This window comes from Oncorhynchus mykiss, chromosome 5 (genome assembly GCF_057628025.1).
Source record: "Oncorhynchus mykiss isolate SJ-2025 chromosome 5, ASM5762802v1, whole genome shotgun sequence".
Classification (NCBI taxonomy): domain Eukaryota; kingdom Metazoa; phylum Chordata; class Actinopteri; order Salmoniformes; family Salmonidae; genus Oncorhynchus; species Oncorhynchus mykiss.
In genome coordinates, this window is record NC_143026.1 from 50,205,212 (window position 1) to 50,260,898 (window position 55,687).

Consider the following 55,687-nt stretch of genomic DNA (forward strand, 5'->3'; position numbering starts at 1 on the left):
GGACAAGGAGAAGTGCAGACAGACAGTGACAACAGAGGAGGACAAGGAGAAGCACAGACAGACAGTGAAAACAGAGGAGAACACGATGAAGCACAGACAGACAGTGACAACAGAAGAGGACAAGGAGAAGCACAGACAGACAGTGACAACAGAGGAGGACAAGGAGAGGCACAGACAGACAGTGACAACAGAGGACGACAAGGAGAAGCACAGACAGACAGTGAAAACAGAGGAGGACAAGGAGAAGCACAGACAGACAGTGACAACAGAGGAGGACAAGGAGAAGCACAGACAGACAGTGACAACAGAGGTGGACTAGGAGAAGCACAGACAGACAGTGACAACAGAGGAGGACAAGGAGAAGCACAGACAGACAGTGACAACAGAGGAGGACAAGGAGAAGCACAGACAGACAGTGACAACAGAGGAGGACAAGGAGAAGCACAGACAGACAGTGACAACAGAGGAGGACTAGGAGAAGCACAGACAGACAGTGACAACAGAGGAGGACAAGGAGAAGCACAGACAGACAGTGACAACAGAGGAGGACAAGGAGAAGCACAGACAGACAGTGAAAACAGAGGAGGACAAGGAGACGCACAGACAGACAGTGAAAACAGAGGAGAACACGATGAAGCACAGACAGACAGTGACAACAGAGGAGGACAAGGAGAGGCACAGACAGACAGTGACAACAGAGGACGAAAAGGAGAAGCACAGACAGACAGTGAAAACAGAGGAGGACAAGGAGAAGCACAGACAGACAGTGACAACAGAGGAGGACAAGGAGAAGCACAGACAGACAGTGACAACAGAGGAGGACAAGGAGAAGCACAGACAGACAGTGACAACAGAGGAGGACAAGGAGAAGCACAGACAGACAGTGACAACAGAGGAGGACAAGGAGAAGCACAGACAGACAGTGAAAACAGAGGAGGACAAGGAGAAGCACAGACAGACAGTGAAAACAGAGGAGAACACAATGAAGCACAGACAGACAGTGACAACAGAGGAGGACAAGGAGAGGCACAGACAGACAGTGACAACAGAGGACGACAAGGAGAAGCACAGACAGACAGTGAAAACAGAGGAGGACAAGGAGAAGCACAGACAGACAGTGACAACAGAGGAGGAAAAGGAGAAGCACAGACAGACAGTGACAACAGAGGAGGACTAGGAGAAGCACAGACAGACAGTGACAACCGAGGAGGACAAGGAGAAGCACAGACAGACAGTGACAACAGAGGAGAACAAGGAGAAGCACAGACAGACAGTGACAAAGAGGAGGATGAGGAGAAGCACAGACAGACAGTGACAACAGAGGAGGACAAGGAGAAGCATAGACAGACAGTGACAACAGACGAGGAAAAGGAGAAGCACAGACAGACAGTGACAACAGAAGAGGACAAGGATAAGCACAAACAGTGAAAACAGAGGAGGACAAGGAGAAGCACAGAAAGACAGTGACAACAGAGGACGACAAGTAGAAGCACAGACAGACAGTGACAACAGAGGAGGACAAGGAGAAGTGCAGACAGACAGTGACAACAGAGGAGGACAATGAGAAGCACAGACAGACAGTGAAAACAGAGGAGAAAACGATGAAGCACAGACAGACAGTGACAACAGAAGAGGACAAGGAGAAGCACAGACAGACAGTGACAACAGAGGAGGACAAGGAGAGGCACAGACAGACAGTGACAACAGAGGACGACAAGGAGAAGCACAGACAGACAGTGAAAACAGAGGAGGACAAGGAGAAGCACAGACAGACAGTGACAACAGAGGAGGACAAGGAGAAGCACAGACAGACAGTGACAACAGAGGAGGACAAGGGGAAGCACAGACAGACAGTGACAACAGAGGAGGACTAGGAGAAGCACAGACAGACAGTGACAACAGAGGAGGACTAGGAGAAGCACAGACAGACAGTGACAACAGAGGAGGACTAGGAGAAGCACAGACAGACAGTGACAACAGAGGAGGACAAGGAGAAGCACAGACAGACAGTGACAACAGAGGAGGACTAGGAGAAGCACAGACAGACAGTGACAACAGAGGAGGACAAGGAGAAGCACAGACAGACAGTGACAACAGAGGAGGACAAGGAGAAGCACAGACAGACAGTGAAAACAGAGGAGGACAAGGAGACGCACAGACAGACAGTGAAAACAGAGGAGAACACGATGAAGCACAGACAGACAGTGACAACAGAGGAGGACAAGGAGAGGCACAGACAGACAGTGACAACAGAGGACGAAAAGGAGAAGCACAGACAGACAGTGAAAACAGAGGAGGACAAGGAGAAGCACAGACAGACAGTGACAACAGAGGAGGACAAGGAGAAGCACAGACAGACAGTGACAACAGAGGAGGACAAGGAGACGCACAGACAGACAGTGAAAACAGAGGAGAACACGATGAAGCACAGACAGACAGTGACAACAGAGGAGGACAAGGAGAGGCACAGACAGACAGTGACAACAGAGGACGAAAAGGAGAAGCACAGACAGACAGTGACAACAGAGGAGGACAAGGAGAAGCACAGACAGACAGTGACAACAGAGGAGGACAAGGAGAAGCACAGACAGACAGTGACAACAGAGGAGGACAAGGAGAAGCACAGACAGACAGTGACAACAGAGGAGGACAAGGAGAAGCACAGACAGACAGTGAAAACAGAGGAGGACAAGGAGAAGCACAGACAGACAGTGAAAACAGAGAAGAACACAATGAAGCACAGACAGACAGTGACAACAGAGGAGGACAAGGAGAGGCACAGACAGACAGTGACAACAGAGGACGACAAGGAGAAGCACAGACAGACAGTGAAAACAGAGGAGGACAAGGAGAAGCACAGACAGACAGTGACAACAGAGGAGGAAAAGGGGAAGCACAGACAGACAGTGACAACAGAGGAGGACAAGGAGAAGCACAGACAGACAGTGACAACAGAGGAGGACTAGGAGAAGCACAGACAGACAGTGACAACAGAGGAGGACTAGGAGAAGCACAGACAGACAGTGACAACAGAGGAGGACAAGGAGAAGCACAGACAGACAGTGACAACAGAGGAGGACTAGGAGAAGCACAGACAGACAGTGACAACAGAGGAGGACAAGGAGAAGCACAGACAGACAGTGACAACAGAGGACGACAAGGAGAAGCACAGACAGACAGTGAAAACAGAGGAGGACAAGGAGAAGCACAGACAGACAGTGACAACAGAGTATGACAAGGAGAAGCACAGACAGACAGTGACAACAGAGGAGGACAAGGGGAAGCACAGACAGACAGTGACAACAGAGGAGGACTAGGAGAAGCACAGACAGACAGTGACAACAGAGGAGGACAAGGAGGAGCACAGACAGACAGTGACAAAGAGGAGGATGAGGAGAAGCACAGACAGACAGTGACAACAGAGGAGGACAAGGAGAAGCATAGACAGACAGTGACAACAGACGAGGAAAAGGAGAAGCACAGACAGACAGTGACAACAGAAGAGGACAAGGATAAGCACAAACAGTGAAAACAGAGGAGGACAAGGAGAAGCACAGAAAGACAGTGACAACAGAGGACGACAAGTAGAAGCACAGACAGACAGTGACAACAGAGGAGGACAAGGAGAAGTGCAGACAGACAGTGACAACAGAGGAGGACAATGAGAAGCACAGACAGACAGTGAAAACAGAGGAGAACACGATGAAGCACAGACAGACAGTGACAACAGAAGAGGACAAGGAGAAGCACAGACAGACAGTGACAACAGAGGAGGACAAGGAGAGGCACAGACAGACAGTGACAACAGAGGACGACAAGGAGAAGCACAGACAGACAGTGAAAACAGAGGAGGACAAGGAGAAGCACAGACAGACAGTGACAACAGAGGAGGACAAGGAGAAGCACAGACAGACAGTGACAACAGAGGAGGACAAGGGGAAGCACAGACAGACAGTGACAACAGAGGAGGACTAGGAGAAGCACAGACAGACAGTGACAACAGAGGAGGACAAGGAGAAGCACAGACAGACAGTGACAACAGAGGAGGACAAGGAGAAGCACAGACAGACAGTGACAACAGAGGAGGACAAGGAGAAGCACAGACAGACAGTGACAACAGAGGAGGACTAGGAGAAGCACAGACAGACAGTGACAACAGAGGAGGACAAGGAGAAGCACAGGCAGACAGTGACAACAGAGGAGGACAAGGAGAAGCACAGACAGACAGTGAAAACAGAGGAGGACAAGGAGACGCACAGACAGACAGTGAAAACAGAGGAGAACACGATGAAGCACAGACAGACAGTGACAAAAGAGGAGGACAAGGAGAGGCACAGACAGACAGTGACAACAGAGGACGAAAAGGAGAAGCACAGACAGACAGTGAAAACAGAGGAGGACAAGGAGAAGCACAGACAGACAGTGACAACAGAGGAGGACAAGGAGAAGCACAGACAGACAGTGACAACAGAGGAGGACAAGGAGACGCACAGACAGACAGTGAAAACAGAGGAGAACACGATGAAGCACAGACAGACAGTGACAACAGAGGAGGACAAGGAGAGGCACAGACAGACAGTGAAAACAGAGGAGGACAAGGAGAAGCACAGACAGACAGTGACAACAGAGGAGGACAAGGAGAAGCACAGACAGACAGTGACAACAGAGGAGGACAAGGAGAAGCACAGACAGACAGTGACAACAGAGGAGGACAAGGAGAAGCACAGACAGACAGTGAAAACAGAGGAGGACAAGGAGAAGCACAGACAGACAGTGAAAACAGAGGAGAACACAATGAAGCACAGACAGACAGTGACAACAGAGGAGGACAAGGAGAGGCACAGACAGACAGTGACAACAGAGGACGACAAGGAGAGGCACAGACAGACAGTGAAAACAGAGGAGGACAAGGAGAAGCACAGACAGACAGTGACAACAGAGGAGGAAAAGGGGAAGCACAGACAGACAGTGACAACAGAGGAGGACAAGGAGAAGCACAGACAGACAGTGACAACAGAGGAGGACTAGGAGAAGCACAGACAGACAGTGACAACAGAGGAGGACTAGGAGAAGCACAGACAGACAGTGACAACAGAGGAGGACAAGGAGAAGCACAGACAGACAGTGACAACAGAGGATGACTAGGAGAAGCACAGACAGACAGTGACAACAGAGGAGGACAAGGAGAAGCACAGACAGACAGTGACAACAGAGGAGGACAAGGAGAAGCACAGACAGACAGTGACAACAGAGGAGGACAAGGAGAAGCACAGACAGACAGTGAAAACAGAGGAGGACAAGGAGAAGCACAGACAGACAGTGAAAACAGAGGAGAACACAATGAAGCACAGACAGACAGTGACAACAGAGGAGGACAAGGAGAGGCACAGACAGACAGTGACAACAGAGGACGACAAGGAGAGGCACAGACAGACAGTGAAAACAGAGGAGGACAAGGAGAAGCACAGACAGACAGTGACAACAGAGGAGGAAAAGGGGAAGCACAGACAGACAGTGACAACAGAGGAGGACAAGGAGAAGCACAGACAGACAGTGACAACAGAGGAGGACTAGGAGAAGCACAGACAGACAGTGACAACAGAGGAGGACTAGGAGAAGCACAGACAGACAGTGACAACAGAGGAGGACAAGGAGAAGCACAGACAGACAGTGACAACAGAGGATGACTAGGAGAAGCACAGACAGACAGTGACAACAGAGGAGGACAAGGAGAAGCACAGACAGACAGTGACAACAGAGGACGACAAGGAGAAGCACAGACAGACAGTGAAAACAGAGGAGGACAAGGAGAAGCACAGACAGACAGTGACAACAGAGGAGGACAAGGAGAAGCACAGACAGACAGTGACAACAGAGGATGACTAGGAGAAGCACAGACAGACAGTGACAACAGAGGAGGACAAGGAGAAGCACAGACAGACAGTGACAACAGAGGACGACAAGGAGAAGCACAGACAGACAGTGAAAACAGAGGAGGACAAGGAGAAGCACAGACAGACAGTGACAACAGAGGAGGAAAAGGGGAAGCACAGACAGACAGTGACAACAGAGGAGGACAAGGAGAAGCACAGACAGACAGTGACAACAGAGGAGGACTTGGAGAAGCACAGACAGACAGTGACAACAGAGGAGGACTAGGAGAAGCACAGACAGACAGTGACAACAGAGGAGGACAAGGAGAAGCACAGACAAACAGTGACAACAGAGGATGACTAGGAGAAGCACAGACAGACAGTGACAACAGAGGAGGACAAGGAGAAGCACAGACAGACAGTGACAACAGAGGACGACAAGGAGAAGCACAGACAGACAGTGAAAACAGAGGAGGACAAGGAGAAGCACAGACAGACAGTGACAACAGAGGAGGACAAGGAGAAGCACAGACAGACAGTGACAACAGAGGACGACAAGGAGAAGCACAGACAGACAGTGAAAACAGAGGAGGACAAGGAGAAGCACAGACAGACAGTGACAACAGAGGAGGAAAAGGGGAAGCACAGACAGACAGTGACAACAGAGGAGGACAAGGAGAAGCACAGACAGACAGTGACAACAGAGGAGGACTAGGAGAAGCACAGACAGACAGTGACAACAGAGGAGGACTAGGAGAAGCACAGACAGACAGTGACAACAGAGGAGGACAAGGAGAAGCACAGACAGACAGTGACAACAGAGGATGACTAGGAGAAGCACAGACAGACAGTGACAACAGAGGAGGACAAGGAGAAGCACAGACAGACAGTGACAACAGAGGACGACAAGGAGAAGCACAGACAGACAGTGACAACAGAGGAGGACAAGGAGAAGCACAGACAGACAGTGACAACAGAGGAGGACAAGGAGAAGCACAGACAGACAGTGACAACAGAGAACGACAAGGAGAAGCACAGACAGACAGTGAAAACAGAGGAGGACAAGGAGAAGCACAGACAGACAGTGACAACAGAGTATGACAAGGAGAAGCACAGACAGACAGTGACAACAGAGGAGGACAAGGGGAAGCACAGACAGACAGTGACAACAGAGGAGGACAAGGAGAAGCACAGACAGACAGTGAAAACAGAGGAGGACAAGGAGAAGCACAGACAGACAGTGAAAACAGAGGAGAACACGATGAAGCACAGACAGACAGTGACAACAGAGGAGGACAAGGAGAGGCACAGACAGACAGTGACAACAGAGGACGACAAGGAGAAGCACAGACAGACAGTGAAAACAGAGGAGGACAAGGAGAAGCACAGACAGACAGTGACAACAGAGGAGGACAAGGAGAAGCACAGACAGACAGTGACAACAGAGGAGGACTAGGAGAAGCACAGACAGACAGTGACAACAGAGGAGGACAAGGAGAAGCACAGACAGACAGTGACAACAGAGGAGGACTAGGAAAAGCACAGACAGACAGTGACAACAGAGGAGGACAAGGAGAAGCACAGACAGACAGTGACAACAGAGGAGGACAAGGGGAAGCACAGACAGACAGTGACAACAGAGGAGGACAAGGAGAAGCACAGACAGACAGTGACAACAGATGAGGACAAGGAGAAGCACAGACAGACAGTGACAACAGAGGAGGACAAGGAGAAGCACAGACAGACAGTGACAACAGAGGAGGACTAGGAGAAGCACAGACAGACAGTGACAACAGAGGAGGACAAGGAGAAGCACAGACAGACAGTGACAACAGAGGAGGACAAGGAGAAGCACAGACAGACAGTGACAACAGAGGAGGACTAGGAGAAGCACAGACAGACAGTGACAACAGAGGAGGACAAGGAGAAGCACAGACAGACAGTGACAACAGAGGAGGACAAGGAGAGGCACAGACAGACAGTGACAACAGAGGAGGACAGGGGAAGCACAGACAGACAGTGACAACAGAGGACGACAAGGAGAAGCACAGACAGACAGTGAAAACAGAGGAGGACAAGGAGAAGCACAGACAGACAGTGACAACAGAGGAGGACAAGGAGAAGCACAGACAGACAGTGACAACAGAGGAGGACAAGGGGAAGCACAGACAGACAGTGACAACAGAGGAGGACTAGGAGAAGCACAGACAGACAGTGAAAACAGAGGAGGACAAGGAGAAGCACAGACAGACAGTGACAACAGAGGAGGACAAGGAGAAGAACAGACAGACAGTGAAAACAGAGGAGGACAAGGAGAAGCACAGACAGACAGTGAAAACAGAGGAGAACACGATGAAGCACAGACAGACAGTGACAACAGAGGAGGACAAGGAGAGGCACAGACAGACAGTGACAACAGAGGACGACAAGGAGAAGCACAGACAGACAGTGAAAACAGAGGACGACAAGGAGAAGCACAGACAGACAGTGACAACAGAGGAGGACAAGGAGAAGCACAGACAGACAGTGACAACAGAGGAGGAAAGGGGGAAGCACAGACAGACAGTGACAACAGAGGAGGACAAGGAGAAGCACAGACAGACAGTGACAACAGAGGAGGACAAGGAGAAGCACAGACAGACAGTGACAACAGAGGAGGACTAGGAGAAGCACAGACAGACAGTGACAACAGAGGAGGACAAGGAGAAGCATAGACAGACAGTGACAACAGAGGAGGACTAGGAGAAGCACAGACAGACAGTGACAACAGAGGAGGACAAGGAGAAGCACAGACAGACAGTGACAACAGAGGAGGACAAGGGGAAGCACAGACAGACAGTGACAACAGAGGAGGACAAGGAGAAGCACAGACAGACAGTGACAACAGAGGAGGACTAGGAGAAGCACAGACAGACAGTGACAACAGAGGAGGACAAGGAGAAGCACAGACAGACAGTGACAAAAGAGGAGGACAAGGAGAAGCACAGACAGACAGTGAAAACAAAGGAGAACACGATGAAGCACAGACAGACAGTGAAAACAGAGGAGAACACGATGAATCACAGATAGACAGTGACAACAGAGGAGGACAAGGAGAAGCACAGACAGACAGTGACAACAGAGGAGGACTAGGAGAAGCACAGACAGACAGTGACAACAGAGGAGGACAAGGAGAAGCACAGACAGACAGTGACAACAGAGGAGGACAAGGAGAAGCACAGACAGACAGTGACAACAGAAGAGGACAAGGAGAAGCACAGACAGACAGTGAAAACAGAGGAGCACAAGGAGAAACACAGACAGACAGTGAAAACAGAGGAGAACACGATGAAGCACAGACAGACAATGAAAACAGAGGAGAACACGATGAATCACAGACAGACAGTGACAACAGACGAGGACAAGAAGAAGCACAGACAGACAGTGACAACAGAGGACGACAAGTATAAGCACAGACAGACAGTGAAAACAGAGGAGGACAAGGAGAAGCACAGACAGACAGTGACAACAGAGGACGACAAGGAGAAGCACAGACAGACAGTGAAAACAGAGGAGGACAAGTAGAAGCACAGACAGACAGTGACAACAGAAGAGGACAAGGAGAAGCACAGACAGACAGTGAAAACAGAGGAGAACACGATAAAGCACAGACAGACAGTGACAACAGAGGAGGACAAGGAGAAGCACAGACAGACAGTGACAACAGAGGACGACAAGGAGAAGCACAGACAGACAGTGACAACAGAGGAGGACAAGGAGAAGCACAGACAGACAGTGAAAACAGAGGAGAACACGATGAAGCACAGACAGACAGTGAAAACAGAGGAGAACACGATGAATCACAGACAGACAGTGACAACAGACGAGGACAAGAAGAAGCACAGACAGACAGTGACAACAGAGGACGACAAGTATAAGCACAGACAGACAGTGAAAACAGAGGAGGACAAGGAGAAGCACAGACAGACAGTGAAAACAGAGGAGAACACGATGAAGCACAGACAGACAGTGACAACAGAGGAGGACAAGGAGAAGCACAGACAGACAGTGAAAACAGAGGAGGACAAGGAGAAGCACAGACAGACAGTGAAAACAGAGGAGGACAAGGAGAAGCACAGACAGACAGTGAAAACAGAGGAGAACACAATTAAGCACAGACAGACAGTGACAACAGAGGAGGACAAGGAGAGGCACAGACAGACAGTGACAACAGAGGAGGAAAAGGGGAAGCACAGACAGACAGTGAAAACAGAGGAGGACAAGGAGAAGCACAGACAGACAGTGACAACAGAGGAGGAAAAGGGGAAGCACAGACAGACAGTGACAACAGAGGAGGACAAGGAGAAGCACAGACAGACAGTGACAACAGAGGAGGACTAGGAGAAGCACAGACAGACAGTGACAACAGAGGAGGACTAGGAGAAGCACAGACAGACAGTGACAACAGAGGAGGACAAGGAGAAGCACAGACAGACAGTGACAACAGAGGAGGACTAGGAGAAGCACAGACAGACAGTGACAACAGAGGAGGACAAGGAGAAGCACAGACAGACAGTGACAACAGAGGACGACAAGGAGAAGCACAGACAGACAGTGAAAACAGAGGAGGACAAGGAGAAGCACAGACAGACAGTGACAACAGAGTATGACAAGGAGAAGCACAGACAGACAGTGACAACAGAGGAGGACAAGGGGAAGCACAGACAGACAGTGACAACAGAGGAGGACTAGGAGAAGCACAGACAGACAGTGACAACAGAGGAGGACAAGGAGAAGCACAGACAGACAGTGACAACAGAGGAGGACAAGGAGAAGCACAGACAGACAGTGAAAACAGAGGAGGACAAGGAGAAGCACAGACAGACAGTGAAAACAGAGGAGAACACGATGAAGCACAGACAGACAGTGACAACAGAGGAGGACAAGGAGAGGCACAGACAGACAGTGACAACAGAGGAGGACAAGGAGAAGCACAGACAGACAGTGACAACAGAGGAGGACAAGGAGAAGCACAGACAGACAGTGACAACAGAAGAGGACAAGGAGAAGCACAGACAGACAGTGAAAACAGAGGAGCACAAGGAGAAACACAGACAGACAGTGAAAACAGAGGAGAACACGATGAAGCACAGACAGACAATGAAAACAGAGGAGAACACGATGAATCACAGACAGACAGTGACAACAGACGAGGACAAGAAGAAGCACAGACAGACAGTGACAACAGAGGACGACAAGTATAAGCACAGACAGACAGTGAAAACAGAGGAGGACAAGGAGAAGCACAGACAGACAGTGACAACAGAAGACGACAAGGAGAAGCACAGACAGACAGTGAAAACAGAGGAGGACAAGTAGAAGCACAGACAGACAGTGACAACAGAAGAGGACAAGGAGAAGCACAGACAGACAGTGAAAACAGAGGAGAACACGATAAAGCACAAACAGACGGTGACAACAGAGGAGGACAAGGAGAAGCACAGACAGACAGTGACAACAGAGGACGACAAGGAGAAGCACAGACAGACAGTGACAACAGAGGAGGACAAGGAGAAGCACAGACAGACAGTGAAAACAGAGGAGAACACGATGAAGCACAGACAGACAGTGAAAACAGAGGAGAACACGATGAATCACAGACAGACAGTGACAACAGACGAGGACAAGAAGAAGCACAGACAGACAGTGACAACAGAGGACGACAAGTATAAGCACAGACAGACAGTGAAAACAGAGGAGGACAAGGAGAAGCACAGACAGACAGTGAAAACAGAGGAGAACACGATGAAGCACAGACAGACAGTGACAACAGAGGAGGACAAGGAGAAGCACAGACAGACAGTGAAAACAGAGGAGGACAAGGAGAAGCACAGACAGACAGTGAAAACAGAGGAGGACAAGGAGAAGCACAGACAGACAGTGAAAACAGAGGAGAACACAATTAAGCACAGACAGACAGTGACAACAGAGGAGGACAAGGAGAGGCACAGACAGACAGTGACAACAGAGGAGGAAAAGGGGAAGCACAGACAGACAGTGAAAACAGAGGAGGACAAGGAGAAGCACAGACAGACAGTGACAACAGAGGAGGAAAAGGGGAAGCACAGACAGACAGTGACAACAGAGGAGGACAAGGAGAAGCACAGACAGACAGTGACAACAGAGGAGGACTAGGAGAAGCACAGACAGACAGTGACAACAGAGGAGGACTAGGAGAAGCACAGACAGACAGTGACAACAGAGGAGGACAAGGAGAAGCACAGACAGACAGTGACAACAGAGGAGGACTAGGAGAAGCACAGACAGACAGTGACAACAGAGGAGGACAAGGAGAAGCACAGACAGACAGTGACAACAGAGGACGACAAGGAGAAGCACAGACAGACAGTGAAAACAGAGGAGGACAAGGAGAAGCACAGACAGACAGTGACAACAGAGTATGACAAGGAGAAGCACAGACAGACAGTGACAACAGAGGAGGACAAGGGGAAGCACAGACAGACAGTGACAACAGAGGAGGACTAGGAGAAGCACAGACAGACAGTCACAACAGAGGAGGACAAGGAGAAGCACAGACAGACAGTGACAACAGAGGAGGACAAGGAGAAGCACAGACAGACAGTGAAAACAGAGGAGGACAAGGAGAAGCACAGACAGACAGTGAAAACAGAGGAGAACACGATGAAGCACAGACAGACAGTGACAACAGAGGAGGACAAGGAGAGGCACAGACAGACAGTGACAACAGAGGACGACAAGGAGAAGCACAGACAGACAGTGAAAACAGAGGACAAGGAGAAGCACAGACAGACAGTGACAACAGAGGAGGACAAGGAGAAGCACAGAAAGACAGTGACAACAGAGGAGGAAAAGGGGAAGCACAGACAGACAGTGACAACAGAGGAGGACTAGGAGAAGCACAGACAGACAGTGACAACAGAGGAGGACAAGGAGAAGCACAGACAGACAGTGACAACAGAGGAGGACTAGGAGAAGCACAGACAGACAGTGACAACAGAGGAGGACAAGGAGAAGCACAGACAGACAGTGACAACAGAGGAGGACTAGGAGAAGCACAGACAGACAGTGACAACAGAGGAGGACAAGGAGAAGCACAGACAGACAGTGACAACAGATGAGGACAAGGAGAAGCACAGACAGACAGTGACAACAGAGGAGGACAAGGAGAAGCACAGACAGACAGTGACAACAGAGGAGGACTAGGAGAAGCACAGACAGACAGTGACAACAGAGGAGGACAAGGAGAAGCACAGACAGACAGTGACAACAGAGGAGGACAAGGAGAAGCACAGACAGACAGTGACAACAGAGGAGGACTAGGAGAAGCACAGACAGACAGTGACAACAGAGGAGGACAAGGAGAAGCACAGACAGACAGTGACAACAGAGGAGGACTAGGAGAAGCACAGACAGACAGTGACAACAGAGGAGGACAGGGAGAAGCACAGACAGACAGTGACAACAGAGGACGACAAGGAGAAGCACAGACAGACAGTGAAAACAGAGGAGGACAAGGAGAAGCACAGACAGACAGTGACAACAGATGAGGACAAGGAGAAGCACAGACAGACAGTGACAACAGAGGAGGACAAGGAGAAGCACAGACAGACAGTGACAACAGAGGAGGACTAGGAGAAGCACAGACAGACAGTGACAACAGAGGAGGACAAGGAGAAGCACAGACAGACAGTGACAACAGAGGAGGACAAGGAGAAGCACAGACAGACAGTGACAACAGAGGAGGACTAGGAGAAGCACAGACAGACAGTGACAACAGAGGAGGACAAGGAGAAGCACAGACAGACAGTGACAACAGAGGAGGACTAGGAGAAGCACAGACAGACAGTGACAACAGAGGAGGACAGGGAGAAGCACAGACAGACAGTGACAACAGAGGACGACAAGGAGAAGCACAGACAGACAGTGAAAACAGAGGAGGACAAGGAGAAGCACAGACAGACAGTGACAACAGAGGAGGACAAGGAGAAGCACAGACAGACAGTGACAACAGAGTATGACAAGGAGAAGCACAGACAGACAGTGAAAACAGAGGAGGACAAAGAGAAGCACAGACAGACAGTGACAACAGAGTATGACAAGGAGAAGCACAGACAGACAGTGACAACAGAGGAGGACAAGGGGAAGCACAGACAGACAGTGACAACAGAGGAGGACTAGGAGAAGCACAGACAGACAGTGACAACAGAGGAGGACAAGAAGAAGCACAGACAGACAGTGACAACAGAGGAGGACAAGGAGAAGCACAGACAGACAGTGAAAACAGAGGAGGACAAGGAGAAGCACAGACAGACAGTGAAAACAGAGGAGAACACGATGAAGCACAGACAGACAGTGACAACAGAGGAGGACAAGGAGAGGCACAGACAGACAGTGACAACAGAGGACGACAAGGAGAAGCACAGACAGACAGTGAAAACAGAGGAGGACAAGGAGAAGCACAGACAGACAGTGACAACAGAGGAGGACAAGGAGAAGCACAGACAGACAGTGACAACAGAGGAGGAAAAGGGGAAGCACAGACAGACAGTGACAACAGAGGAGGACTAGGAGAAGCACAGACAGACAGTGACAACAGAGGAGGACAAGGAGAAGCACAGACAGACAGTGAAAACAGAGGAGGACAAGGAGAAGCACAGACAGACAGTGACAACAGAGTATGACAAGGAGAAGCACAGACAGACAGTGACAACAGAGGAGGACAAGGGGAAGCACAGACAGACAGTGACAACAGAGGAGGACTAGGAGAAGCACAGACAGACAGTCACAACAGAGGAGGACAAGGAGAAGCACAGACAGACAGTGACAACAGAGGAGGACAAGGAGAAGCACAGACAGACAGTGAAAACAGAGGAGCACAAGGAGAAGCACAGACAGACAGTGACAACAGAGGAGGACTAGGAGAAGCACAGACAGACAGTGACAACAGAGGAGGACAAGGAGAAGCACAGACAGACAGTGACAACAGAGGAGGACTAGGAGAAGCACAGACAGACAGTGACAACAGAGGAGGACAGGGAGAAGCACAGACAGACAGTGACAACAGAGGACGACAAGGAGAAGCACAGACAGACAGTGAAAACAGAGGAGGACAAGGAGAAGCACAGACAGACAGTGACAACAGATGAGGACAAGGAGAAGCACAGACAGACAGTGACAACAGAGGAGGACAAGGAGAAGCACAGACAGACAGTGACAACAGAGGAGGACTAGGAGAAGCACAGACAGACAGTGACAACAGAGGAGGACAAGGAGAAGCACAGACAGACAGTGACAACAGAGGAGGACAAGGAGAAGCACAGACAGACAGTGACAACAGAGGAGGACTAGGAGAAGCACAGACAGACAGTGACAACAGAGGAGGACAAGGAGAAGCACAGACAGACAGTGACAACAGAGGAGGACTAGGAGAAGCACAGACAGACAGTGACAACAGAGGAGGACAGGGAGAAGCACAGACAGACAGTGACAACAGAGGACGACAAGGAGAAGCACAGACAGACAGTGAAAACAGAGGAGGACAAGGAGAAGCACAGACAGACAGTGACAACAGAGGAGGACAAGGAGAAGCACAGACAGACAGTGACAACAGAGTATGACAAGGAGAAGCACAGACAGACAGTGAAAACAGAGGAGGACAAAGAGAAGCACAGACAGACAGTGACAACAGAGTATGACAAGGAGAAGCACAGACAGACAGTGACAACAGAGGAGGACAAGGGGAAGCACAGACAGACAGTGACAACAGAGGAGGACTAGGAGAAGCACAGACAGACAGTGACAACAGAGGAGGACAAGAAGAAGCACAGACAGACAGTGACAACAGAGGAGGACAAGGAGAAGCACAGACAGACAGTGAAAACAGAGGAGGACAAGGAGAAGCACAGACAGACAGTGAAAACAGAGGAGAACACGATGAAGCACAGACAGACAGTGACAACAGAGGAGGACAAGGAGAGGCACAGACAGACAGTGACAACAGAGGACGACAAGGAGAAGCACAGACAGACAGTGAAAACAGAGGAGGACAAGGAGAAGCACAGACAGACAGTGACAACAGAGGAGGACAAGGAGAAGCACAGACAGACAGTGACAACAGAGGAGGAAAAGGGGAAGCACAGACAGACAGTGACAACAGAGGAGGACTAGGAGAAGCACAGACAGACAGTGACAACAGAGGAGGACAAGGAGAAGCACAGACAGACAGTGAAAACAGAGGAGGACAAGGAGAAGCACAGACAGACAGTGACAACAGAGTATGACAAGGAGAAGCACAGACAGACAGTGACAACAGAGGAGGACAAGGGGAAGCACAGACAGACAGTGACAACAGAGGAGGACTAGGAGAAGCACAGACAGACAGTCACAACAGAGGAGGACAAGGAGAAGCACAGACAGACAGTGACAACAGAGGAGGACAAGGAGAAGCACAGACAGACAGTGAAAACAGAGGAGCACAAGGAGAAACACAGACAGACAGTGAAAACAGAGGAGAACACGATGAAGCACAGACAGACAATGAAAACAGAGGAGAACACGATGAATCACAGACAGACAGTGACAACAGACGAGGACAAGAAGAAGCACAGACAGACAGTGACAACAGAGGACGACAAGTATAAGCACAGACAGACAGTGAAAACAGAGGAGGACAAGGAGAAGCACAGACAGACAGTGACAACAGAAGACGACAAGGAGAAGCACAGACAGACAGTGAAAACAGAGGAGGACAAGTAGAAGCACAGACAGACAGTGACAACAGAAGAGGACAAGGAGAAGCACAGACAGACAGTGAAAACAGAGGAGAACACGATAAAGCACAAACAGACGGTGACAACAGAGGAGGACAAGGAGAAGCACAGACAGACAGTGACAACAGAGGACGACAAGGAGAAGCACAGAGACAGTGACAACAGAGGAGGACAAGGAGAAGCACAGACAGACAGTGAAAACAGAGGAGAACACGATGAAGCACAGACAGACAGTGAAAACAGAGGAGAACACGATGAATCACAGACAGACAGTGACAACAGACGAGGACAAGAAGAAGCACAGACAGACAGTGACAACAGAGGACGACAAGTATAAGCACAGACAGACAGTGAAAACAGAGGAGGACAAGGAGAAGCACAGACAGACAGTGAAAACAGAGGAGAACACGATGAAGCACAGACAGACAGTGACAACAGAGGAGGACAAGGAGAAGCACAGACAGACAGTGAAAACAGAGGAGGACAAGGAGAAGCACAGACAGACAGTGAAAACAGAGGAGGACAAGGAGAAGCACAGACAGACAGTGAAAACAGAGGAGAACACAATTAAGCACAGACAGACAGTGACAACAGAGGAGGACAAGGAGAGGCACAGACAGACAGTGACAACAGAGGAGGAAAAGGGGAAGCACAGACAGACAGTGAAAACAGAGGAGGACAAGGAGAAGCACAGACAGACAGTGACAACAGAGGAGGAAAAGGGGAAGCACAGACAGACAGTGACAACAGAGGAGGACAAGGAGAAGCACAGACAGACAGTGACAACAGAGGAGGACTAGGAGAAGCACAGACAGACAGTGACAACAGAGGAGGACTAGGAGAAGCACAGACAGACAGTGACAACAGAGGAGGACAAGGAGAAGCACAGACAGACAGTGACAACAGAGGAGGACTAGGAGAAGCACAGACAGACAGTGACAACAGAGGAGGACAAGGAGAAGCACAGACAGACAGTGACAACAGAGGACGACAAGGAGAAGCACAGACAGACAGTGAAAACAGAGGAGGACAAGGAGAAGCACAGACAGACAGTGACAACAGAGTATGACAAGGAGAAGCACAGACAGACAGTGACAACAGAGGAGGACAAGGGGAAGCACAGACAGACAGTGACAACAGAGGAGGACTAGGAGAAGCACAGACAGACAGTCACAACAGAGGAGGACAAGGAGAAGCACAGACAGACAGTGACAACAGAGGAGGACAAGGAGAAGCACAGACAGACAGTGAAAACAGAGGAGGACAAGGAGAAGCACAGACAGACAGTGAAAACAGAGGAGAACACGATGAAGCACAGACAGACAGTGACAACAGAGGAGGACAAGGAGAGGCACAGACAGACAGTGACAACAGAGGACGACAAGGAGAAGCACAGACAGACAGTGAAAACAGAGGACAAGGAGAAGCACAGACAGACAGTGACAACAGAGGAGGACAAGGAGAAGCACAGAAAGACAGTGACAACAGAGGAGGAAAAGGGGAAGCACAGACAGACAGTGACAACAGAGGAGGACTAGGAGAAGCACAGACAGACAGTGACAACAGAGGAGGACAAGGAGAAGCACAGACAGACAGTGACAACAGAGGAGGACTAGGAGAAGCACAGACAGACAGTGACAACAGAGGAGGACAAGGAGAAGCACAGACAGACAGTGACAACAGAGGAGGACTAGGAGAAGCACAGACAGACAGTGACAACAGAGGAGGACAAGGAGAAGCACAGACAGACAGTGACAACAGATGAGGACAAGGAGAAGCACAGACAGACAGTGACAACAGAGGAGGACAAGGAGAAGCACAGACAGACAGTGACAACAGAGGAGGACTAGGAGAAGCACAGACAGACAGTGACAACAGAGGAGGACAAGGAGAAGCACAGACAGACAGTGACAACAGAGGAGGACAAGGAGAAGCACAGACAGACAGTGACAACAGAGGAGGACTAGGAGAAGCACAGACAGACAGTGACAACAGAGGAGGACAAGGAGAAGCACAGACAGACAGTGACAACAGAGGAGGACTAGGAGAAGCACAGACAGACAGTGACAACAGAGGAGGACAGGGAGAAGCACAGACAGACAGTGACAACAGAGGACGACAAGGAGAAGCACAGACAGACAGTGAAAACAGAGGAGGACAAGGAGAAGCACAGACAGACAGTGACAACAGATGAGGACAAGGAGAAGCACAGACAGACAGTGACAACAGAGGAGGACAAGGAGAAGCACAGACAGACAGTGACAACAGAGGAGGACTAGGAGAAGCACAGACAGACAGTGACAACAGAGGAGGACAAGGAGAAGCACAGACAGACAGTGACAACAGAGGAGGACAAGGAGAAGCACAGACAGACAGTGACAACAGAGGAGGACTAGGAGAAGCACAGACAGACAGTGACAACAGAGGAGGACAAGGAGAAGCACAGACAGACAGTGACAACAGAGGAGGACTAGGAGAAGCACAGACAGACAGTGACAACAGAGGAGGACAGGGAGAAGCACAGACAGACAGTGACAACAGAGGACGACAAGGAGAAGCACAGACAGACAGTGAAAACAGAGGAGGACAAGGAGAAGCACAGACAGACAGTGACAACAGAGGAGGACAAGGAGAAGCACAGACAGACAGTGACAACAGAGTATGACAAGGAGAAGCACAGACAGACAGTGAAAACAGAGGAGGACAAAGAGAAGCACAGACAGACAGTGACAACAGAGTATGACAAGGAGAAGCACAGACAGACAGTGACAACAGAGGAGGACAAGGGGAAGCACAGACAGACAGTGACAACAGAGGAGGACTAGGAGAAGCACAGACAGACAGTGACAACAGAGGAGGACAAGAAGAAGCACAGACAGACAGTGACAACAGAGGAGGACAAGGAGAAGCACAGACAGACAGTGAAAACAGAGGAGGACAAGGAGAAGCACAGACAGACAGTGAAAACAGAGGAGAACACGATGAAGCACAGACAGACAGTGACAACAGAGGAGGACAAGGAGAGGCACAGACAGACAGTGACAACAGAGGACGACAAGGAGAAGCACAGACAGACAGTGAAAACAGAGGAGGACAAGGAGAAGCACAGACAGACAGTGACAACAGAGGAGGACAAGGAGAAGCACAGACAGACAGTGACAACAGAGGAGGAAAAGGGGAAGCACAGACAGACAGTGACAACAGAGGAGGACTAGGAGAAGCACAGACAGACAGTGACAACAGAGGAGGACAAGGAGAAGCACAGACAGACAGTGACAACAGAGGAGGACTAGGAGAAGCACAGACAGACAGTGACAACAGAGGAGGACAAGGAGAAGCACAGACAGACAGTGACAACAGAGGAGGACTAGGAGAAGCACAGACAGACAGTGACAACAGAGGAGGACAAGGAGAAGCACAGACAGACAGTGACAACAGAGGAGGACAAGGGGAAGCACAAACAGACAGTGACAACAGAGGAGGACAAGGAGAAGCACAGACAGACAGTGACAACAGATGAGGACAAGGAGAAGCACAGACAGACAGTGACAACAGAGGAGGACAAGGAGAAGCACAGACAGACAGTGACAACAGAGGAGGACTAGGAGAAGCACAGACAGACAGTGACAACAGAGGAGGACAAGGAGAAGCACAGACAGACAGTGACAACAGAGGAGGACAAGTAGAAGCACAGACAGACAGTGAAAACAGAGGAGGACAAGGAGAAGCACAGACAGACAGTGACAACAGAGGAGGACAAGGAGAAGCACAGACAGACAGTGACAACAGAGGAGGACAAGGGGAAGCACAGACAGACAGTGACAACAGAGGAGGACTAGGAGAAGCACAGACAGACAGTGACAACAGAGGAGGACAAGGAGAAGCACAGACAGAGAGTGACAACAGAGGAGGACAAGGAGAAGCACAGACAGACAGTGAAAACAGAGGAGGACAAGGAGAAGCACAGACAGACAGTGAAAACAGAGGAGAACACGATGAAGCACAGACAGACAGTGACAACAGAGGAGGACAAGGAGAGGCACAGACAGACAGTGACAACAGAGGACGACAAGGAGAAGCACAGACAGACAGTGAAAACAGAGGAGGACAAGGAGAAGCACAGACAGACAGTGACAACAGAGGAGGACAAGGAGAAGCACAGACAGACAGTGACAACAGAGGAGGAAAAGGGGAAGCACAGACAGACAGTGACAACAGAGGAGGACTAGGAGAAGCACAGACAGACAGTGACAACAGAGGAGGACAAGGAGAAGCACAGACAGACAGTGACAACAGAGGAGGACTAGGAGAAGCACAGACAGACAGTGACAACAGAGGAGGACAAGGAGAAGCACAGACAGACAGTGACAACAGAGGAGGACAAGGGGAAGCACAGACAGACAGTGACAACAGAGGAGGACTAGGAGAAGCACAGACAGACAGTGACAACAGAGGAGGACAAGAAGAAGCACAGACAGACAGTGACAACAGAGGAGGACAAGGAGAAGCACAGACAGACAGTGAAAACAGAGGAGGACAAGGAGAAGCACAGACAGACAGTGAAAACAGAGGAGGACAAGGAGAAGCACAGACAGACAGTGAAAACAGAGGAGAACACGATGAAGCACAGACAGACAGTGACAACAGAGGAGGACAAGGAGAGGCACAGACAGACAGTGACAACAGAGGACGACAAGGAGAAGCACAGACAGACAGTGAAAACAGAGGAGGACAAGGAGAAGCACAGACAGACAGTGACAACAGAGGAGGACAAGGAGAAGCACAGACAGACAGTGACAACAGAGGAGGAAAAGGGGAAGCACAGACAGACAGTGACAACAGAGGAGGACTAGGAGAAGCACAGACAGACAGTGACAACAGAGGAGGACAAGGAGAAGCACAGACAGACAGTGACAACAGAGGAGGACTAGGAGAAGCACAGACAGACAGTGACAACAGAGGAGGACAAGGAGAAGCACAGACAGACAGTGACAACAGAGGAGGACTAGGAGAAGCACAGACAGACAGTGACAACAGAGTATGACAAGGAGAAGCACAGACAGACAGTGACAACAGAGGAGGACAAGGGGAAGCACAGACAGACAGTGACAACAGAGGAGGACTAGGAGAAGCACAGACAGACAGTGACAACAGAGGAGGACAAGAAGAAGCACAGACAGACAGTGACAACAGAGGAGGACAAGGAGAAGCACAGACAGACAGTGAAAACAGAGGACAAGGAGAAGCACAGACAGACAGTGAAAACAGAGGAGGACAAGGAGAAGCACAGACAGACAGTGAAAACAGAGGAGAACACGATGAAGCACAGACAGACAGTGACAACAGAGGAGGACAAGGAGAGGCACAGACAGACAGTGACAACAGAGGACGACAAGGAGAAGCACAGACAGACAGTGAAAACAGAGGAGGACAAGGAGAAGCACAGACAGACAGTGACAACAGAGGAGGACAAGGAGAAGCACAGACAGACAGTGACAACAGAGGAGGAAAAGGGGAAGCACAGACAGACAGTGACAACAGAGGAGGACTAGGAGAAGCACAGACAGACAGTGACAACAGAGGAGGACAAGGAGAAGCACAGACAGACAGTGACAACAGAGGAGGACTAGGAGAAGCACAGACAGACAGTGACAACAGAGGAGGACAAGGAGAAGCACAGACAGACAGTGACAACAGAGGAGGACTAGGAGAAGCACAGACAGACAGTGACAACAGAGGAGGACAAGGAGAAGCACAGACAGACAGTGACAACAGAGGAGGACAAGGGGAAGCACAGACAGACAGTGACAACAGAGGAGGACAAGGAGAAGCACAGACAGACAGTGACAACAAATGAGGACAAGGAGAAGCACAGACAGACAGTGACAACAGAGGAGGACAAGGAGAAGCACAGACAGACAGTGACAACAGAGGAGGACTAGGAGAAGCACAGACAGACAGTGACAACAGAGGAGGACAAGGAGAAGCACAGACAGACAGTGACAACAGAGGAGGACAAGGAGAAGCACAGACAGACAGTGAAAACAGAGGAGGACAAGGAGAAGCACAGACAGACAGTGAAAACAGAGGAGAACACGATGAAGCACAGACAGACAGTGACAACAGAGGAGGACAAGGAGAGGCACAGACAGACAGTGACAACAGAGGACGACAAGGAGAAGCACAGACAGACAGTGAAAACAGAGGAGGACAAGGAGAAGCACAGACAGACAGTGACAACAGAGGAGGACAAGGAGAAGCACAGACAGACAGTGACAACAGAGGAGGAAAAGGGGAAGCACAGACAGACAGTGACAACAGAGGAGGACTAGGAGAAGCACAGACAGACAGTGACAACAGAGGAGGACAAGGAGAAGCACAGACAGACAGTGACAACAGAGGAGGACTAGGAGAAGCACAGACAGACAGTGACAACAGAGGAGGACAAGGAGAAGCACAGACAGACAGTGACAACAGAGGAGGACAAGGGGAAGCACAGACAGACAGTGACAACAGAGGAGGACAAGGAGAAGCACAGACAGACAGTGACAACAGATGAGGACAAGGAGAAGCACAGACAGACAGTGACAACAGAGGAGGACAAGGAGAAGCACAGACAGACAGTGACAACAGAGGAGGACTAGGAGAAGCACAGACAGACAGTGACAACAGAGGAGGACAAGGAGAAGCACAGACAGACAGTGACAACAGAGGAGGACAAGGAGAAGCACAGACAGACAGTGACAACAGAGGAGGACTAGGAGAAGCACAGACAGACAGTGACAACAGAGGAGGACAAGGAGAAGCACAGACAGACAGTGACAACAGAGGAGGACTAGGAGAAGCACAGACAGACAGTGACAACAGAGGAGGACAAGAAGAAGCACAGACAGACAGTGACAACAGAGGAGGACAAGGAGAAGCACAGACAGACAGTGAAAACAGAGGAGGACAAGGAGAAGCACAGACAGACAGTGAAAACAGAGGAGAACACGATGAAGCACAGACAGACAGTGACAACAGAGGAGGACAAGGAGAGGCACAGACAGACAGTGACAACAGAGGACGACAAGGAGAAGCACAGACAGACAGTGAAAACAGAGGAGGACAAGGAGAAGCACAGACAGACAGTGACAACAGAGGAGGACAAGGAGAAGCACAGACAGACAGTGACAACAGAGGAGGAAAAGGGGAAGCACAGACAGACAGTGACAACAGAGGAGGACTAGGAGAAGCACAGACAGACAGTGACAACAGAGGAGGACAAGGAGAAGCACAGACAGACAGTGACAACAGAGGAGGACTAGGAAAAGCACAGACAGACAGTGACAACAGAGGAGGACAAGGAGAAGCACAGACAGACAGTGACAACAGAGGAGGACTAGGAGAAGCACAGACAGACAGTGACAACAGAGGAGGACAAGGAGAAGCACAGACAGACAGTGACAACAGAGGAGGACAAGGGGAAGCACAGACAGACAGTGACAACAGAGGAGGACAAGGAGAAGCACAGACAGACAGTGACAACAGATGAGGACAAGGAGAAGCACAGACAGACAGTGACAACAGAGGAGGACAAGGAGAAGCACAGACAGACAGTGACAACAGAGGAGGACTAGGAGAAGCACAGACAGACAGTGACAACAGAGGAGGACAAGGAGAAGCACAGACAGACAGTGACAACAGAGGAGGACTAGGAGAAGCACAGACAGACAGTGACAACAGAGGAGGACAGGGAGAAGCACAGACAGACAGTGACAACAGAGGACGACAAGGAGAAGCACAGACAGACAGTGAAAACAGAGGAGGACAAGGAGAAGCACAGACAGACAGTGACAACAGAGGAGGACAAGGAGAAGCACAGACAGACAGTGACAACAGAGTATGACAAGGAGAAGCACAGACAGACAGTGAAAACAGAGGAGGACAAAGAGAAGCACAGACAGACAGTGACAACAGAGTATGACAAGGAGAAGCACAGACAGACAGTGACAACAGAGGAGGACAAGGGGAAGCACAGACAGACAGTGACAACAGAGGAGGACAAGGAGAAGCACAGACAGACAGTGACAACAGAGGAGGACAAGGAGAAGCACAGACAGACAGTGACAACAGAGGAGGACAAGGAGAAGCACAGACAGACAGTGAAAACAGAGGAGGACAAGGAGAAGCACAGACAGACAGTGAAAACAGAGGAGAACACGATGAAGCACAGACAGACAGTGACAACAGAGGAGGACAAGGAGAGGCACAGACAGACAGTGACAACAGAGGACGACAAGGAGAAGCACAGACAGACAGTGAAAACAGAGGAGGACAAGGAGAAGCACAGACAGACAGTGACAACAGAGGAGGACAAGGAGAAGCACAGACAGACAGTGACAACAGAGGAGGAAAAGGGGAAGCACAGACAGACAGTGACAACAGAGGAGGACTAGGAGAAGCACAGACAGACAGTGACAACAGAGGAGGACAAGGAGAAGCACAGACAGACAGTGACAACAGAGGAGGACTAGGAGAAGCACAGACAGACAGTGACAACAGAGGAGGACAAGGAGAAGCACAGACAGACAGTGACAACAGAGGAGGACAAGGGGAAGCACAGACAGACAGTGACAACAGAGGAGGACAAGGAGAAGCACAGACAGACAGTGACAACAGATGAGGACAAGGAGAAGCACAGACAGACAGTGACAACAGAGGAGGACAAGGAGAAGCACAGACAGACAGTGACAACAGAGGAGGACTAGGAGAAGCACAGACAGACAGTGACAACAGAGGAGGACAAGGAGAAGCACAGACAGACAGTGACAACAGAGGAGGACAAGGAGAAGCACAGACAGACAGTGACAACAGAGGAGGACTAGGAGAAGCACAGACAGACAGTGACAACAGAGGAGGACAAGGAGAAGCACAGACAGACAGTGACAACAGAGGAGGACTAGGAGAAGCACAGACAGACAGTGACAACAGAGGAGGACAAGAAGAAGCACAGACAGACAGTGACAACAGAGGAGGACAAGGAGAAGCACAGACAGACAGTGAAAACAGAGGAGGACAAGGAGAAGCACAGACAGACAGTGAAAACAGAGGAGAACACGATGAAGCACAGACAGACAGTGACAACAGAGGAGGACAAGGAGAGGCACAGACAGACAGTGACAACAGAGGACGACAAGGAGAAGCACAGACAGACAGTGAAAACAGAGGAGGACAAGGAGAAGCACAGACAGACAGTGACAACAGAGGAGGACAAGGAGAAGCACAGACAGACAGTGACAACAGAGGAGGAAAAGGGGAAGCACAGACAGACAGTGACAACAGAGGAGGACTAGGAGAAGCACAGACAGACAGTGACAACAGAGGAGGACAAGGAGAAGCACAGACAGACAGTGACAACAGAGGAGGACTAGGAAAAGCACAGACAGACAGTGACAACAGAGGAGGACAAGGAGAAGCACAGACAGACAGTGACAACAGAGGAGGACTAGGAGAAGCACAGACAGACAGTGACAACAGAGGAGGACAAGGAGAAGCACAGACAGACAGTGACAACAGAGGAGGACAAGGGGAAGCACAGACAGACAGTGACAACAGAGGAGGACAAGGAGAAGCACAGACAGACAGTGACAACAGATGAGGACAAGGAGAAGCACAGACAGACAGTGACAACAGAGGAGGACAAGGAGAAGCACAGACAGACAGTGACAACAGAGGAGGACTAGGAGAAGCACAGACAGACAGTGACAACAGAGGAGGACAAGGAGAAGCACAGACAGACAGTGACAACAGAGGAGGACTAGGAGAAGCACAGACAGACAGTGACAACAGAGGAGGACAGGGAGAAGCACAGACAGACAGTGACAACAGAGGACGACAAGGAGAAGCACAGACAGACAGTGAAAACAGAGGAGGACAAGGAGAAGCACAGACAGACAGTGACAACAGAGGAGGACAAGGAGAAGCACAGACAGACAGTGACAACAGAGTATGACAAGGAGAAGCACAGACAGACAGTGAAAACAGAGGAGGACAAAGAGAAGCACAGACAGACAGTGACAACAGAGTATGACAAGGAGAAGCACAGACAGACAGTGACAACAGAGGAGGACAAGGGGAAGCACAGACAGACAGTGACAACAGAGGAGGACTAGGAGAAGCACAGACAGACAGTGACAACAGAGGAGGACAAGAAGAAGCACAGACAGACAGTGACAACAGAGGAGGACAAGGAGAAGCACAGACAGACAGTGAAAACAGAGGAGGACAAGGAGAAGCACAGACAGACAGTGAAAACAGAGGAGAACACGATGAAGCACAGACAGACAGTGACAACAGAGGAGGACAAGGAGAGGCACAGACAGACAGTGACAACAGAGGACGACAAGGAGAAGCACAGACAGACAGTGAAAACAGAGGAGGACAAGGAGAAGCACAGACAGACAGTGACAACAGAGGAGGACAAGGAGAAGCACAGACAGACAGTGACAACAGAGGAGGAAAAGGGGAAGCACAGACAGACAGTGACAACAGAGGAGGACTAGGAGAAGCACAGACAGACAGTGACAACAGAGGAGGACAAGGAGAAGCACAGACAGACAGTGACAACAGAGGAGGACTAGGAGAAGCACAGACAGACAGTGACAACAGAGGAGGACAAGGAGAAGCACAGACAGACAGTGACAACAGAGGAGGACTAGGAGAAGCACAGACAGACAGTGACAACAGAGGAGGACAAGGAGAAGCACAGACAGACAGTGACAACAGAGGAGGACAAGGGGAAGCACAGACAGACAGTGACAACAGAGGAGGACAAGGAGAAGCACAGACAGACAGTGACAACAGATGAGGACAAGGAGAAGCACAGACAGACAGTGACAACAGAGGAGGACAAGGAGAAGCACAGACAGACAGTGACAACAGAGGAGGACTAGGAGAAGCACAGACAGACAGTGACAACAGAGGAGGACAAGGAGAAGCACAGACAGACAGTGACAACAGAGGAGGACAAGTAGAAGCACAGACAGACAGTGAAAACAGAGGAGGACAAGGAGAAGCACAGACAGACAGTGACAACAGAGGAGGACAAGGAGAAGCACAGACAGACAGTGACAACAGAGGAGGACAAGGGGAAGCACAGACAGACAGTGACAACAGAGGAGGACTAGGAGAAGCACAGACAGACAGTGACAACAGAGGAGGACAAGGAGAAGCACAGACAGACAGTGACAACAGAGGAGGACAAGGAGAAGCACAGACAGACAGTGAAAACAGAGGAGGACAAGGAGAAGCACAGACAGACAGTGAAAACAGAGGAGAACACGATGAAGCACAGACAGACAGTGACAACAGAGGAGGACAAGGAGAGGCACAGACAGACAGTGACAACAGAGGACGACAAGGAGAAGCACAGACAGACAGTGAAAACAGAGGAGGACAAGGAGAAGCACAGACAGACAGTGACAACAGAGGAGGACAAGGAGAAGCACAGACAGACAGTGACAACAGAGGAGGAAAAGGGGAAGCACAGACAGACAGTGACAACAGAGGAGGACAAGGAGAAGCACAGAGAGACAGTGACAACAGAGGAGGACAAGGAGAAGCACAGACAGACAGTGACAACAGAGGAGGACTAGGAGAAGCACAGACAGACAGTGACAACAGAGGAGGACAAGGAGAAGCACAGACAGACAGTGACAACAGAGGAGGACTAGGAGAAGCACAGACAGACAGTGACAACAGAGGAGGACAAGGAGAAGCACAGACAGACAGTGACAACAGAGGAGGACAAGGGGAAGCACAGACAGACAGTGACAACAGAGGAGGACAAGGAGAAGCACAGACAGACAGTGACAACAGAGGAGGACTAGGAGAAGCACAGACAGACAGTGACAACAGAGGAGGACAAGGAGAAGCACAGACAGACAGTGACAAAAGAGGAGGACAAGGAGAAGCACAGACAGACAGTGAAAACAAAGGAGAACACGATGAAGCACAGACAGACAGTGAAAACAGAGGAGAACACGATGAATCACAGATAGACAGTGACAACAGAGGAGGACAAGGAGAAGCACAGACAGACAGTGACAACAGAGGACGACAAGGAGAAGCACAGACAGACAGTGAAAACAGAGGAGCACAAGGAGAAACACAGACAGACAGTGAAAACAGAGGAGAACACGATGAAGCACAGACAGACAATGAAAACAGAGGAGAACACGATGAATCACAGACAGACAGTGACAACAGACGAGGACAAGAAGAAGCACAGACAGACAGTGACAACAGAGGACGACAAGTATAAGCACAGACAGACAGTGAAAACAGAGGAGGACAAGGAGAAGCACAGACAGACAGTGACAACAGAGGACGACAAGGAGAAGCACAGACAGACAGTGAAAACAGAGGAGGACAAGGAGAAGCACAGACAGACAGTGACAACAGAGGAGGACAAGGGGAAGCACAGACAGACAGTGACAACAGAGGAGGACAAGGAGAAGCACAGACAGACAGTGACAACAGAGGAGGACAAGGAGAAGCACAGACAGACAGTGAAAACAGAGGAGGACAAGGAGAAGCACAGACAGACAGTGAAAACAGAGGAGAACACGATGAAGCACAGACAGACAGTGACAACAGAGGAGGACAAGGAGAGGCACAGACAGACAGTGACAACAGAGGACGACAAGGAGAAGCACAGACAGACAGTGAAAACAGAGGAGGACAAGGAGAAGCACAGACAGACAGTGACAACAGAGGAGGACAAGGAGAAGCACAGACAGACAGTGACAACAGAGGAGGAAAAGGGGAAGCACAGACAGACAGTGACAACAGAGGAGGACTAGGAGAAGCACAGACAGACAGTGACAACAGAGGAGGACAAGGAGAAGCACAGACAGACAGTGACAACAGAGGAGGACTAGGAGAAGCACAGACAGACAGTGACAACAGAGGAGGACAAGGAGAAGCACAGACAGACAGTGACAACAGAGGAGGACTAGGAGAAGCACAGACAGACAGTGACAACAGAGGAGGACAAGGAGAAGCACAGACAGACAGTGACAACAGAGGAGGACAAGGGGAAGCACAGACAGACAGTGACAACAGAGGAGGACAAGGAGAAGCACAGACAGACAGTGACAACAGATGAGGACAAGGAGAAGCACAGACAGACAGTGACAACAGAGGAGGACAAGGAGAAGCACAGACAGACAGTGACAACAGAGGAGGACTAGGAGAAGCACAGACAGACAGTGACAACAGAGGAGGACAAGGAGAAGCACAGACAGACAGTGACAACAGAGGAGGACAAGTAGAAGCACAGACAGACAGTGAAAACAGAGGAGGACAAGGAGAAGCACAGACAGACAGTGACAACAGAGGAGGACAAGGAGAAGCACAGACAGACAGTGACAACAGAGGAGGACAAGGGGAAGCACAGACAGACAGTGACAACAGAGGAGGACTAGGAGAAGCACAGACAGACAGTGACAACAGAGGAGGACAAGGAGAAGCACAGACAGACAGTGACAACAGAGGAGGACAAGGAGAAGCACAGACAGACAGTGAAAACAGAGGAGGACAAGGAGAAGCACAGACAGACAGTGAAAACAGAGGAGAACACGATGAAGCACAGACAGACAGTGACAACAGAGGAGGACAAGGAGAGGCACAGACAGACAGTGACAACAGAGGACGACAAGGAGAAGCACAGACAGACAGTGAAAACAGAGGAGGACAAGGAGAAGCACAGACAGACAGTGACAACAGAGGAGGACAAGGAGAAGCACAGACAGACAGTGACAACAGAGGAGGAAAAGGGGAAGCACAGACAGACAGTGACAACAGAGGAGGACAAGGAGAAGCACAGAGAGACAGTGACAACAGAGGAGGACAAGGAGAAGCACAGACAGACAGTGACAACAGAGGAGGACTAGGAGAAGCACAGACAGACAGTGACAACAGAGGAGGACAAGGAGAAGCACAGACAGACAGTGACAACAGAGGAGGACTAGGAGAAGCACAGACAGACAGTGACAACAGAGGAGGACAAGGAGAAGCACAGACAGACAGTGACAACAGAGGAGGACAAGGGGAAGCACAGACAGACAGTGACAACAGAGGAGGACAAGGAGAAGCACAGACAGACAGTGACAACAGAGGAGGACTAGGAGAAGCACAGACAGACAGTGACAACAGAGGAGGACAAGGAGAAGCACAGACAGACAGTGACAAAAGAGGAGGACAAGGAGAAGCACAGACAGACAGTGAAAACAAAGGAGAACACGATGAAGCACAGACAGACAGTGAAAACAGAGGAGAACACGATGAATCACAGATAGACAGTGACAACAGAGGAGGACAAGGAGAAGCACAGACAGACAGTGACAACAGAGGACGACAAGGAGAAGCACAGACAGACAGTGAAAACAGAGGAGCACAAGGAGAAACACAGACAGACAGTGAAAACAGAGGAGAACACGATGAAGCACAGACAGACAATGAAAACAGAGGAGAACACGATGAATCACAGACAGACAGTGACAACAGACGAGGACAAGAAGAAGCACAGACAGACAGTGACAACAGAGGACGACAAGTATAAGCACAGACAGACAGTGAAAACAGAGGAGGACAAGGAGAAGCACAGACAGACAGTGACAACAGAGGACGACAAGGAGAAGCACAGACAGACAGTGAAAACAGAGGAGGACAAGGAGAAGCACAGACAGACAGTGACAACAGAGGAGGACAAGGGGAAGCACAGACAGACAGTGACAACAGAGGAGGACAAGGAGAAGCACAGACAGACAGTGACAACAGAGGAGGACTAGGAGAAGCACAGACAGACAGTGACAACAGAGGAGGACAAGGAGAAGCACAGACAGACAGTGACAACAGAGGAGGACAAGGGGAAGCACAGACAGACAGTGACAACAGAGGAGGACAAGGAGAAGCACAGACAGACAGTGACAACAGAGGAGGAAAAGGGGAAGCACAGACAGACAGTGACAACAGAGGAGGACAAGGAGAAGCACAGAGAGACAGTGACAACAGAGGAGGACAAGGAGAAGCACAGACAGACAGTGACAACAGAGGAGGACTAGGAGAAGCACAGACAGACAGTGACAACAGAGGAGGACAAGGAGAAGCACAGACAGACAGTGACAACAGAGGAGGACTAGGAGAAGCACAGACAGACAGTGACAACAGAGGAGGACAAGGAGAAGCACAGACAGACAGTGACAACAGAGGAGGACAAGGGGAAGCACAGACAGACAGTGACAACAGAGGAGGACAAGGAGAAGCACAGACAGACAGTGACAACAGAGGAGGACTAGGAGAAGCACAGACAGACAGTGACAACAGAGGAGGACAAGGAGAAGCACAGACAGACAGTGACAAAAGAGGAGGACAAGGAGAAGCACAGACAGACAGTGAAAACAAAGGAGAACACGATGAAGCACAGACAGACAGTGAAAACAGAGGAGAACACGATGAATCACAGATAGACAGTGACAACAGAGGAGGACAAGGAGAAGCACAGACAGACAGTGACAACAGAGGACGACAAGGAGAAGCACAGACAGACAGTGAAAACAGAGGAGCACAAGGAGAAACACAGACAGACAGTGAAAACAGAGGAGAACACGATGAAGCACAGACAGACAATGAAAACAGAGGAGAACACGATGAATCACAGACAGACAGTGACAACAGACGAGGACAAGAAGAAGCACAGACAGACAGTGACAACAGAGGACGACAAGTATAAGCACAGACAGACAGTGAAAACAGAGGAGGACAAGGAGAAGCACAGACAGACAGTGACAACAGAGGACGACAAGGAGAAGCACAGACAGACAGTGAAAACAGAGGAGGACAAGGAGAAGCACAGACAGACAGTGACAACAGAGGAGGACAAGGGGAAGCACAGACAGACAGTGACAACAGAGGAGGACAAGGAGAAGCACAGACAGACAGTGACAACAGAGGAGGACTAGGAGAAGCACAGACAGACAGTGACAACAGAGGAGGACAAGGAGAAGCACAGACAGACAGTGACAACAGAGGAGGACAAGGGGAAGCACAGACAGACAGTGACAACAGAGGAGGACAAGGAGAAGCACAGACAGACAGTGACAACAGAGGAGGACTAGGAGAAGCACAGACAGACAGTGACAACAGAGGAGGACAAGGAGAAGCACAGACAGACAGTGACAAAAGAGGAGGACAAGGAGAAGCACAGACAGACAGTGAAAACAAAGGAGAACACGATGAAGCACAGACAGACAGTGAAAACAGAGGAGAACACGATGAATCACAGATAGACAGTGACAACAGAGGAGGACAAGGAGAAGCACAGACAGACAGTGACAACAGAGGACGACAAGGAGAAGCACAGACAGACAGTGAAAACAGAGGAGCACAAGGAGAAACACAGACAGACAGTGAAAACAGAGGAGAACACGATGAAGCACAGACAGACAATGAAAACAGAGGAGAACACGATGAATCACAGACAGACAGTGACAACAGACGAGGACAAGAAGAAGCACAGACAGACAGTGACAACAGAGGACGACAAGTATAAGCACAGACAGACAGTGAAAACAGAGGAGGACAAGGAGAAGCACAGACAGACAGTGACAACAGAGGACGACAAGGAGAAGCACAGATAGACAGTGAAAACAGAGGAGGACAAGTAGAAGCACAGACAGACAGTGACAACAGAAGAGGACAAGGAGAAGCACAGACAGACAGTGAAAACAGAGGAGAACACGATAAAGCACAGACAGACAGTGACAACAGAGGACAAGGAGAAGCACAGACAGACAGTGACAACAGAGGAGGACAAGGAGAAGCACAGACAGACAGTGAAAACAGAGGAGAACACGATGAAGCACAGACAGACAGTGAAAACAGAGGAGAACACGATGAATCACAGACAGACAGTGACAACAGACGAGGACAAGAAGAAGCACAGACAGACAGTGACAACAGAGGACGACAAGTATAAGCACAGACAGACAGTGAAAACAGAGGAGGACAAGGAGAAGCACAGACAGACAGTGAAAACAGAGGAGAACACGATGAAGCACAGACAGACAGTGACAACAGAGGAGGACAAGGAGAAGCACAGACAGACAGTGAAAACAGAGGAGGACAAGGAGAAGCACAGACAGACAGTGACAACAGAAGAGGACAATTAGAAGCACGGACAGACAGTGACAACAGAAGAGGACAAGGAGAAGCACAGACAGACAGTGAAAACAGAGGACGACAAGTATAAGCACAGACAGACAGTGACAACAGAAGAGGACAAGGAGAAGCACAGACAGACAGTGACAACAGAGGACGACAAGTATAAGCACAGACAGACAGTGACAACAGAAGAGGACAAGGAGAAGCACAGACAGACAGTGAAAACAGAGGAGAACACGATAAAGCACAGACAGACAGTGACAACAGAGGACGACAAGGAGAAGCACAGACAGACAGTGAAAACAGAGGAGGACAAGGAGAAACACAGACAGACAGTGAAAACAGAGGAGAACACGATGAAGCACAGACAGACAGTGACAACAGAGGAGGACAAGGAGAAGCACAGACAGACAGTGACAACAGATCACATCGTGATCTCCTACTACTATCTAGTGGACGAACTTGGAATCAGACAGAGGATAGATGTACATCAGTGGATAGATAGAGACTTCAGCTTTCTTCTTCTCATAGTTATATCATTCCTGACAGAAAGACAGAAAATAAAGATATGGCACGTTGCATAAGCCCTGCACTTTTAAATGGCTGAGTTCCAATGGGAATATAGACATGTTTAGAGTAAAACATCCAAGATTGTTTAATTATTATTATTATTATTCCTTTTGAAACAGTAATTGATGACATATTTGATCTGAAACCTAGACTTTCAAATCTCTTATTCCCAATGACATTGGGGACCCCCCCCCCCCCCCCCCCCCCACACACACACACACACAAAACAACACCCAGTTTTGAAAGTAGACTAAATAATACATTGTTTAATTGGAAGAAAGGTGTAGTAGACAGCTTTCTGAACAAAATAAAGCTGAAACTCAAAATGTTGAACGATACGTTTCTCCTTCTTCATAACACTAATGTCCACTGGAGGGAACCGGACACCATGTTCACTTGTTCAGCTCTGCTCTGTGACTTGAGATTTAAATTAAATTAGCAATAAGTGTGAATATAAAACCACTTGTTTTCTAAAAAGTTGAAAGCATTCTGCAAAAGCAATCGTCTTCAAAAAAGAATATTCTATTGTAAGAAATATATATGTCTCTCTTTTTCTCTCCAAACCAAATGTTGACTGAAAACTGATTATGAAGAGTCCTCCAAATCAATAAGAAATGCCCATTGTGCATCTGTGAAGCTATGACACATAACGTGTATGCAACAACACAATACATACATATATCATAGGACATATGACAATTAATGAAATAAGGGATAAGTGTTGATGTAACTATGCAGTTTTATTTCCATAAAATCATTAACGTATGGAGATAAACAACAAATGGACAATTGGTCATGAACATTTGTAAAGTCAGCTGCACAAACTGGAAGAACACTGAAAGAAAGTTATCTAGACAAGGGCTTGGAAACAATAATAAATACAGTGATTAATCCTGGGATGTGATTGTCTTAGCAGAAGTACATATACATAACAGAAGATAATTGTTAAAATAGGGATGCAAATGTCAACATAGAAAACAGGTTGCAGGCAATTTTACATTTTAACATTTCCACTTTCTCTTCAATGGCATCCTTCATTCAGTAAGAGGGGGAATTCTGACCCGAATTAAGAATGCCTAAATGGAACATATAATTCCCCTTTTTCTACACTTTTCTCTTTAAGCATATTCACAACCTATTCAATGCTATTCACAGAAAAGGAGGTGAGACAGAGGTGTGTCTACAGATATTCCGTAGTCAGACCTTGACTTAACTTGCTCATAATTCCACCACTTTAAAAAAACGACAATTATATGTAGAAATAACACCAAAACTCTATGCACTGTAATTTATAAATTGATAAGAGCTATTAATAAGACCTAGGTAAATTAGTCATTAGTTAGGACAAGAGGATTGTAAATATAAATTACAGTTGTTTCAGATCTATTTTATTTTATGATCGTTGGAGACAAATGTGAAACCAGTCATATTTCAGCAAACTGAAAAGCATGTCAACACGACAGGTATTTCGGCCTCTTTTCCACAAGTGAAGTAGAAATAGCTGTATCATTATTCAGAATTTTAATTGTAGGCCTATGGCTTCATCATTTGCAGGAGTTAAATTTGGAGATCCAAGCGGAGGCTGTAGCCTATGGAAACCTGTGTGCACTGATAGTAGAGCAGAACCTACCTAGTTGGTAGGTAAAAAAAAAATGTATAAGTACTTTCCTAACTCTAAATAATATACAAGATCAGAGTATTTTTTTATCTACCAATTGGTGCTGAAAAGGAAAGAAAAATGCATGTATTTACAAGGCTTTTTTTCATTGGTCCCTAACATTCTGAAACATTCTCTCCATAGACAGGTTAGCTGAGAACTTCCCGAAAACCATGTGTTGTTATGAGGTGTTTGACTGTCACGTTTATGCTATGCTATGCTATGCTATGCTAACATGTCAAAAAATTTATTGTGCAACTTTATTCATGTTTTCAATAAACATTGGAGATTCAACATAATTTACATGTTGTCAACAATCTAAGCCAACCCCGTCTGTTTTACCCCATAGTTGTGCATGGGTCAGTTTTGTTGCTAAACAACCAACCCATCTATATGTTCTAGTGAGTCTGTTGAGAAAATTCTAATTAAAGGTACACCAAATTTAAAGGGATGGCTATTGAATAAAAATGTCACTAGAAAATCTGTTGGCCAGCAAGTGGGAGGGTTTTCAGCGGTTGAATTAAATTTATTCAATGCACGCAAGGTAACCTCATCTGCAAAGCCTGTTAAGATCTTATACTTCCCGGTTCTAAACAGTTACTGCATATATTATGACAACATTTTGTGAGGTTTTTGTTTGTTTTGGTGCTTGGCTGTGTTCGTCAGTTTTTTTCCCAGCCTGTTCGAGCACACTTTTTCTTGAGGCAAGCCGAAGTATGCCTTTCGTTGGTGATTGGTCAACATTAGGGATTCTTCAATTAAGTGTTTGTTGGCATTCAACAACAGATGACTAGTCTTCATGCAAAGTTTTTCACTTGAGAAATACTGCACCAAAATCTTAGTTAGATGTAAAATTTTGCGACTAAAACCTCCCTGGCAAAAATGTCAAAATTAATTAAAGATTTCTTGAGCTATCATAATCTTAATTTTGACTATTTTGATGAAGTGTACTGGATATGGCGTCTCAAGAGGAACAAACAGTAATACTGCTAGCATGCTAGTAGATACCATAGACTACCTCTAAGTTCCTTCAAACAAAATGCAGAGACATAAAAATGGTATTCTTGAGTTCATCTGATTCTGGGGAAGTAGTTAAAAGGCTTCATTGCCAAAATCCCAAAGTGTCCCTTTAAGGGAGTATGCAAGCACAGATGTTCACTTCACCTAGTCAACCGAACCTACGCTGCTTATTTGGATACCTTTACACACCTGCACAAGGTAAGTAGGAAAAGTGTACATTTCCTAAGTCAGAACCTAAAAGTAGACCAGAGTAAACCAGATGTATCTTGGTGAATGCAAGCATTTCATTGATGAGGAAAGTACATTATAAAACTTTAATATACTGAGAATGCACAAAAAACACTGACTGGGATGATAATGTAAACCATTGAAGAAGACAAAAAAACTATGTTCATCATCTTGTGGAGAAGAGTCCTCTAGCATATTGGACTTTAATGTCTATGACGCAGCAACAATACATTCAGTAGAAGTCTTTAGTCTTTGCATTGCCTCAGAGGGATGCAAGCCAGCAGCCATCCTCACCATGTTCTCCAATAGACTGAATATGCTCCTTAGCCTTCATCCTCAGAGACACAATACTAGAATTACGAGGATCCAACTCCTCCATAATTAACTTGTCCACGTACCCAGACGCTGAGCACTGGTACGGGGGCGGCGGAGGAGGACACAGAGAACCAATATGCCCGAAACTGGGGGAGTTGAGAAAGGGTGGAGGAGTGTAGCTGGAGGTTCTTTGGAGGCCCTGAGATGGGCTGGTGATGAAGCCGGAAAGGGACTGCAGAGGGGTGGCAGTGGTGGTGGGAGTGCTGAGCCATGGCTCCAGCTGTAGCCCGGAGCCCAGAGACTGGGAGGAGGAGCGGCTGAAGGACAGGAAGGAGGAAGTGTCCTGGAGCTTGATGGAGCTCACCTCCAGCTTTTCCTGGCGACGCCACTTGGCCCGACGGTTCTGGAACCACACCTGGGATGGAATCATCACAACATTCTTTTAAGACATTCTGTAATTCAACATTATGAGAACTGGGGTGATTATACACAGAAACAAGATTCAGGGGCACTTTGACCATATCAGTAAAATATTGAAATACCATACAGATGTAGGATCTTAATTTGAGCGAGTTTGCTACAGCAGGAAATGTATCCTGTAGCAACAGGAAGAATGAATTATTATATGGATTATAATTAACTGTCATTTATGTAGGGTTGATACATTTTTCTTAAGGGAAAATCAAGTCTGAAATTTCAAAGTGGAAATTACAAAGTTCAGAAGGCTTTTTAAACTTCAAATATACATTACAAGTTTTACATTTCCTGCAAAGCAGGAAAGTTCTCCTGCAACATGGTGATGGAATGAAGTTCCTACATCTGCACATGATTTAACCCTAACAATGATAACACTGCTGAAAGGCAGATGAAAGAAAGCTTAATCAGAAAACTTCTCTACTTAGTTCAACCTCTTTGCCAAAATGTACTGTTTATCAACTTAATAAAACTTTGCTGTGTCAAAGAAACTCAATTGCCTATCTCTCCAGATATTAGCACAACAACAGTCTATTGTAAAACTTTGCTTTGGCAGGCTATTTGAAAATATGTAATATCTTTAATGGGAAGATAGCTACTATTTGAATATATGAATGATAACTGTCAACCTTTGTGTAATACATGATCAACTATGATACTGTTAGAAATGAAATGTCTTAAACATAATGATACATCATTGGAATAACTTTAATTATCGAAATAATATCTATACAATGTAAGTATATAGACAGGTCTTGAACTCAATGAGATCTTGCAGATAAAATACATTATTATTTACTTAACATCATTAATGGCTTAGTAGACTCAATTCATAGTTTGAATATAGAATCTTATTGATGATAATTTCAAAGGCTTGAAACAGTTTCAAAGGCTTGAAACTCATAGGTAACAATTATTATATAAAGCCCTGCTCCACAAACTCTCGACATAACTAACATCACTGTTAAGATTTAAAATGCCAAGTCATCAAACCCATTCACATGGTTGGTTAACTCTGGAAACTCATTCGGAGTCTAGAGAATTAGGAGAATCAGCCTTTCATTTCCTTGCATCTTATGTGTGGAATGATAGACAGTACACTTCAAAATGGAGGAATTGGTGTCTCTCGAGCATTTCAAAAGATTAAGGGACCTTTTTTTACCGAAGAATGTATCTGTTTTATTATGATTGTGTTTTGCTTTTGGTGTATTGTTGTGTATAATACCGTGTATTTGATTGTGTATATTGTATTTTGGCGTGTAGTGCTATACATGGCTCATCTAGAAAAGAGACTTTGGTCTCAGCATTGACTTAGTGTCAACATTTATGTAAAAAAAAGGGCTATTATCATCAAATACCGTATGTGACAATTTACTTAATAGTGAAGAAGTTAGGCCTAATATAAATTGCAATAACATATTTTAGTGGTCCTGACATTAGCCTAAGGTTGTAAATTAAAAAGATTAATATTCAACTAAAGACGGTGATTATTTCATGAACCACATTTTATTTAAACTTTATTGATAAGACTCAGACACACAACTTTTGTTAAATGTGTCACAAATAGGATAAGACAATAACTTATGTTGAGCCCATGCTCGAAACATTCATTGATAGACCTCGATGTTTTACTTATTTTACACAGAGTCGAACTTCATACACATTTTCAACAACGGACTCAGTTGCTTGCTCATAATGTACCTGTACTCGGACCTCGGGAAGATGAACTTTGAGCGCGATCTCCTCTCTGCTGTAGACGTCAGGATAGTGCGACTTTTCGAACGCTCTCTCCAGCTCGTGCAGCTGAAAGGTGGTGAACGTGGTCCTATTACGCCGGTGTTTCTTCTTTGGGTTCTCATCAACGGGCAATTTATCCTCCCCTTTAGGTAAGTCAGAACTGACAGAGGCCCCCGAACTGCTGCAGCAGACACCTGAAAAATGCATTGTAGGCTGGATCAATTTATGAACTTCTGAGCTATATTTGCCAACCTTTTACTCTAATTCAAATGGTTACTGGCACACATATGTAGGCCTAAACATGGAATAAATAACTATAAATAGCCTACTGGTATAAAAGATAACATTTTGAATACATTTTGAATCATTTAAAAAAATATTGCCAATGTTACTTACTGTCAAAACATTTTGGGTTGAGTTCTTTCTTCGGGGATGACATAATTCCATTTCCTCTCAGCTCAGCAGGTTTTCCTGATTCATTGTAGGACACAGATTGATGAAACATATTTTCGTCTTTAAATCCCAATATTGCTTCAATACTGTGAACCCTCTTTGCGGCTTGATTTTGGTTATTCCAGGGGCTTCGGACAAAACGTGCAGAAGGCGACAGGCGCTCTTCCATGACTTCGGGAGTTGAACCAAGAAGCCACATTTGATGTATAAAATGTTCTCAAACTAAATTGAAATGACACTGAAAAATACATTTAAACTCCCGAGAAAGTTATATTTAAGAATGCATAACAACATTTTGAAATATAATGAAACACAGACTGTTGACTAACAAATCTGTGTAAGGCATGCATCGCTACTGAGTATAGAGGCCTGACACTCTACGAGAGGTCTTGTCATATAGAGGAGGCTGTATCTTCTGGGGTTTATAAAGTAGTCCCCCCGGTAAGACCCCCGTGTCCCTCAGTCCATGTGACAGTACCCACCTCTCCACTAGACACGTCAAAAGAAGAATGTCACGTTCGATTTGACCCAGCCCTGCGGTTTGGGGGTAACTACATTGTCCTCATTGAACCAATGCAGCAATGCAGAGCTAGACTAACTGGTAGACTACTCTAACTCCTCCCCAAGACAAGTATTCTGCTGTGCTTGTCAGTCAGTCAGTGTTGGTTTATAAACCCCCTTACATAAATCTTAAAACCATCTTTCCCTCCATCTCCAGATGTCATGTGCTGCATCCCAAATGGCAAATCCCTATTCCCTATATAGTGCAATACTTTTGACCATGGGGCCATAGCATTCTGTTCAAAAGTAGTGCTCCATGTAGGTGATAGGGTGTCATTTGGGATGCAACATGCTTATGGTGGCCTGTAAAATTAGCTGGTGGGGTAGAAGAGAATGGTTTAAGGTGTCAGAACAAAATCATAATTATAAATCACAGTATCACAATTCCAGAAGTTTACATATACTAAATAGACTCTGCCTTAATTAAAACAGCTTGGAAAATTCCATCTAATGATGTAATGGATTTAGAAGCTTCTGATAGGCCAATGGACATCATTTGAGTCAATTGGAGGTGTACCTGTGGATGTATTTCAAGGCCTACCTTCAAATTCAGTGCCTCCTTGCTTGACATCATGAGAAAATCCAAATAAAATCAGCCAAGACCTCGGGAAAAAAATTGTAGACCTCCACAAGTCTGGTTCATCCTTGGGATCAATTTCCAAACGCCTAAAGGTGCCACGTTCATCTGTACAAACAATAGTACTCAAGTATAAACACCATGGCACCATGCAGTCATTATACCGCTCAGGTAGGAGACGCGTTCTGTCTCATAGAGATGAACGTACTTTGGTGCGAAAAGTGCAAATCAATCCCAGAACATCAGCAAAGGACCTTGTGAAGATGCTGGAGGAAACAGGTACCAAAGTATCTATATCCATAGTAAAATGAGTCCTATATCAACATAACCAGAAAGGCCGTTCAGCAAAGAAGAAGCCACTGCTCAAAAACCGCCATAGAAAAGCCAGACATGGGGATAAAGATGAGACTTTTTGGAGAAATATCCTCTGGTCTGATGAAACAAAAATAGAACTGTTTGGCCATAATGACCATTGTTATGTTTGGGGGAAAAAGGGGGAGGCTTGCAAGCCGATGAACACATCCCAACAGTGAAGCACGGGGGTGGCAGCATCAAGTTGTGGGGGTGCTTTGCTGCAGGAGGGATTGGTGCACTTCACAAAATAGATGGCAACATGAGGAAGGAAATGTATGTGAATATATTGAAGCAGCATCTCAAGACATCAGTCAGGAAATTAAAGTTTTTTTCTCAAATGGGTCTTCAAATGGACATTGACCCCAAGTATACTTCCAAAGTTGTGGCAAAATGGCTTAAGGACAACAAAGTCAAGGTTGGAGTGAACATCACAAAGCCCTGACCTCAATCCTATAGAACATTTGTGGGCAGAACTGAAAAAGCTTGTGCGAGCAAGGAGGCCAACAAACCTGACTCAGTTACACCAGCTCTGTCAGGAGGAATGGGCCAAAATTCACCCCAATTATTGTGGGAAGCTTGTGGAAGGCAACACGAAACGTTGACCCAAGTTAAACAATTTAAAGGCAATGCTACCAAATACTAATTGAGTGTATGTAAACTTCTGACTCACTGGGAATGTGATGAAAGAAAGAAAAGCTGAAATAAATCATTCTCTCTACTATTATTCTGACATTTCACATTCTTAAATGAAGTGGTGATCAAAACTGACCTAAGAGGATATTTACACTAGGATTAAATGTCAGGAATTTTGAAAAACTAAGTTTAAATGTATTTGGCTAACGTGTATGTAAACCTCTGACTTCAACTGTACATAGCAAATTGTTAAATAGTTATTGATAGGCCTTTTGGCAGCTTACAAACTTTCTCAGAGAGGTAGTTTACATATTCATGATTAAATATTCAATTCAAAACTCTTTAGTTGTCATTAAATGTATTCATTTTTTAGATTTATCTTAACTATGCCCACTTGTTCTGTGAAGGCCAAATAAATAAATAATGAGCAAAAAAAAAAACATTGCTCATAATTTTCTTTGACTTTACAGTCTACAAACATTCAATAATTATTTTACAAAATGAGTTAAACTAAGCAATGAAAACACAAGTTATTATAGTATGTGACTAGTAACAGCTATAAACATCTATAGGCATAGCTGTTCTCCATTTAAGGCCTAATCCAGTCTCGATAATTGGACCTAAAATCCTTATAACGATTTAGCATTTCCCAATTGCTGAAAGTGACATTATCCTCTGTTGGCCATTGGTCCAATAGGCACTACACAAGGAAGCAGAGCTGGATGTGGTATGTTGAGAACTATAGTACAGCTATAGGATCCTCAATTGAGGCAGTTTGCTACAGCAGGAAAATTATCCTGCAGCAACAGGAAATGTGGGTTATAAGTAGTCAACATTTTTGTAGATGTTGATATATTTTTCATAAAGGGAAATCAAGTCGGAATTTTGAAAATGGAAACTTTTACAAACTTCAGAAGCCTTTTTTAAACCTCAAATACGTTACACGTTTTTAATATCCTGCATTGCAGGAACGTTCTCCTGCAACAGGGTGATCAAATTAAGATCCTACATCTGTAATCACAATGAAGCTTGTAATTTCAAACACAACGGTTATAACACAAATCTATTTTTTAGTTTCTATCTTTTTAGATTTTGTATTTTTTTAATTTAGGGGATGGATATTGGATATAAAAAGGGTTCTTTGACTCTTGACTCATTAGCATATTTGTAGTTTACAATATGAGTTACAATATCCAGGGCTGGGTGCAACTTCATTCAACTCCATTTAGTCAATTCATGTCATGCATTTTAACTGAATTCAAGAACTGGAAGAAAGATCATCAATGGGTCTATTGTTCGCAGTTTAGGGGATGGGTACATTGTTGTGCCTTTGCCTTTGACATTGCTCTGTCTGATGAAAAAATACATGAGATAATAGAAAAAAATACAGTTGCAAAGCAAAAATTATTCAAAGAATCGGCAGTTTACCCCATCACCTAGCTCAAACACAAAAAAAATGTTTACCATTTAACCTTTCTGGCGCAGGGGTCCCGCTTAGCGACCCACCTCGACAACATCCGGTGAAATTGCAGAGCACCAATTCAAAATACAGAAAACGTAATATTAAATCTTCATGATAATACAAGTGTCATACATGATTCTTTAGCACAGAATCTTGGCAATCTAACCGCATCGTCAGATTTCAAAAAGGCTTTACGGCAAAAGCACAGCATTCAATTATCTGAGGTCAGCGCTCCACAACAGCACATTATCCAAACAAGCACAGGCGTCACAAAATCCCAAATAGCAATAAAATAAGTGACTTACCTTTGAAGATCTTCCTCGCAATCACAAGAGTCCCAGAAACACAATGAATGGTTGTTTTGTTCGATAAATTCCTATATCCCAAATAGTCCGTTTAGTAGGCATCATTGAGTTCAGTAATCCACCCGTTCAGAATGCAGACATAGGAGTTCCAAAAGTTACCAGTACATTTTATCCAAACAAATCAAACAATGTTTCTAATTCATTATTAGGTACTCTAATATCTAAATAAATGATAAAATTTCATACGGAGCAAACTATTTTCAATAGGACAGGAATGGAACGCAGCGCGCTCCCTCGGTCATGCGCACAATAAGACGAGTTTTGCCATGGAACTTTCTGAGGATAAACAACTATTCCTCATTGGTTTTTCAGAATTCAAGCCTGAAACTATGTAAACATTTTTTTTTACATCTAGTGGAAGTCATAGGAACTGCAATTTGGGAGGCGGAAGTCTTTGGTTTCAATAGTTTAAGCTTGGAATTGGCTGGCAGGTCAACAGAACAAAAAATGGTCCTCGCGTTTTCGTCTGACAAATGTGTTATGCTATGTGTTATACAGACATAATTTTAGAGTGTTTTCTATCCAATACTACCATGCATATGCAAATCCTAGCTTCTGGGCCTGAGTAACAGGCAGTTTACTTTGGACACCTCAGTCATCCAAAATTCTAAATACTGCCCCCTATCACTAAAATTGATGATCTTTCACAATGGCATTTTGTCCGAGAAAACATCAGCTATGTGATTTTTATAATACCGTAGAATGTCACTCCACCATTCTGTGGATTCCTGTCTAGTTTTGTTACTAACGGAGTCCAATCTAAATCATTTAAGAGAGTCTGAGACATGTAGTTAACCTGATGCGATGGGACAACCACCTCATCAACCTTGATCCTATTAACTGCTAATCTTTAACCACCAAATTCCCAATCCATGGCATTGTGAACATTAGACTCACTTGAAATTCTTCAACCGGCTTAACTAGCACCTAACAATAGTTGCTAAATAATCTCGAATTATACTGAACATAAATATAAACGCAACATGCAACAATTTCAAAGATTGTACTGAGTTACTGCTCAAATAAGGAAATCAGTCAAATAAATTAATTCGTTAGGCCCTAATCTATGAATTTCACATGACTGGATAGGGGCGCAGCCATGGGTGGGCCTAGGATGGCATAGGGGCACTGGGGAGCCAGGCCCAGCCAATCAGAATGAGTTTTCTCCCACAAAAAGGGCTTTATTACATACAGAAATACTCCTCAGTTTTATCAGCTGTCCTGCTGGCTGGTCTCAGACTATCCCGCAGGTGATGAAGGCAGATGCAGAGGTCCTGGGCTGACGTGGTTACATGTGGTCTGCAGTTGTGAGGCCGGTTGGTCGTACTGCCAAATTCTCTAAAACGATGTTGGAGGAGGTTTATGGTAGAGAAATGAACATTCAGTTCTGTGGCATACAGCTCTGGTGGACATCCCTGCAGTCAGCATGCCAATTGCACACTCCCACAAAACTTGAGACATCTGTGGTATTGTGTTGTGTGACAAAACTACACATTTTAGAGTGGCCTTTTATTGTCCCCAGCACAAGGTGCACCTGTATAATGATCATGCTGTTTAACTTATTTGGGACTGGGGGGGCAGTATTGAGTAGCTTGTATAAAAGGTGTCCAGAGTAAACCGCCTGCTACTCAGGCCTAAAAGCTAGAATATGCATATAATTTGTAGATTTGGATAGAAAACACTCTGAAGTTTCTACAACTGTTTGAATGATGTCTGTGAGTATAACAGAACTCATATGGCAGGCATAAACTTGAGAAAAATCCAACCAGGAAGTGGGAAATCGGAGGTTTGTAGCATGAGTTGATCAAGCGAGCCCACGTGAGAGCGACCTGTGTTCCATTGCATTTCCAAAGACAAAGGAATTCTCCAGTTGGAACATTACTGAAGATATATGTTAAAAACATCCTAAAGATCGATTCTATACACCGTTTGACTTTATCGAACAAAACAAACATTTGTTGTGGAACTGGGATTCCTGGGAGTGCATTCTGATGAAGATCATCAAAGGTAAGTGAATATTTATAATGCTATTTATAATGCTATACAGATGCACCTATTTCTGACTTCTGTTGACTCCACAACATGGCGGATATCTGTATGGCTTGTTTTTGTGTCTGAGCGCTGTCTCAGATTATTTCATGGTGTGCTTTTTCAGTAAAGTTTTTTTTAAATCTGACACAGCGGTTGCAAGAGGTCAACCTCTCTGGCGCAGGCGTTCCGCTAGCAACCCACTTCGACAACATCCGGTGAACCTGATTAGCGCCAAATTCGAAATACAGAAATAGTCATAATAAAAATTCAAAAAATACAAGGGTTATACATCTTTTTAATCCAGCCGCTTTGTCAGATTTCAAAATGGCTTTACGGCGAAAGCATACCATGCGATTATCTGAGGACAGCGCCCCGCTTACAAAAGCATACAAACATTTTCCAACCAAGTAGAGGAGTCACGAAAGTCAGAAATAGCGATAAATTAATCACTTACCTTTGAAGGTCTTCATCTGGTTGCAGTCACAAGATTCCCAGCTCCACAATAAACGTTTGTTTTGTTCGATAAAGTCCCTCTTCAGATCACAAAAAAATCAGTTTTGTTGGCGCGTTGTGTTCAGTAATCCACTGGCTTAAAGGCAGTCAAAACATGCAGACGAATACATCCTAATAGTACCGGTAAAGTTTGTTGAAAATTGTCAAACGATGTTTATAGTTAATCCTCAGGTTGTCAATTGTCTAAATAATTGACAATATTTCAACCGGACAATAGCGTATTCAATAGAAAGGAAAAACAACGAAGGTTGCACACTCGGTCACACGTTGAAACCAGCACTGCATGCTTCCTCAGTCCACTGACAGAAAGGTCTCATTCTTCTTCATTTTTCAGAAAATAAGCCTGAAACAATGTCTAAAGACTGTTGACATCTAGTGGAAGCCATGGGAACTGCAATCTGGGTCCTAAACATTAGAAACTCAATAGGCATTCAATTGAAAACTACCCACATAAAAAAAATCACACTTCCTGAATTGATTTTCCTCAGGTTTTCGTCTGCCGTATCAGTTCTGTTATACTCACAGACATGATTGTAACAGTTTTGGAAACTTTAGAGTGTTTTATATCCACATCTAAATAAATGCATATCCTAGCTTGTGGGCCTGAGTAACAGGACACGCTTCTCATCCAGACGTCGAAATACTGCCTCCAAGCCATAAGAAGTTAAACATTATTATTGCACACAAGGTAACTTATTATTTGACTTGTTAAAACCTCTTAAAGCTAGCGGGCAGAATTTTCACTTTTGGATAAATAGCGTGCCCAATTTCAACTTCCTGCTACTCATGCCAAGAATATAAGATATGCATATTATTCATAGATTTGGATAGAAAACACCCTGAAGTTTCTAAAACTGTTTGAATGATGTCTGTGAGTATAACAGAACTTATGTAGCAGGCAAAACCCAGAGGACTAACTGTTCAGATTTTTTTTGTTCCCCATCTCTCTTCCCTATATTGTCTTTGCCATTGGGAATTTAATAGCAACCTACTTTCAGTTCCTACCGCTTCCACACGATGTTGCCAGTGTTTGGAATATGGCTGAGGTTAATCCTTTGTTTTAGCAGGAAGTAGGCCAACTCGGAACAGGGGGACACTTTTCTGAGTTGCACAAGATGTGAAGAGCAGAGCTTTTTTCTTTTCGTTCATGTATTGAATACAGATTGCCCCGTCTACAATTTGATCGATTATTAACGTTTAAAAATACCTAACGTTGTATTACAAAAGTAGTTTGAAATATTTTGGCAAAGTTTATAGGCAACTTTTGAAATATTTTGTAGTGACGTTGCATTTTTCTAAGCTGTTTTTTTATGGATCAAACGGGCTTTATAAATGGACATTTTCGATATATATGGACAGAATGAATCGTACAAAAGGACCAATTGTGATGTTTATGGGACATATTGGAGTGCCAACAAAAGAAGCTCGTCAAAGGTAATGCATATTTTATATTTTATTTCAGCGTTTTGTGTAACGCCTGATACGCTAGCTGCTTTGTTTACTGCTGGTGAGGATGGCTGCAGGCTATCAGATAATAGCTTCTTATGCTTTCGCCGAAAATCATTTTAAAAATCTGACATGTTGGCTGGATTCACAACGAATGTAGCTTTAATTGAGTATCTTACATGTGTGATTTAATGAATGTTTGAATTTTATAGCATTTTATTTGAATCTGGCGCTCTGCATTTCCCCTGGCAATTGCCCAGTTAAGACGCTAGCGTCTCCCCTATCCTCAAGAGGTTTTAAGCAGATTTTTACTCCTAATTTAGGCTTGCTATAACAAATGGGTTGAATACTTTTCAGCTTTGAATTTTTAATTAAAACACAACAAAAAATTCTAACATAATTCATCTTTGGCAATATGGGTTATTGTGTGTAATCCAGTGACAAACATCTCAATTTAATTCATTTTAAATTCAGGCTGTAATGCAACAACATTTGGAAAAAGTCAAGGGGTGTAAATACTTTCTGAATACACTGATACAGTAGTTGTAGTAAGATGCCTGTTACTCACTAGCTAATCTGATGCTTGCCTTGGCCTCTAAATAGACAGGATTGTATTTGGAAGTTTACAACTGTTTTGGTCTCTCTCTCTACAGAGCAAACAAGAAACAGGAAAGTAGTAGGTTCAGACTGTCTGTCTCACTTGCTTATCAAATGTCTGCATTGGTCTTTTAGTGGGAGCAGGAGTCTCACTAGATAACGATATCTGACTCGCTAATGTAACATGTCTATTGTTTCTCCAACAGAGCGAGTCGGACAAGAACATTACTTTAATATCTGTATTGGTCTATACCAGGGCTCTTCAACCCTGTTCCTGGAGAGATACCATCCGTTATGTTTTCACTCCAACCCTAATCTAGCTCACATGACTCTAATAATTATCTGGTTCATAAGATTAATAAGGTTAGAGACAAATGGGATTGGAAAAAACCTAAAGGAGGGTAGCTCTTGTCATGACTTTCCTTCCTGGGTGAGGATCAAAGAGAGCCCCCCCTCTCTCCCACCAGAGAGGAAGAGGGGCAGTGGAGCCGGTTCTAGGACTTTAACAAACAATCGGAAACTTTCTCTCTCTCTTGCATTTGTAGTGTTGAGACTGGAATGTCTGAGTGTTACGACAGAGAATCTATCCTGTGTGTGTGTTTATGTAATTCTGTGTGATTATTTAGTTAGTTAGTAAATAAATAATTAAGCCAATTTGTGTATAGTTGAATCATCATTTAGACTACGGTTTGCGCAGATTTGAAGTCAACGACGTTCAGAATGAGACTGATATGAGGTAATAATAATAATTAATGGATGACTGGTATGATAACGACATATTCTAGAGTTAATTAAGGAAACGGTAACTCATTAAATAAACTTTTTCGTGGTGCCCCAAGATTGCTAATGAGTTAATTGTTACATGAATAATTTAATCATGTAATAAGTATACATAGTTAATTGATTTGATAAAATAACCATCATCACCTTAATGATAGTCACAAACACTCTCAAGGAGCAGTTTTAGAGAGCCTTGGGTCCGGTTTCCAGATAACGATGGAACTTGGGCTGATGAGTGTTTTAACAATATATCTTATCTACACCGGCCGAAGATGTAACATGCGTTTCCTAAAACAACACGCAGAGAGAACATTTGCTAAGTGCTTCCTTGAGGCATGTGTCAATAATGATAGTATCAAAAGAAAGGCAACACTGCGCTTGAGTCAGCTTCCTCCATTCAAATATTACCTTATCATTATAATTATTCCACAATACTTATGATGGATCAGCAGCTAGAGAGATATTATCACCTATGGCTGTAAATATTGAGGAGGCTTATTCTAATACTTACCCTGTAATAATGCACTGAATCAATATTTATACATGTTAGGCTACACTTCATGAAATATATTGAGGAAAAACATTTGACAGTAGCCAAATATCTAAATAAATGACACTCACTTGATTGAACATTAAATTGATTTCAATATCATTTAAATATCAAACTTGATCTCATAGTTTCACTTTGGGATTCTCCAAACATTAGGAAGATCTTTCTAATATTGAGTTGAACAGCCTCGATTTGTCAGGCATGGACTCTACACAGTGTTGAAAGCATTCCACAGGGATGCTGGCTTATGTTGACTCCAATGCTTCCCACAGTTGTGTCAAGTTGGCTGGGTGTCCTTTGAGTGGTGGACCATTCTTGATACACACAGGAAACTGTTGAGCATGGAAAACCCATGCTGCGACTCTAGGGGCAGTATTTTCATTTTTGGAAAAAAAACGTTCCCGTTTTAGACGGGATATTTTGTCAGGACAAGATGCTAGAATATGCACATAACTGACAGCTTTGGATAGACAACACTCTAACGTTTCCAAAACTGTAAAGATATTGTCTGTGAGTATAACAGAACTGATGTTGCAGGCGAAAGCCTGAGAAAAATCCAATCCGGAAGTGCCCCATATTTTGAAAGCGCTGCGTTCCAATGAGTCCCTATTGAGCTGTGAATGTTCTATCAACGAGCTTACGCTTTCTACGTATTCCCCAAGGTGTCTACAGCATTGTGACGTAGTTTTACGCATTCATGTTGAAGAATACCCGTAGGGGGCTACATTGCGCAAGTGGTCACATGATGCTCCCTTCGAAAACCTTGCGTAAAGTACAGAGGTAGCCATTATTCCAATCGCTTCTACTGAGAAACCAATTGTCCAGGTGGATATATTATGGAATAGATATGTGAAAAACACCTTGAGGATTGATTCTAAACAACGTTTGCCATGTTTCTGTCGATATTATGGGGCTAATTTTGAATATTTTTCGGTGTTGTTGTGACCGCAATTTCCGGTCAATTTCTCAGCCAAACATGAAGAACAAACGGAGCTATTTCGCCTACAAAAATAATATTTTGGGAAAAAATGAACTTTGGCTATCTACCTGGGAGTCTCGTGAGTGAAAACATCCGAAGTTCATCAAAGGTAAACGATTTAATTTGATTGCTTTTCTGATTTTTGTGACAAGGTTGCCTGCTGCTAACAAGGCATAATGCTATGCTACGCTATCGATAAACTTACACAAATGCTTGTCTAGCTTTGGCTGTAAAGCATATTTTGAAAATCTGAGATGACAGGGTGATTGACAAAAGGCTAAACTGTGTTCCAATATATTTCACTTGTGATTTTCATGAATAGGAATATTTTCGAGGAAGATTTATGTCAGTTGCGTTATGCTAATTAGTGTCAGATGATGACAACGGTCCCGTTCATGGGATGGGGTGTCACTAGAGGTTAACTAGGCAAGTCAGTTAAGAACAAATTCTTATTTGCGATGACGGCCTACACCGGCCGAACCCGGACATTTGTGCTCTACCCTATGGGACTACCATTCATGGCCGGGTTGTGATACAGCCTGGATTCGAACCAGGGTGTCTGTAGTGATGCCTCTAGCACTGAGATGCAGTGCTTTGGAGTGCTGTGCCACTCGGGAGCCTACAATACACAATCCATGTCTCAAATGTTTCAGGGCTTAAAAATCACACTTTAAGCTGTCTCCTCCCCTTCATCTACTTGATTGGAGTGGATTTTAACAAGTGATATCAATCATGGAAAGAGCAGGTGTTCTTAATGTTTTGTACACTCAGTGTATACAGAAAGTATTCAGACCCCTTAACTTTTTCCACATTTTGTTACATTACAACCTTATTCTAAAATACTCCTTTTTTAGGCAAACAGAACCTAAAGACTCTGAGACCATGAGAAACAAGATTATTTTGTCTGATGAAACCAATATTGAACTCTTTGGCCTGAATGCGAAGCTTCACATCTGGAGGAAACCTGCCACCATCCCTACGGTGAAACATGGTGGTGGCAGCATCATGCTTTGGAGATGTTTCTCAGCAGCAGGTACTGGGAGACTAGTCAGGATCGAGCAATAGATGAACGGACAATGTACAGAGCGATCCTTGATGAAATCTTCTCCAGAGTTCTCAGGACCACAGACTGGGGCTAAGGTTCACCTTCCAACAGGACAATGACCCTAAGCACAGAGCCAAGTCAACGCAGGATTGGCTTCGGGAAAAGTCTCTGAATGTCCTTCAGTGGCCAAGCAAGAGCCCGGACTTGAACCCGATCGAACATCTCTGAATGTCTGAAAATAGCTGTGCAGCAAGCTCCCCATCCAACCTGGCAAAGCTTGAGAGGATCTGCAGAGAAGGATGGGAGAAACTACCCAAATGCAGGTGTGCTTAGCTTGTAGCCTCATACCAAAGAAGACGCAAGGCTGTAATTGCTGCCAAAGGTTCTTCAACAAAGTCCTGAGTAAAGAGTCTGAATACTTATGTAAATGTGATATTTAAGTTTTTTTATTTTCAATGAATTTGCAAACATTTCTTAAAACCTGTTTTTGCTTTGTCATTATTCGGTATTGTGTGTAGATTGATGAGGATAAAAAAAACAATTTAGTCCATATTAGAAAAACACGGAACCCAAACCGGCTGCGCGCATGCGCCATTGTGCGCCATCGTGCATAAATGTATTTTGTCCCCCTACACCAAACGCGATCACGACACGCAGGTTAAAATATCAAAACAAACTCTGAACCAATTACATTAATTTGGGAACAGGTCGAAATGCATCAAACATTTATGGCAATTTAGCTAGTTAGCTTGCACTTGCTATCTAATTTGTCCTGTTTAGCTAGCTTGCTGTTGCTAGCTAATTTGCCCTGGGATATAAACATTGAGTTGTTATTTTACCTGAAATGCACATGGTCCTCTACTCCGAAAATTCATCAATTTCTAGTCATCTCTCCTCCTTCCAGGCTTTTTCTTTGAACTTATATGGTGATTGGCATCTAAACTTTCATTTTATTACTACACCAACCAGCAACACAGTTCGTCTTTCATTCACTCACGTGGGTATAACCAATGAGGAGATGGCACGTGGGTACCTGCTTCTATAAACTAATGAGGAGATGAGAGAGGCAGGACTTGCAGCATGATCTGCATAAGAAATAGAAAGGAGTTCTATTTTAGCCCTTGGCAACGCAGACGCTCGTTGACGCTCGCGAGCAGTGTGGGTGCAATAATTGAACAACATAGATTTCTAAATGTATTATGCAATGCTAGTGCACGCGATGCGAGCTGTGGGGTCAGCCTATAAGGCTGTAATGTATCAAAATGTGGAAAATGTTAAGGGGTCTGAATACTTTCCAAATGCACTGTAGGCCTATAGTTTATACTGTAGTATCGGCTTTGTATCTTTTAATGCAGTCGTCTCTGTTTTCATTAAATCTTTTGCTTGTTTGTAATAATTGCAAAGTCATTGGCAACTTAACATTGATCTAAAATTGACCCTAGAAATAGTACTGTTGGGAGATCTGGAGAGACTGGGTCAGTCAATTACTAATATACTAATACTCCTAGTAAAAGTATTTATCTTCAACTCACAATCTGTCGATTCTATTTGATTAGATAGATTGAAATTGTGTGTTAAACATCACAGCATAGATGAAAGATGTACACACGTACTCAAATTTGTTGGTACCATTACAGCTCAATGAAATAATGCTTAATTCCTCCTGAAAAGTGATGAAATTAAAAGCTATTTTATCATGTATACTTGCATGCCATTGGTATGTCATGGAATAAAGCAAAGAAGCTGTGAAAAGAGATGAGTTACTGCTTATTCTACAAAGATATTCTAAAATGTCCTGGACACATTTGTTGGTACCCCTTAGAAAATATAATAAATAATTTGATTATAGTGATATATCAACCTATTTAGTTTATTTAATTAGTATCACACATGCCTCCAATCTTTAACTAGTCATTCAGTCTATTTAAATGGAGAAAAGTAGTCGCTGTGCTGTTTGGTATCATTGTGTGCACCACACTGAACACGGACCAGAGAAAGCAAAGGAGAGATTTGTCTGAGGAGATCAGAAAGAAAATAATAGACAAGCATGGTAAAGGTAAAGGCTACAAGACCATCTCCAAGCAGCTTGATGTTCCTGTGACAACAGTTGCAAATATTATTATGAAGTTAAGGTCCATGGAACTGAAGGCAACCTCCCTGGGCGCGGCCGCAAGAGGAAAATCGACCCCCGATTGAACAGAAGGATAGTGCGAATGGTAGAAAAAGAACCAAGGATAACTCCCAAAAAGATACAAGCTGAACTCCAAGGAGAAGGTACGTCAGTTTCTGACCATCTGTCACTTTTTGAGCGAAAGTGGGCTCCATGGAAGAAGACCCAGGAGGACTCCCCTTTTGAAAGAAAAACATAAAATCGCCAGACTTTGAAATTTATACAATGCATATTGACAATCCACAATCCTTCTGAGAGAATGCCCTTTGTACAGATGAATCAAAACTGGAGCTTTTTGGCAAGTCACATCAGCTCTACGTTCATAGTCACCAAGATGACATAGCAGTCAGACGTCTTTTGTCCTCGTCTTTTCGTGTCCCGTATATATATATATATATTTACAACTTTCTTCGCATACCTTTTTATATATATTTTTTTATTTTCCATAAACTCATCTTCAAAACACTCTACTGCAACCCGCCTCACCAATTTATATATATTTTTTAAAGAAAGTGTTATTTACCTCAAATCTGTAATCCTACATAGAAGCTAACCAGAAGCTAGCCAGAAGCTAACCAGAAGCTAACCAGAAGCTAGCCAGAAGCTAACCAGAAGCTAGCCAGAAGCTAACCAGAAGCTAGCCTGAAGCTAACCAGAAGTTAGTTAGCTTCTTTACTGGCTAATCGTTAGTATTCAGCTAACCACTGTCTGTGGTCATCAGCTATCCTTTAGCTTGAAAATCTATCGCCAGTTTTGTACGGCGCGACTCGGAACATACCGGACCTATTTTTCTCTCCATGTCCCCTGATTTCATCCGCAAGCTCTGGACATTTATACCTGGATATCGCAGCTAGCTAGCTGTTATCCGTGTGACTATCGGCTTACGTCGATTCCGGAGAAAACATCAATTATTCCGGAGCTAGCCAGCTGAAGAGTTCTATCAGTCACTCCTGGGCTACATCACCTATCCGGACCCGTTTTACTGCCAACGCAGAGCCCCACCGGGTCTTCACAACTGGACTACCAACGTTATTTGCCCGATGGAGTTATCCAACTGGCTCCTCCGTCGCGACGTTACCTGAACGCCCATCTGCGGATTGGATTGGATTTTTTTTGCGGATTGGATTGATCCCCTCTACCACACGGAACCCCACTAATCCTACCGACGGAAATTCACGAGGTGGCTAAAAACAGACCTCCATCCTATGCTAGCTTGCTACCTATGGCCCGACTAGCTGTCTGAATCGCCGTGACCCCAACCAACCTCACTACTCACCACCTCTCTAAAAACAAGTCTCTCAC

General features: G+C 45.7%; 1 protein-coding gene across 3 annotated transcripts; it reads right to left on the reverse strand.

Annotated features, from left to right (window-relative positions):
* Positions 1 to 35,159: 35,159 nt before the first annotated feature.
* LOC110523994 (retinal homeobox protein Rx3-like) lies at positions 35,160 to 55,457 on the reverse strand. 3 transcript variants are annotated; one of them, XM_090235107.1, is made up of 4 exons: positions 55,223 to 55,457; positions 40,266 to 40,340; positions 39,834 to 40,063; positions 35,160 to 38,073 (listed from the first exon to the last, which is right to left on the reverse strand). In XM_090235107.1, the coding sequence occupies exons 2-4, from the start codon at positions 40,306 to 40,308 to the stop codon at positions 37,606 to 37,608; spliced, it is 741 nt and encodes a 246-aa protein (XP_090091233.1). In that variant the 5' UTR covers positions 40,309 to 40,340; positions 55,223 to 55,457; the 3' UTR covers positions 35,160 to 37,605. The 3 variants fall into 3 exon arrangements, with proteins under 3 accessions (XP_090091233.1, XP_090091232.1, XP_021458914.2); XM_090235106.1 differs by having other exon boundaries at positions 54,909 to 55,457; XM_021603239.3 differs by lacking the exon at positions 55,223 to 55,457 and having other exon boundaries at positions 40,266 to 44,812.
* Between the last annotated feature and the right edge of the window lie 230 nt (positions 55,458 to 55,687).

Coding starts and splice junctions, on each gene's coding strand:
- LOC110523994 (XM_021603239.3), bottom strand. CDS start 40,521: ATGTGGCTTCTTGGTTCAACTCCCGAAGTCATGGAAGAGCGCCTGTCG. Junction 40,064..40,265: donor CAACCCAAAATGTTTTGACA/GTAAGTAACATT, acceptor TGCATTTTTCAG/GTGTCTGCTGCAGCAGTTCG. Junction 38,074..39,833: donor TTCCCGAGGTCCGAGTACAG/GTACATTATGAG, acceptor ATTCCATCCCAG/GTGTGGTTCCAGAACCGTCG.